Below are 72,089 nucleotides of genomic sequence, written 5' to 3' on the forward strand. Positions count from 1 at the left end.
CTGTGCAACTTTTATGGACTTGTCACTTAACATATGATTACCTCGTGTGTCTCACTCCATTCTCCTCTTCCCTCACTTCCTCATTCCGCAGGGGTCACGAGCTGGGAATCAGGGAGTAAAATGAAATCGATTCATGTTATCATCTCTATCACTACTACTACTACTACTATTACTACTACTACTACTACTACTACTACTACTACTAATAATAATAATAATAATAATAATAACGACCTATCTCAAAAATAGAGCGTATAGACTAAAAACATCTACAACAAAAAATGCATCTTATGTAATGCTAAAATAAGGCATTACAACTCTGTAGTAAAAAGCAGAATGTCTGTAAGCCAGCGAATAACTCGAGAAGCTGGATATCATAGAAAGAAGAAGAATATGGAAAAATCTTGGGCCCAATGCAGACTGAAACCGGATAAAAACTTCGGAACAACAATCAAGTCTACAAAATGTGGAGAAAATTTCAGAGACCATGAAAAAAAAGAGGAGGTTGACATTTCTCGGGCATTTGTACAGAATGGACAAAACCAGACTAATCAAAAAGTTATTCGACTACCTGTGGAACAAGAAGATAACGACGGCATGGATTAAGGAAGTTCGTAAAGATCTAGAGAAGTACAACATCCAGGAAGTTCAGATGCTAGACGGGAAAACATTTCAGGGTTTCAAGTCGAAGGGACTGCAAAGACGGGAAGAGCCTGGACAGATGAACAGAAGAAACAGCATAGCGCCCATATAAAGGAGTACTGGAGGAAGACGAAACTACAGACAAAGAAAAAATGAAATTGTAGCGTGATCCTCAGTGGTCAGTTCACAAATAAACTAAAATAATAATAATAATAATAATAATAATAATAATAATAATAATAATAATAATAATAATAATAATAATAATAATATACCAGCTCGATAGCTGCAGTCACTTAAGTGCGGCCAATATCCAGTAATCGGGAGATAGTGGGTTCGAACCCCACTGTCGGCAGCCCTGAAGATAGTTTTGCGTGGTTTCACATATTCACACGAGGCAAATGCTGGGGCTGTACCTTAGTTAAGGCCACGGCCGCTTCCTTCCCATTCCTATGCCTTTCCTATCCCACCGTCGCCATAAGACCTATCTCTGTCGGTGCGACGTAAAGCAAATAGCAAAGTAATAATAATAATAATAATAATAATAATAATAATAATAATAATAATAATAATAATAATAATAATAATAATAACATGGCCTCAGCTACCATGAGCAATAATTTGAATTTGACTCCACCTGGCTGTCCGCTCGTCAATTTCAACGTTCCATTTTACTCTAAGCCTACTAAATGGCAGAATAAAACCGTATCTATCTTGGGCGTCTGTGGCTGAGTTTTAATTATTTTGTCGGTAAACACCAAATGTGTCGCCAGAGATATTTTACATGCCGACATCGTACGAGATGGAGTGTCGAATGGTCTTCTTTCCCTCCTTCAAAAGTCCAACTACCTCTGCCGGTTTGAACCCGCTATCATGGGATCCGGAGGTCGACACTGATCTAGATAGGGAACTAACCGATCGCTGTTCATCCCGAAGGCCCGCACATTACGAGGTGTCGTGTGGTCGGCACGACAAAATCTCTTGGCCGTTTCTAGACCGTGACCGCTATTTTACCGTCAGATGGGTCCTCAATTGTAATCAAATAGGTTGAGTGGACCTCGAATCGGACCTCAGATCAGGTATTAGTCCCTGGCTTACCGAGCTCGATAGCTGCAGTCGCTTAAGTGCGGCCAGTATTCAGTATTCGGGAGATAGTAGGTTCGAACCCCACTGTCCGCAGCCCTGAAAATGATTTTCCGTGGTTTCCCTTTTTCATACCAGGCAAATGCTGTGGCTGTACATTACTTAAGGCCACGGCCGCTTCCTTCCCACTCCTAGCCCTTTCCTGTCCCATCGTCGCCATAAGACCTATCTGTGTCAGTGCGACGTAAAGCAACTAGCAAAAAAAAAAAAAAAAAAAAAGTCCCTGGCCTGGCCGAAAATCGAAACCTGGGCTTACGGTCGAAAGCCAGGCACGCTACCCTACACCGCGGGACCGGCTAATGTTGTCTAAAGCATGCAGCGTATGAATTTGACACATACGTCAGTTTGTTCTTCTGACATTAATCTACCAACACACACAAGTTGAGTCCGCCGTCTGTGTTGTATCGTTCAGTGATCATGTCGATGTTTGTGCATGAAAAAGAACTTTTGCGGCACACACTGGTTTTCTTATTTAATCAAAAGGAAAAGGCTGCGGAAAGCCATCGTTTGCTGGTAGATACATATGGTTAAAAAATAGCAAATGGCGTATGGCTTTTAACACGCTCCATTGATTGGGATATGCGAGACATGGTTTCGACAATTTAAGACCATGCTTTGTGTCTGGTGGGACCAAGGAGGTATTGTGTGTTATGAACTCTTGAAGCCCAGCAAAACCTTTAATGCACAACGCTATCGCCTACAAATGATTAATGTAAAACACGCAGTGATCGAAAGACGACCGGAATGGGCCAGAAGACGTAGCAAAGTGATTTCGTTACACGACAATGCGCCGTTTCACATAGCAAAACCAGGAAAAGACACCTTGCAATGGCTTGGATGGGAAATCCTTCCGCACCTGCCGTACCTCCCCGACCTAGCACCATCTGACTATCACCTCTTCTCATCAATACGGTACGCGCTCGCAGAGCAGCACTTCAGCAATTTCGAGAAAGTTGGAGAAAAGGTTCGACGAATGGTTTGCCACAAAAAACAAGAAGTTTTTCTGTCATGGTATTCATTACTTACCTGAAAGATTGACGAAGTGTTTAGAAGCCGATGGGCAGTAGTTTGATAAACAAAAATTTCATTTCCCTTAAAAATTACGTGTTTACTTTACCAAAAAAAAAAAAAAAAGGCAAAACGTATGCATACATGTGTTATTAACTTTTGGTTGACCGAGCTCGATAGCTGCAGTCGCTTAAGTGCAGCCAGTATCCAGTAATCGAGAGATCGTGGGTTCGAGCTCCACTGTCGGCAGTCCTGAAGATGGTTTTCCGTGGTTTCCTATTTTCTCTCTCTCGCTATTTTGCTTAACGTCGCACCGACACAGATATGTCTTATGGCGACGATGGAATAGGAAAGGTCTAGGAAGTGGAAGGAAGTGGCCGTGGCCTTAATTAAGGTACAGTCCCGGCATTTGCCTGGTGTAAAAATGGGAAACCACGGAAAACCATCTTCAGGGCTGCCGACAGTGGGGCTCGAACCCACTATCTCCCGATTACTGGATACTGGCTGCACTTAAGCGACTGCAGCTATCGAGCTCGGTGTTTCCCATTTTCACACCAGCCAAATGCCGGGGCTGTACCTTAATTAAGGCCACGGCCGCTTCCTTCCACTTCCTAGCCCTTTCCTATCCCATCGTCGCCATAACACCTATCTGTGTCGGTGCGACGTAAAGCAAATAGCAAAAAAAAAAAAAAAAAAAATGGTTGAATGCAAATAGTATGCAAACATTTGTAAAACTGATGGTTAACGAAGGAAAATCATTGCCTTGTCTAGCAGTTCCTTTCCAGCGCTATCCAAGGTCCGAGTCGTTACCGATAACAACACCTGGACGACATACTGGCTTGTTTAAACGATGCCGTGACATTGTTTCTCATTTATCTTGTCTTGTGCGATATGTCTCTGAAATACAGCCTGTGATAGGCACAGGCTATTTCAAAATGATTTATCTCATTTATATTTCAATTTTGCAACACTACAGTCGTTTCTGATATTGGTGTTTCAAAGAGCGAGATCATCCGTTCCATGTACTTAGTGTGTGTCTCGTGAATTGTGAGCTTGAATTGAAGAGCACGGAGCAGCATTGTCTTCATTCACTTGGTATCCACCTCCTCGTTGTCATCTTCCCTTGTATGGTGCCCCAGGAGGAACAAGACGTTGCATTCAAGACTAAAATCCGTCTCTTTCGGACACTTATCCTTCCAATACTCCTCAATGGGTCTCAAACGTGGACACTTCTCAAAGCCTTGAATAGCTCGAAATATTCCAAATGCGGCGGCTACTTCAGATACAAAGGATTTTCTGTGCTCAAAAATGAAGTCATTAGTGAATAACGCAACCACAAGCACCCACCTAGAAAACATTCAAAAGCGCGATTGGCAATATTTGTCGAATGAACACCATCGACCACCACACACCAACCAGCCCTTAAGAGGATTCAACTAAAGGGCCTCCGCATGGATGCAGAACAAGATCTGAAGGACCAATGTTTTAATATCAGTAATATCAAGGGCTTCATCACCAATCGCAACGTATGGTCGAGACTCCAGTGGCACGCACAGCAACGTACTGGCTGCAGCTCTAGTTACCTGCTAGAGACCATAGAAATGAAGATGGCCCAACTTCGCTGATCAGCCAAACTCTTGTTCTCTTCTGACCACAGTGGTAAAAATTTTAAAGGGCCTAGTAAGTCTTTCAGATTTTCTGGCATAGTTGGTAGCAAAGAATATATCCAGGGCACTCCCTGTCTGTCGTAGAAAAGTGGATATCCCCCAGGGCCTCTCATCTTCGGAGCAGAGGCATGCATCACTCTCTTAGCTCGTGTCAGCTCGTGTTTGGTGATCAAGCTCGACGTCTAGTACCTACAGCGACACAAGCAGTGGCGTGCGGACTAGTTCGTCATCATGACGCTTGAAAAGCTACATGCAACACATCGTGACGAGCGAGCTAACCCGTCATCTGGCACTTAGAGAGCTACATGCAACACATCGTGACGTGCGGACTAGTTCGTCATCATGACGCCTAGAGCGCTTCATGCAACATATCGTGGCATGCGGACTAGTTCTTCATCATGACGCTTAAAAAGCTACATGCAACACATCGTGTTGTGCGGACTAGTTCGTCATCATGACGCTTGAAAAGCTACATGCAACACATCGTGACGTGCGGACTAGTTCGTCATCATGACGCCTAGAGCGCTACATGCAACACATCGTGACGAGCGAGCTAACCCGTCATCTGGCACTTAGAGAGCTACATGCAACTCATCGTGACGTGCGGACTAGTTCGTCATCATGACGCCTAGAGCGCTTCATGCAACACATCGTGACGAGCGAGTTAACCCGTCATCTGGCACTTAGAGCGCTACATGCAACACATCGCGATGAACCCAGCTAGCTCGTCATCACGACGCCTAGAGCGCTACATGAAACACATGGTGACGAGCGAGCTAACCCGTCATCTGGTACCTAGAGCGCTACATGCAACACATCGTGGCGTGCGGACTAGTTCTTCGTCATGACGCTTAAAAAGCTACATGCAACACATCGTGGTGTGCGGACTAGTTTGCCATCATGACGCTTGAAAAGCTACATGCAGCACATCGTGACGAGCGAGCTAACCCGTCATCTGGCACTTAGAGCGCTACATGCAACACATCGTGACGAGCGAGCTAACCCGTCATCTGGCACTTAGAGCGCTACATGCAACACATCGTGACGAGCTAGCTAACCCGTCATCTGGCACTTAGAGCGCTACATGCAACACATCGTGACGAGCTAGCTAACCCGTCATCTGGCACTTAGAGCGCTACATGCAACACATCGTGACGAGCTAGCTAACCCGTCATCTGGCACTTAGAGCGCTACATGCAACACATCGTGACGAGCGAGCTAACCCGTCATCTGGCACTTTGAGCGCTACATGCAACACATCGTGGCGTGCGGACTAGTTCTTCATCATGACGCTTGAAAAGCTACATGCAGCACATCGTGACGAGCGAGCTAACCCGTCATCTGGCACTTAGAGCACTACATGCAACACATTGCGACGAGCCCAGCTAGTTCTTCATCATGACGCCTAGAGCGCTACACGCAACACATCGCGGTGAGTGAGCTAGCCCGTCATCTGGCACTTAGAGCGCTAAGAATAAATGAATTTTAGAAATGTGGCCAGTTTTTCTTTTTACATTTTGCGTTACATCGCACCGACAGAGATAGGTGTTATAGTGACGATAGGAAAGGCGTGAGAAGGAAGTGGCCGTGGTCTTAATTAAGGTACAGCCCCAGTATTTTCCTGGTGCGAAAAGGGGAAACCATGGAAAACCATATTCAGGGCTGCCGACTGTGGCATTCGAACCCACTATCTCCCGAATGAAAGCTAACAGCTACGTATGCATACTTCTGGAAATCCGACAACGACGATCGAGTTTCCATTTCCCACTCTGATGGGGTGACCGAGAGATCAATCAATCAATCAATCAATCAATCAATCAATACTGATCTGCATTTAGGGCAGTCGCCCAGGTGGCAGATTCCCTATTTGTTGTTTTCCTAGCCTTTTCCTAAATGATTTCAAAGAAATTGGAAATTTATTGAACATCTCTCTTGGTAAGTTATTCCAATCCCTAACTCCCCTTCCTATAAATGAATATTTGCCCCAGTTAGTCCTCTTGAATTCCAACTTTATCTTCATATTGTGATCTTTCCTACTTTTATAAACGCCATTCAAACTTATTCGTCTACTAATGTCATTCCACGCCATCTCTCCGCTGACAGCCCGGAACATACCACTTAGTCGAGCAGCTCTTCTTCTTTCTCTCAATTCTTCCCAACCCAAACATTGCAACATTTTTGTAACGCTACTCTTTTGTCGGAAATCGCCCAGAACAAATCGAGCTGCTTTTCTTTGGATTTTTTCCAGTTCTTGAATCAGGTAATCCTGGTGAGGGTCCCATACACTGGAACCATACTCTAGTTGGGGTCTTACCAGGGACTTATATGCCCTCTCCTTTACATCCTTACTACAACCCCTAAACACCCTCATAACCATGTGCAGAGATCTGTACCCTTTATTTACAATCCCATTTATGTGATTACCCCAATGAAGATCTTTCCTTATATTAACACCTAGATACTTACAATGATCCCCAGAAGGAACTTTCACCCCATCAACGCAGTAATTAAAACTGAGAGGACTTTTCCTACTTGTAAAACTCACAACCTGACTTTTAACCCCGTTTATCAACATACCATTGCCTGCTGTCCATCTCACAACATTTTCGAGGTCACGTTGCAGTTGCTCACAATCTTGTAACTTATTTATCACTCTATAGAGAATAACATCATCCGCAAAAAGCCTTACCTCCGATTCCACTCCTTTACTCATATCATTTATATATATAAGAAAACATAAAGGTCCGATAATACTGCCTTGAGGAATTCCCCTCTTAATTATTACAGGGTCAGATAAAGCTTCACCTACTCTAATTCTCTGAGATCTATTTTCTAGAAATATAGCAACCCATTCAGTCACTCTTTTGTCTAGTCCAATTGCACTCATTTTTGCCAGTAGTCTCCCATGATCCACCCTATCAAATGCTTTAGACAGGTCAATCACGATACAGTCCATTTGACCTCCAGAATCCAAGATATCTGCTATATCTTGCTGGAATCCTACAAGTTGAGCTTCAGTGGAATAACCTTTCCTAAAACCGAATTGCCTTCTATCGAACCAGTTATTAATTTCACAAACATGTCTAATATAATGCGGGCAGGTTGGGTGGTGGTGGTGATTATTGTTTTAAGAGGAAGTACAACTAGGCAACCATCCTCTATATAACACTAATCAGAGGGAAAAATGGAAGGGGTCCGACACTTCGAAAAATGAAGATATCGGGCAAAGGAAGGCAAGGGCCATGAAGGGCGTGAAAATGAAAGACTCCCTAGCCCTCGCAAACCTAATAGCGTCGGGGTCGGAAAAGAACAAGAGTTGACCAAGGGAGGTCGGATAGGATAGATGAAAGTGAGGAGCCTGGTACAAGTAAGTGGAAGCAATGCCAGGACTCAGCTAAGGGCCCCGTGGTCGCCACCCCACGCTCCAAAATTCAGAGCCCCTGAGGCCCCTTTTAGTCGCCTCTTACGACAGGCAGGGGATACCGTGGGTGTTATTCTACCGCCCCCACCCACAGGGGGAGGGCAGGTTGGGGAGATGTGCTGCAGAAGAGAGGTGAGTAAAAGAATGTACAAAATAAAGAAAATGGAACAGAATGTGCGGCCTTTTGGCTAAGTGTTTTGTAACTTTACTTTTTACGTTAACGATAAAGAAATTATGACAGCTTGGTAATGATTTGCTTCTATACATGAATTTATTTCCAGGAACTATATATGAGCTGCAGGATTTTAACATCAAATGTAGATTGAAATATTATGTACCAAGTTAAAAAATATCTATATATACGTTTTTGTGAATATACACCAATACCATCTCTTCTTCCTCTTTACGATGAGGCTTGCTAGGGACCACATGCCAATTTCAATTTCAATTTCAATTTCAATTCGTCTATCCTTTTTTTCCTCTTTCGTTCTTTCCAGTATTACTTCATCATTGCGCTATGCTTCATTCTTCTTTCCTCAGACTACTTTGGATTGGGTATAATTCTCATTCTTTCTAGGAATCCTTCCATTATTAAAACTTAATTTCATTTCATTACAAGTTTAATTTCCAGGCTTGCCTTTTCCCTCGGACTCAGGGAGGGATCACACCTCTACCGCCTCAAGAGCAGTGCACTGGAGCGGGAGACTTTGGGTTGGGATACAACTGGGGAGGAGTACGACTACCTCACTCAGGCTACCTCACCTTCTATGGTAAACAGGGGTCTTGTGGGGGGGGGGGTGTGATGAGAGGATTGGAAGGGAGAGACAAGGAAGAGGGAAGGAAGCGGCCGTGGCCTTAAGTTAGGTTCCATACCGGCATTTACCTGGAGAAGTGAGAAACCACTTCGATGATGGCTGAGGTGGAAATCGAACACCCTCTACTCACGTTACCTCCCGAGGATGAGTGGGCCCCGTTTCAGCCCTCGTACCAATTTTCAAATTTCATGGTAGAGCCGAGAATCAAACGGGGCGTCTGGGGATGGCAACTAATCACACTAACCACTAAACCACAGAGGTGGACTTTTAAAACTTTCTTTTTTTTAAATCTCTTTTTCTATAGTTTCCTATTCTCTTGATTTATTTATTTCTTTCTAAATCTTTCTTCACATCTTGTATCCAGCTCGTTGTTCACTCCTTCTCTCAAAGGTACTTCGAAACTTGTTTTGTCAATCTGTTATCATCCATTATATAGGTACTAGCCGATGTACATGTGCTTCGCTACGCAATTCTACATTGTATACAGCATGCTAGGTTAGGTAGTGTACACGTTGTGAGCAAGATTGTATTAAATTGCATAGCTCTTAACGTTACCCTAGAAACGTGACGGGAAGTCACCAAACTTCTTCTCATACGAATACTGGGTTAGGGAATTGACATTGTAATGGTAGGCCCGCTTGCCTACCATCAGTCACAATTACGTTGGGGAGTTTTCATTATAATGACAGGCACTCACTCTCCACCTGCCTTTTCACATCCTCAGAACGACTGTCTTCGTGGTTTCCTCAACTGAAATGAACATAGGCCATTACAATGACGTCAGTAGGAATGGCGCGATTATAAGCAATGCTTTAATATGAAATAATCGATCAAATGAAAAACCACACATTTCTCACGTTTAACGAACAGTAGGCTACTACGCTGCCGATCTAACTGTCCAAAGTTCCAGAGCTGGAATGACCAAGTGGCAGACAGCTGTGATCCGTGAACACTCTTCGTCTTTTTTCCGTAGGGGGGGGGGGGGGGGTGCAATAGTGGAGAGTCCCAGGGCAAAAACTATTCCCTTTCTCTAATTGGTTTCCTAGGAGCACCCGATGAGTCGGAAAAAATCAATTCATTACACTGGCGGCGGAAAAATCTATCTGACTTGGAGGCAAATTTTTCCTGCGAGCCAGAGGAGAACCACCCCCCACCCCTTTGACTGCAAATTTGGATTAAAATAATGTAGAATTGAATAAAGGTGAAGAGGAAGAAGCTTTTATTAAAAAACGGCTTTTTTCAGAGTTGAATATTCAGTTATTTCGTGAATTGTGGTGCTATAATTTGATATAGGTCTAAATTATAATTCTAGACCCGGTCATACTACTACTACTACTACTACTAAGTGAGCCTCTGCCTTAAGTGTGCACACTGCTCATTCGAAACAGCGCGTCAGAGTAGGGATAGAATAGCTGGAATACGGGTACTATGATAAACCAGTGTGTTACGTACCAGCAGTATCAGCAAATGTATGAACCAGAGGAGTGGCATACTAAAGAAGAAAGTTTTCTAACTCCCCAGCCATTTCCCGCCAATATTTAGTCAGGCTGTTATACTCGGTACGCAGCAGTAATCCCATTTATCGGAGTTGAATTGCAGCATAAGAGACAAAGAACATCACAACAAATAATAATAATAATAATAATAATAATAATAATAATAATATGGCCTCAGCTACCGTGTGCAGACATTTCAATTTGACGCCATCTGGCTGTCTGCTCGTCAATTTCGACGTTACGTTTTACTCTAGGCCCCCACTAGATGGCAGACCGAGTAAACCGAAATTCTCTTGGGCGTCTATTGCTGAGATTTAATTAATTTTGTCGGGTAAACACCAAATGTGTCACCAGAGATCTTTTACATGCCGACATCGTACGACATGGAGTGTCGAGTGGACTTTTTTCCGCCCTTCAAAAATCCGACTACCTCTGCCGGGTTTGAACCCGCTATCTTGGGATCCGGAGGCCGACACTCTACCGCTGATCCACAGAGGCAGCAATGGTCAACGTAATGTTATTGTTGATCAATGTTATGCACTTTCGACATTGTAGGCCTTCACATTTAATTTTCTTCCGGGTTCGAAATACCACTCTCACCATAGCCGGTGCTGTAAAACTGAATAAAATATAAATGATCGAAAATTGTATTCTCTATAACTTTTGTTATATAGTACTTCTCAGTAGGACAAATAACATACAGTAGGTACTTTAAAATTAAATTTTGAGTGCCTTCCCCTATATTACAATTTCACACAGGGTGAATAAAATTGTTTATAGCTTAGACTGTAGTTTATTCCCCGACTTTACATACCGATTTTTCATGAAATTCTATTAACCCATTATCTCGTGGCTCGGCGTTCATATGGACTTAGCAACAAAAATACAAATTCATGAATATCTGTGTTATCATAGCCGGTACGGTTAAAATGTATAAGACATAAATGATCGGAAATTTATTTCTATATAATTTTAGTTATGTAGCATTTATCGATAGGACCACTAATAATATAAATATTTGAGAATTAAATTTTAGTCCTTCCCCTAAACTACCATTTCACTCGAAGTTAGATGATTTATAGCCTAGACTGTATTGGGTCACCCCCCGACTTTACATGCCGATTTTCATTAAATTGTCTTCAGGCGTTTTCTCGTGATGTGTGTACATACATGCATACAGACAGACAGACAGATTGACAGACAGAAATTACGGAAAAGTAAAAAGTGCATTTCCTTGTTACTGTGGACACGGCCGATACATAAGTACCGTTCATTTCAAATTCTGAGCAATGTACAGACAAAACTCTAGGCCTACATATGTAGATGTCAAAAAAAAGCAATCTCCTCTTTCTTATTGTTTCTGTTATGCCTATATTTTCTATGTTATGGTATATTTCCTCATTACTTCTTATTTACCGAGCAAGTAACTGCGAGGCTTGGGTCATTCGGGAGATAGTGGGTGCGAAACCCACTGTCGGCAGCCTTGAAGATCGTTTTCCATGGTTTCCCATTTTCACTCCAGTAAATGCGGGGGATGTACCTTATAAATCCAAGGTCGCTTAATTCCCTTTCCTAGCCATTTCCTATCCTTTAGTCGCCATAAGACCTATCTGTGTCGGTGCGACGTAAAGCAAATAGTATTTTTTTAAAGACCTTATTTTTCATTGTTCTGTTATTTTCATTGGTCCTAGGATATTCTCATGATTCTTTTTTCTAGTACTTCCTGTTTATCTAAATTAAAGTTCAAAACTGGACTACCACTTGCGTAAAGACATTCTGGTTTCTCCGCTATATTTTTTGTTTTGTTTTTAGATCTACATGAGATTAATAGTTTCTTATCATTCCTTTGTTTGAGTAGATGTATAGATACCAGAAATCGGAACCCTAGATACTACAAAGGGCACAAACTTGAAGGTACGTGTTGTAGCAACCAGCACGCCGCGCCGTCCCCACCCCCACAGTGGCTGTGTGTGCGTGCATTGTAATGTTGACCAGCTGCGCTAAGCGGTTAATCTAGTGTCGTCACAGCACGTGAATCAGCTGTGAATAGCCTGTAAGAACCGCTCAAATTGCTCCCAATTGCTGTGCATTGTATTGAATGTAATTCTTTGTCTGTCAATGTTATACGATTGTTGTTGTTTAAGTCATCACTCCATTGAATGATCTGATGTAGCCTTAACGTTACATCCAGAGCTGGGAAGCAATTGTTTTTATTTTTTAGTAATTTTTACCTGTAATTGATACTTTTCACAAAGTATAATTTTTACTGGTAGTTTACTTCTTCGTCCGCCTCTGTGGTGTAGTAGTGAGTGTGATTAGTTGCCACACTTGGAGGCCTTGGTTCGATTCTCGGCTCTGAGACGAAATTTGAAAACTGGTTCGAGGGCTGGAGCGGGGTCCACTCAAGCTCGGGAGGTAACGGAGTAGAGAGGGGTTCGATTCCCACATCACCCATCCTCGAAGTGGTTTTCCCTGGTTTTCCACTTCTCCTCCAGGCAAATGCCGGGATGGTACCTAACTTAAGACCACGGCCGCTTCCTCCCCTCTTCATAGCCTGTCCCTTCCAATCTTCCCATTCCCCCACAAGGCCCCTGCTCAGCATAGCAGGTGACGCCGCCTGGGCGAGGTACTGGTCATTCTCCCCAGTTGTATCCCCAACCAAATGTCTCACGCTCCAGGACACTACACTTGATGCGGTAGAAGTGGCATCCCTCGCTGAGACCGAGGAATAAACCAACCCTGGAAGTTAAATGGAATAAGAAAGAAAGAAATAAAGAAAGAAAGAAAGAAAGAAAAAACCCCTGGAGGACCTGGTTCGATTTCCGGCTCTGCCACGAAATTATAAAAGTGGTACGACGGCTGGAACGGCGCCAACTCAGACTCGGGAGGTCAACTAAGTAGAGGGAGGTTCGATACACACCAAAAACCAATGGCAGAGCCCAAATGAGGCGTACTAGGCAAGATGAGGAGTGAGGTAGTTTGCCATTGCTTTCCTCACTGGACCAGAAGATGCCACTGCAGCACGACTGATCCTATGAGCAACACTTTTCATAACACTCAGACACTAAGTGTACTCCAAATGTCATTACTCAGCACCACCCATACCCCAGCAGCTTCCATATTGTCACAGCCATGGATGAGACTGGGACTTCGGTGGAAGCTACACTTTACTCTGGCCTTAATTTGTTAAAATATAATATCTTCCTCCCCTCCCCTCACCCTCTTTTATATTCTCATCACACTTTGTAAGTTGCTTTGTGTATTGAGACTTGGGTAGGCCCAAGTCTCTCAAGTTTCAAAGCTTCCAGTTTCGAATTATAGACTTTTATTTCTAACAGTTCATTCTGAAGGCTATCTTCTTTCTCCACTCAATTTCCAGATAATAAGTGTAGCGAAGACATTATTATGAGGTACACATACCCGGCTGGTGATGTAACGTAAGTCTGGACTCAGCAACCCCGAGTGGGTAAAGTAGAAAAAAGGTAGGAGGAATGGAATGTGCAAAGGATTGCGTGTCTAGTCAAGAGGGGCATGAAGGTATTTGACATCCTTAATACCGCTTATTTTATTTCAAATTTATTATGTCTTATAATTATATCTTATTTAACTGCACATTCTGGAAAGACAATAGAAGTATTTAGGGGAGACGTTGGACGTGGCATGAAAGGGCCGAGGATGACTGCCGTGGTGACCCTCACTTTGGGGGCACGTTTCCGGAGTATCCGAGGAGTTTCATGGCACGTCCAAGGAGTAAGTTTGACTATTTTTCTTCTTATTATTATTTTGTTCATTACTGTTTATTGCGTGTATTATTTTCCTTATCTTTTTTGTACAGCATGTGGAGTTTCAAAAGAGTGAAATTTGGTGTAGGCTGGACATTATTTTTCCCATTTAACGGATCAAATGGGTATTTGTTACTGTAGATCCAGAGAAAAAAATAAATAAATAAGTAAATAAATAAATAAATAAATAAATAAATAAATAAATACATTTTCAGATAATTTGTAGGGTGAGGTGAAGCCTCAGAGGAAATTCTCTACCCGAGATAAAGCAATATTATGAATATTCCTCCACTCTCTAACTTCGTATTCTTTCGTGAGTGAAGTATAGAAAGCTCCAAACAAAACATTTTTCGCTCCCTGATTATATTCAGGATTAAAAAGACATTTGCAACTTGTTGCTGTTTAGGATTACTCATGTTTGACTCCACTTGGCTATCTCACACAAAACAGCTAACTTGTAGTGAAATGTACCAACCTTACAATTGTAGAAATTTTGATTATGAAACAAAAATTTCCTATAAGTGTAGGAACATCCACTTGTAACTACAACTTGTACGCTTGTAGACTTGTAGCTTTATGAAACAGGCCCCTGATGACTCAGAGGCTAAGCCATACTACAAGGTGAGCAAGGGAAGATATTACTGAAATCGGCAAACGGCTAGATGAATTTAGAATTATTGGAAAGTCGCCCAAAGTGAAATTAGAGCAAGGGAAACGAGAGTATACACTCGTGCGTGATTACATTTTACCAAATCCACATTAGGGAGGGTAAATTGAAATTCCGAAGACTATCGGAGCTACAAGAATAAAAAATTTAAAAAACGCTCTACATGAAAGTCATATAAGCGCTGGACGACCTAACAGTTCCTTATCTTCAAAAGCAGCACGGTTCACCTAGATAAAATTCTGCCATACCGTTGTTTATTGATGCCTCTTCCTGCCAGGCCCTGCCCCATTATCTCCCGACGGAGATGTCCTCGGTCCTTACCACGTAGCGCACTCAAATATACACAGCAGCAAGACGAATTTGCTCAAAAATGAACAATTTTAAACGGGGATGGCAGGTAGTTCTACATCACTTCTGTAATATCATCTTTCATTGGATGAAAAGAATTTGATATCAACGTTTTTATTGGCGATTCAATTTAATCATAGTGATGTTAACTCCAAAATTATAAATACAAAACTGATGGTTGATTAGGTTACACAACTTCCAAATACAAGTATTCTCGATAACACAAATTAGCACTCAACAGCACTCAACACAAGGTAACACAAGAAAATCGATGCTAGGGATACCTGGTCCCAAAAGGTAAAACGTCTATAATATGAGACAGATCAGTCAGTACTGAATAGATAACAGCACAGCCGAATTACGGCGAAAAGTGAAACAGACGTGTTGGCCTGATTCATGTCACAAATGATACCGAATCCCGGTGGGCTCGAATCACCAACCTTTGGTTTCGCTGCCGAAAGCGCTAGTTCATTGCACCACGGAGGTTGTTGGCAAGCCAGCTTACGTCATGTTAGAGAAATCCTTAAAAATTACTAATGTTACACTAAAAAATACCGCCCCCGGGTGGGCTCGAACCACCAACCTTTCGGTTAACAGCCGAACGCGCTAGCCTATTGCGCCACGGAGGCTATGTTGTCGCCCGTTCACGTCATATCGGACAATTCCCTCAGAATTACTATTATTACTTCAAAAAAATACTACGCCCCCCTCCCCCCATGGACTCGAACCATTATCATTTCAGGTAACAGCTGAAAGCTGTAGCGAACTGCCCTACGGAGGTTACGCTAATCGCTAGTTACGTCATAACAGGTAATCCTTTCAAAATTACTGAAGTTACTGTAAAACTGTTGCCGCAATTTCCACGCAGCAAGGAGGGAAAAAAGCGAGAGGAGTGAATGGCTGCACAAAGAAGAAACCAAATTTAAAATACTGCTAACAAAATCTATGAAAAATGTTAGTTACTTCTCATATGACTTTTGGAATATTTACAAAAAGGAGCTCAAAATGCTCAGAAAATTTTCCAATACTGGAGCTCGTAAACTCAGAAGTATCACAATGGGGAACTCATTAGTTCAGAAAATTTACAGTATTTGGGAGGAGAACTCCCATATCGAAATAGTTAGTCATAGATTACGGCCCGACCGAGCTCGATAGCTGCAGTCGCTTAAGTGCGGCCAGTATCTAGTATTCGGGAGATAGTAGGTTCGAAACCCACTGTCGGCAACCCTGAAGATGGTTTTCCGTGGTTTTCCTCTTTCACACCAGGCTGTACCTTAATTAAGGCCACGGCCGCTTCCTTCCTACTCCTAGTCCTTCCCTGTCCCATCGTCGCCATAAGACATATCTGTGTCGGTGACGTGAAGCAACTAGCAAAAAAAAAAAAAAAGTTTACGGGCCGTAGGTCTCATAATGTTCCATTGCCAAAATCATTAGGCCAGCCTGTACATAATCGGAAAAATAGAGTTAACATACACCTGAGATATCTACCTTCAGTTAAACTTTAAATCAGACGGATATCAAAGCCTGGAGTTCAGTTAACAACTAGTTTATCAAAATGCCCTATATCGGGCCAGAAGACTACATTAACGTTAACGTATAATACCACAGACGCTTAAAGCATAAAAAGCATGTTGCCTTCAAAATTTATGGAAGTAATTACCTCCCCTACCCTTGTCTAATCCGGAGAAACACACTATAAAGGTGTGAAACATCCCGAAGGAAGCAGAGGCAGAAGCCTATACTACACGCCCAGAACAGGGAGGAGAAGGAAAAAAAGTATATTAACTAGAAAGACCGAGAACTAAACGAGATTGGAGGCTGTAACACTTAAACAATCCAAAACTTAAATTCACCACTGCACCTACCGTGGCATAAATTACGATGACACAGAGGCTAAGCCGTACAACAGGGTGAGCAAGGGAAGATGATGAAATCGGCAAAAGGCTAGATGAATTTTTAAGTGTTGGAAAGTCGCCTAAATTGAAATTAGAACATGGGAAACGAGGGTATACACATGTGCGTCCTTATACATTACTAAATCCACATGAGGGGGATTATTTCGAATTCCGGAGACTATCGGAGCACCAAGAAATATAAAATAAGAAAACGCTCTACATGAGAGTCATATACGCGTTGGACGACCTAACACTTCCTTATCTTCAGTAGCAGCAAGGTTCACCTAGATAAAATTCTGCCATACCTTTGTTTATTGATGACTATTTAACGGCTCCCGCCCAAGGAATCCCCCGAAGGAGATTTCTTCGATCCTTAATCAGGTAAAGCACTCAAATTATACACAGCAGCAAGACGAATTTGCTCAAAAATGAACAATTTTAAACGGGGATGGCAGATAGTTCTAAATCAATTCTGTAATATCATCTTTCATTGGATGTAAACAATTTTATATCAACGTTTTTATTGGCGAATCAATTTAATCATAGTGATGTTAACTACTAAATGATAACTAAAAATCGAATGTTGATTACGATACTCGACTTCCAAATACAAGTATTCTCGATAGCACAAAATAGCTCTCATAAGCGCTCAACACCAGGTAACACAAGAAGATCGATGCTAGGGACATCTGGGCCCAAAAGGTAAAACTTCTATAATATAAGAGAGTTCAGAATAGATAACAACACAGCCGAAGATACGGCGACCAGTGAAACAGGCGTGCAGGCCTGACTCACGTCACAAACATACCGAACACCGGTGGGCTCGAACCAACAACCTTTCGGTTAGCAGCAGAACGCGCATGCCCATTGCGCCACGGAGGACGCTGGTAAGCCAGCTTACGTCATGTTAGAGAAGTCCTCCAAACTTACAACAGTCACACTAAATAATACCGCCCCCGGGTGGGCTCGAACCACCAACCTTTCGGTTAACAGCCGAACGCGCTAGCCCATTGCGCCACGGAGGCTATGTTGCTGTCAGCTAACATCATATCAGACAATTCACTCAGAATTACTAAAGTTATTCCAAAAAAATACTACGCCCCCCCCCCCCATGGGCTCGAACCATTAACCTCTCCGTTAACAGCTGAATGCGGTAGCCAACTGCCCTACGGAGGTTTCGCTAATCGCTAGTTACGTCATAACAGGTAATACGCTCAAAATTACTAAAGTTACTGTAAAACTGTTCCCGCAATTTCTACGGACCAAGGAAGGATAAAAGCGAGAGGAGAGAACGGCTGCACAAAGAAGAAACCAAATTTAAAATTTAGCTAGCAAAATCTATGAAAAATGTTAGTTTCTACTCTCGTGACTTTTGAAATATTTGCAAAAAGGGAGCTCAAAATGCTCAGAAAATTTTCCAATAGTGGAGCTCGTAAACTCAGAAGTATAATTTTGTGGGAACTCATTAGTTCAGAAAATTTACAGTATTTGGGAGAAGAAGTCCCATATCGAAATAGTTAGTCGTAGATTACGGCCCGTATGTCTCATAATGGTTAGCCTCTGTGGTGTAGTGGTTAGCGTGATTAGCTGCCACCCCCGGAGGCCCGGGTTCGATTCCCGGCTCTGCCACGAAATTTGAAAAGTGGTACGAGGGCTGGAACGGGGTCCACTCAGCCTCGGGAGGTCAACTGAGTAGAGGTGGGTTCGATTCCCACCTCAGCCATCCTGGAAGTGGTTTTCCGTGGTTTCCCACTTCTCCTCCAGGCGAATGCCGGGATGGTTCCTAACTTAAGGCCACGGCCGCTTCCTTCCCTCTTCCTTGCCTATCCCTTCCAATCTTCCCATCCCTCCACCAGGCCCCTGTTCAGCATAGCAGGTGAGGCCGCCTGGGCGAGGTACTGGTCATCCTCCCCAGTTGTATCCCCCGACCAAGAGTCTGAAGCTCCAGGACACTGCCCTTGAGGCGGTAGAGGTGGGATCCCTCGCTAAGTCCGAGGGAAAAACCGAACCTGGAGGGTAAACAGATGATGATGATGATGATGATGATGATGTCTCATAATGTAATACTGCCAAAATAATTAGGCTAGCCTATACATAATCGGAAAAATAGAGTTAAAATAGACCTGAGAAATCACGTTCAGTTAAACTTTAAATCAGACGGATATCAAAGCCTGGAGTCCAGTTAACAACTACTTTAACAAAATGCGCCGCCTCTGTGGTGTAGTGGTTAGCGTGATTAGTTGCCACCCCCGGAGGTCCGGGTTCGATTCCCGGCTCTGCCACGAAATTTGAAAAGTGGTACGAGGGCTGGAACGGGGTCCACTCAGCATCGGGAGGTCAACTGAGTAGAGGCGGGTTCGATTCCCACCTCAGCCATCCTGGAAGTGGTTTTCCGTGGTTTCCCACTTCACGTCCAGGCAAATGCCGGGATGGTACCTATCTTAAGGCCACGGCCGCTTCCTTCCAATCTTCCAATCCCCCTACTAGGCCCCTGTTCACTATAGCAGGTGAGGCCGCCTGGGCGAGGTACTGGGCATACTCCCCAGTTGTATCCCCGACCAAGAGTCTGAAGCTCCAGGACACTGCCCTTGAGGCGGTAGAGGTGGGAACCCTCGCTCAGTCCGTGGGAAAAGCCGAACCTGGAGGGTAAACTGATGATGATGATGATGATTAACAAAATCGGGCCAGAAGACCACATTAGCGTTAACGTATAACACCACCGACGCTTAAAGCATAAAAAGCATATTGCCTTCAAAATTTAAAGAAGTAATTACCTTCGCTACCCTTATCTAATCCGGCGATACACACGATAAAGGAGTGAAAGTTCCCGAAGGAAGCAGAGGCAAAAACCTATAGTAAACGGCCAGAACAGGGAGGAAAAGGAAAAAAATATAATAACTAGAAAGCCCGAGAACTAAACGAGATTGTAGGCTGTAACACTTAAGCAATCCAAAAGTTAAATTCACCACAGCACCTAACTTGGCATAAAATCCGATGACACAGGGGCTAAGCCGTACAACAGGGTGAGCAAGGGAAGATAATGAAATCGGCAAACGGCTAGATGAATTTAGAAGTATTGGAAAGTAGCCTAATTTGAAATTAGAACGTGGGAAACGAGGGTGTACACTTGTGCGTCCTTATATATAACCAAATCCACATTAGGGGGGTAATTTCGAATTCCGGAGACTATCGGAGCTACAAAAAATAAAAAATAAAAAACGCTCTACATGAAATTCATATAAGCGCTGGACGACCTAACAGTTCCTTATCTTCAGAAGCAGCACGGTTCACCTAGATAAAATTCTGCCAAACAATTGTTTATTGATGCCTCTATCTAACAGCCCCCCCCACCAAGGAAACCCCCTTACCGGGCGAGTTGGCCGTGCGCGTAGAGGCGCGCGGCTGTGAGCTTGCATCCGGGAGATAGTAGGTTCGAATCCCACTATCGGCAGCCCTGAAGATGGTTTTCCGTGGTTTCCCATTTTCACACCAGGCAAATGCTGGGGCTGTACCTTAATTAAGGCCACGGCCGCTTCCTTCCAACTCCTAGGCCATTCCTATCCCATCGTCGCCATAAGACCTATCTGTGTCGGTGCGACGTAAAACCCCTAGCAAAAAAAAAAAAAGAATCCCCCGAAGGTGATGTCCTCGATCCTTAATCACGTAGCGCACTCAAATTATACACAGCAGCAAGACGAATTTGCTCAAAAATGAACTATTTTAAATGGGGAAGGCAGACAGTTCCACATCAATTCTGTAATATCATCTTTCAAAGGATGAAAAGAATTTGATATCAACGTTTTTATTGACGAATCAATTTAATCATAGTGACATTATCACTTAAATGATAACTAAAAAATTGAATGTTGATTACATTACTCAACTTCCAAATACAAGTATTCTCATCATCATCATCATCATCTGTTTAACCTCCAGGTTCGGCTTTTCCCTCGTACTCAGCGAGGGATGCCACCTCTACCGACTCAAGGGCAGTGTCCTGGAGCTTCAGACACTTGGTCGGGGATACAACTGGGGAGAATGACCAGTACCTCGCCCAGGCTGCCACACCTGCTATGCTGAACAGGGGCCTTGTGGAGGGATGGGAAGATTGGAAGGGATAGGCAAGGAAGAGGGAAGGAAGCGGCCGTGGCCTTAAGTTAGGTACCATCCCGGCATTCGCCCGGAGGTGAAGTGGGAAACCACGGAAAACCACTTCCAGGATGGCTGAGGTGGGAATCGAACCCACCTCTACTCAGTTGACCTCCCGAGGCTGAGTGGACCCCGTTCCAGCCCTCGTACCACATTTCAAATTTCGTGGCAGAGCCGGGAATCGAACCCGGACCTCCGGGGGTGGCAGCTAATCACACTAACCACTACACCACAGAGGCGAACACAAGTATTCTCGATAACACAAAATAGCTCTCAACACCACCCAGCACCAGGTAACACAAGAAAATCGATGCTGGGGACATCTGGCCTCAAAAGGTGAAACTTCTATAATGTAAAAGGGTTCAGTCAGTTCTGAATAGATAACATCATAGGCCAAGATACGGCGACGAGTGAAACAGGCGTGGAGGCCTGACTCACGACACAAAGATACCGATCCCCAGTGGGCGCGAACCACCAACGTTTCGGTTGGCAGCCGAACGCGCTTGCCCATTGCGCCACGCAGGCTGCTGGTAAGGAAGTTTACGACATGTCAGAGAAGTCCTACAAAAATTACTTCAGTCACACTAACAAATTCCGCCCCCGGTTGGGCTCGAACCACCAACCTTTCGGTTAACAGCCAAACGCGCTAGCCCATTGCGCCACGGTGGCTATGTTGTTGTCAGCTCACATCCTATCCGACAATTCACTCAGAATTCGTAAAGTTACTCCAAAAAAATACTACCCCCCCCCCCCCCCCTAATGTGCTCGAACCTTTAACGTTTCATTTTACAGCTGAAAGCTGTAGCGAACTGCCCTGCGGAGCTTACGCTAATCGCAAGTTACGTCATAACAGGCAATACGCTCAAAATTACTGAAGTTACTGTAAAACTGTTCCCGCAATTTCACGCAGCAAGGAGGGAAAAAAGCGAGAGGAGTGAATGGCTGCACAAAGAAGAAACCAAGTATAAAATATTGCTAACAAAATATGTGAAAAAGTTAGTTTCTTCTCTCAATACTTCTCGAGTATTTACAAAAAGTGAGTTCAAAATGCTCAGAAAATATTCCAATAGTGGAGCACGTAAACTCAGAAGTATCACAATGTGGGAACTCATTAGTTCAGAAAATTTACAGTATTTGGGAGGAGAACTCCCATATCGAAATAGTTAGACGTAGATTACGGCCCGTATGTCTCATAATGTAACACTGCCAAAATAATTAGGCTAGCCTATACATATTCGGAAAAATAGAGTTAAAATAGACCTGAGAAATCACGTTCAGTTAAACTTTAAATCAGACGGATATCAAAGCCTGGAGTCCAGTTAACAACTAGTTTAACAAAATGCCTTTTATCGGGCCAGAAGACTACATTAGCGTTAACGTATAACACCATAGACGCTTAAAGCATAAAAAGCATGTTGCCTTCAAAATTTAAGGAAGTAATTACCTTCGCTACCCTTATCTAGTCTGGAGATACACACGATAAAGGAGTGAAAGATCCCGCAGGAAGCAGAGGCAGAAACCTATAGGCCTACTACACGGCCAGAACAGGGAGGAAAAGGAAAAAAAAATATATTAACTAAAAGCCAGAGAACTAAACGAGATTGTAGGCTGTAACACTTAAGCAATCCAAAAGTTAAATTCACCACAGCACCTAACTTGGCATAAAATCCGATGACACAGGGGCTAAGCCGTACAACAGGGTGAGCAAGGGAAGATAATGAAATCGGAAAACGGTTAGACGAATTTAGAAGTATTGGAAAGTCGCCTAATTTGAAATTAGAACGTGGGAAACGAGGGTGTACACTTGTGCGTCCTTATATATAACCAAATCCACATTAGGGGGGTAATTTCGAATTCCGGAGACTATCGGAGCTACAAGAAATGAAAAATAAGAAAACGCTCTACATGAAAGTCATATAAGCGCCGGACGACATGACAGTTCATCTTCAGAAGCAGCACGGTTCACCTGGATAAAATTCTGCCATACATTTGTTTATTGATGCCTCTATCTAACAGCCCCCGCCCAAGTAATCCCCTGAAGGAGATGTCTTCGATACTTAATCAGGTAGCGCACTCAAATTATACATAGCAGCAAGACGAATTTGCTCAAAAATGAACAATTTTAAACGGGGAAGGCAGATAGTTCCACATCAATTCTGTAATATCACCTTTCATTGGATTAAAAGAATTTGATATCAATGTTTTTATTGGCGAATCAATTTAATATTAGTGATGTTAACTCCTAAATGATAACTGAAAAATAGAATGTTGATTAGGTTAGTCAACTTCCAAATACAAGTATTCTCGATAGCACAAAATAGCTCTCAACAGCACTCAACACCAGGGAACACAAGAAAATCAATGCTAGGGACATCTGGCCCCAAAACGTAAAACTTCTATAATATAAGAGAGTTCAGTCAGTTCTGAATAGATAACAGCACAGCCGAAAATACGGCAACAAGTCAAACAGGATAGCAGGCGTGACTCACGTCAGAAACATACCGAACCACGGTGGACTCGAACCAACAAACTTTCGGTTAACAGCCGAACGCGCTAGCCCATTGCGCCACGGAGGCTATGTTGTTATCAGCTCACGTCATATCGGGCAATTCACTCAAAATTACTAAAGTTACTCCAAAAAATTCATACGCCCCCCCCCCCCCCCCCCCCCCCATGGGCTGTAACCATTAACCTCTCAGTTAACAGCGGAAAACGGTAGCGAACTGCCCTACGGAGGTTACGCTAATCACTAATTACGTCATAACAGGTAATACGCTCAAAATTTCTAAACTTACTGTAAAACTGTTCCTGCAATTTCCACGGAGCAAGGAGGGAAAAAAGCAAGAGGAGTGAATGGCTGCACAAAGTAGAACCCAAACTTAAAATATTGCTAGCAGAATTTATGAAAAATGTTAGTTTCTTCTCCCATGATAATTTGGAATATTTACAAAAAAAGGGAGCTCAAAATGCTCAGAAAATGTTCCAATAGTGGAGCTCGTAAACTCAGAAGTATCGCAATGGGGGAACTCATCAGTTCAGAAAATACAGTATTTGGGAGGAGAAGTCCCTTATTGAAATAGTTAGTCATATATTACGGCCCGTAGGTCTCATAATGTAACACTGCCAATATAATTAGGCTAGCCTGTACATGATCGGAAAAATAGAGTAAAAATAGACCTGAGAAATTTACCTTCAGTTAAACTTTAAATCAGACGGATATCAAAGCCTGGAGTCCAGTTAACAACTAGTTTATCAAAATGCCATTTATCGGGCCAGAAGACTACATTAACACTGACGTATAACACCACAGACGCTTAAAGCATACAATGCATGTTTCCTTCAAAATTTAAGGAAGTAATTACCTTCGCTACCCTTATCTAATACGGAGATACACACGATAAAGGAGTGAAAGATCCAGAAAAGAGGCAGAGGCAGAAGCCTATTATACCACACGGCCAGAACAAGCAGGAAAAGGAATAAAAAGTATATTAACTAGAAATACCGAGAACTAAACGAGATTGGAGGCTGTAACACTTAAACAATCAAAAAGTTAAATTCACCACAACACTTAACATGGAATGAAATCCGATGACGCTGAGGCTAAGCCGTACAACAGGGTGAGCAAGGGACGATAATGAAATCGGCAAACGTCTAGATGAATTTAGAAGTATTGGAAAGTCGCCTAAATTGAAATTAGAAAATGGGAAACGAGGGTATACACTTGTGCGTCCTTATATATTACTAAACCCATATAAGGGGGTAATTTCGAATTCCGGAGACTATCGGAGCTACAAGAAATCAAAATAAAAAAACGTTCTACATGAAAGTCATATAAGCGCTGGACGACCTAACAATTCCTTATCTTCAGAAGCAGCACGGTTCACCTACATAAAATTCTGCCGTTCCTTTGTTTATTGACGCTTCTATCTAACAGTCCCCGCCCCAGGAACCCCCCGAAGGAGATGTCCTCGATCCTTAATCAGGTAGCGCACTCAAATATACACAGCAGCAATACGAATATGTTCAAAAATGTACAATTTTAAACGGGGATGGCAGATAGTTCTAAATCAATTCTGTATTATAATCTTTGCCGCCTCTGTGGTGTAGTGGTTAGCGTGATTAGCTGCCACCCCCGGAGGTCCGGGTTCGATTCCCGGCTCTGCCACGAAATTTGAAAAGTGGTACGAGGGCTGGAACGGGGTCCACTCAGCCTCGGGAGGTCAACTGAGTAGAGGTGGGTTCGATTCCCACCTCAGCCATCCTGGAAGTGGTTTTCCGTGGTTTCCCACTTCTCCTCCAGGCGAATGCCGGGATGGTACCTCACTTAAGGCCACGGCCGCTTCCTTCCCTCTTCCTTGCCTATCCCTTCCAATCTTCCCATCCCTCCACAAGGCCCCTGTTCAGCATAGCAGGTGAGGCCGCCTGGGCGAGGTACTGGTCATACTCCCCAGTTGTATCCCCCGACCAAGAGTCTGAAGCTCCAGGACACTGCCCTTGAGGCGGTAGAGGTGGGATCCCTCGCTAAGTCCGAGGGAAAAACCGAACCTGGAGGGTAAACAGATGATGATGATGATTATAATCGTTCATTGGATGAAAGGAATTTGATATCAACGTTTTTATTGGTGAATCAATTTAATCATTCTGATGTTAACTCCCAAATGATATCTAAAAGATCGAATATTGATTAGGTTAATCAACTTCCAAATACAAGTATTCTCGATAACACAAAATAGCTCTCAACAGCACTCAACACAAGGTAACACAAGAAAATCGATGCTAGGGACATCTGGCCACAAAAGGTAAAACTTCTATAATATAAGAGAGTTCAGTCAGTTCTGAATAGATAACAGCACAGCCGAAGATACGGCGACGAGTGAAACAGGCGTGGAGGCCTGACTCACGACACAAAGATACTGGAGGTTGCTGGTAAGGCAGTTAGAAAAGTTAGAAAAGTCCTCCAAAATTACTACTCACACTAAAAACTACCGCCCCCGGATGGGCTCGAACCACCAACCTTTCGGTTAACAGCCGAACGCGCTAGCCTATTGCGCCACGGAGGCTATGTTGTCGCCCGTTCACGTCCTTATCGGACAATTCACTCAGAATTACTAAAATTACTTCAAAAAAATACTACGCCCCCCTCCCCATTGTGCTCGAACCATTAACCTTTCAGTTAACAGCTGAAAGCGGTAGCCAACTGCCCTACGGGGGCTATGCTAATCGCTAGTTACGTCATAACAGGTAATCCGCTCAAAATTACTAAAGTTACTGTAAAACTGTTCCTGCAATTTTCACGGAGCAAGGAGGGAAAAAAGCGAGAGGAGTGAATGGCTGCACAAAGAAGAAACCAAATTAAAATATTGCTAACAAAAACTATGAAAAATGTTAGTTTCTTCTCTCATGACTTTTGGAATATTTACAAAAAAAGGAGCTAAAAATGCTCAGAAAATTTTCCGATAGTGGAGCTCGTAAACTCAGAAGTATCACAATGGGGGAACTCATCAGTTCAGAAAATTTACAGTATTTGGGAGGAGAACGCCCATAACGAAGTACTTAGTCATAGATTACGGCCCGTAGGTCTCATAATTTAACACTGCCAAAATAATTAGGCTAGCCTGTACATAATCGGAAAAATAGAGTTAACATAGACCTGAGACATCTACCTTCAGTTAAACTATAAATCAGACGGATATCAAAGCCTGGAGTCCAGTTAACAACTAGTTTAACTAAATGCCCTTTATCGGGACGCTTAAAGCATAAAAATTATGTTGCCTTCAAAATTTAAGGAAGTAATTACCTTCGCTACCCTTACCTAATCCGGAGATACACACGATAAAGGAGTGAAAGATCCCGTAGGAAGCAGAGGCAGAATCCTATTATACCACACGCCCAGAACAGGGAGGAAAAGGAATAAAAAGTATATTAACTAGAAAGACCGAAACGAGATTGGAGGCTGTAACATTTAAGCAATCAAAAAGGTAAATTCACCACAGCACATGACATGGCATAAAATCCGATGACTCAGAGGCTAAGCCGTACAACAGGGTGAGCAAGGGAAGATAATGAAATCGGCAAACGGCTAGATGAATTTAGAAGTACTGGAAAGTCGCCGAAAATGAAATTAGAACATGGGAAACGAGGGTGTACACTTGTGCGTCCTTATATATTACTAAATCCACATTAGGGGGGCAATTTCCAATTCCGGAGACTATCGGAGCTACGAGAAATTAAAATAAAAAACGCTCTACAATAAAGATATAAGCGCTGCACGACCTAACAGTTCCTTATCTTCAGAAGCAATACGGTTCACCTAGGTAAAATTCTGCCATACCTTTGTTTATTGATGCCTCTATCTAACAGCCCCCGCCCAAGGAATCCCCCGAAGTAGATGTCCTCGATCCTTAATCAGGTATCGCACTGAAATATACACAGCAGCAAGACGATTTTGCTCAAAAATGAACAATTTTAAACGTGGAAGGCAGATAGTTCTACATCAATTCTGTAATATCATCTTTCATTGGATGAAAAGAATTTGATATCAACGTTTTTATTGGCGAATCAATTTAATCATAGTGATGTTAACTCCCAAATGATAACTAAAAAATCGAATGTTGATTAGGTTACTCAACTTCCAAATACAAGTATTCTCGATAACACAAAATAGCTCTCAACAGCACTGAACACCAGGTAACACAAGAAAATCGATGCCAGGGACATCTGGCCCCGAAAGGTAAAACTTCTATAATATAAGATAGTTCACTCAGTTCAGAATAGATAACAGCACAGCCGAAAATACGGCGACACGTGAAACAGGCGTGGAGGCCTGATTCACGTCACAACATAACGAAACCCAGAGGGCTCCAACCACCAACCTTTCGGTTAGCAGCTGAACGCTCTAGCCCATTTCGCCACGAGGCTTCTGGTAAGCCAGCTTACGTCATGTTAGAGAAGTTTGTCAAAATTACTACAATCACACTATAAGATACCGCCCCCGGGTTGATTCGAACCACCAACCTTTCAGTTAACAGCCCAACGCGCTAGCCCATTGCACCACGGAGGCTATGCTGTCGTCATCTTACGTCATATCGGACAATTCACTCTGAAATAATAAAATGACTCCAAAAAAAATACTACGCCCCCCCCCCCCCAATTGTACGAATCATTAACCTATCAGGTAACAGCTGAAAGCGGTAGCCAACTGCCCTACGGATGCTATGCTAATCGCAAGTTACGTCATAACAGGTAATCCGCTCAAAATTACTGAAGTTACTGTAAAACTGTTCCCGCAATTTCCACGGAGCAAGGAAGGATAAAAGCGAGAGGAGTGAATGGCTGCACAAAGAAGAAACCAAATTTAAAATATTGCTAACAAAATCTATGAGAAATATTAGTTTCTTCTCTCATGACTTTTGGAGTATTTACAAAAAGGTATATCAAAATGCTCAGAGAATTTTCCAATAGTGAAGCTCGAAAACTCAGAAGTATCACAATGGGGGAACTCATTAGTTCAGAAAATTTACAGTATTTGGGAGGAGCACTCCCATATCGAAATAGTCAGAGATTACGGCCCATAGGTCTCATAATGTAACACTGCCAAAATATTTAGGCTAGCCTGTACATAATCAGAAAAATAGAGTTAACATAGACCTGAAAAATCTACCTTCAGTTAATTTTAAATCAGACGGATATCAAAGCCTGGAGTTCAGTTAACAACTAGTTTAACAAAATGCCCTTTATCGGGCCAGAAGACTACATTAACGTTAAGTATAACACCACGGACGCTAAAAGCATAAAAAGCATGTTGCCTTCAAAATTTAAGGAAGTAATTACCTTGGCTACCCTTATATAATACGGAGATACACACGATAAAGGAGTGAAAGATCCCGAAGGAAGCAGAGGTAGAAACCTATACTACACGGCGAGAACAGGGAGGAAAAGGAAAATAAGTGTATTAACTACAAAGACCGGAACTAAACGAGATTGTAGGCTGTAACAATTAAGCAATCCAAAAGTTAAATTCACCTCAGCACCTAACTTGGCATAAAATCCGATGACACAGAGGCTAAGCCGTACAACAGGGTGAGCAAGGGAAGATAATGAAATCGGCAAACGGCTAGATGAATTTAGACGTATTGGAAAGTCGCCTAAATTTAAATTGTAACATGGGAAACGAGGGTGTACACTTGTGCGTCGTTATATATTACTGAACCCACATAAGGGGGTAATTTCGAATTCCGGAGGCTATCGGAGCTACGAGAAATCAAAGTAAAAATCCCTCTACATGAAAGTCATATAAGCGCTGGACGACATGACAGTTCCTTATCTTCAGAAGCAGCACGGTTCACCTAGATAAAATTCTGCCATACCTTTGTTTATTGATGCCTCTATCTAACAGTCCCCGGACGAGGAAACCCCCGAAGGAGATATCCTCGATCCTTAATAGATCAGGTAGTGCACTCAAATATACACAGCAGCAAGACGAATTTGCTCAAAAATGAACAATTTTAAACGGGGATGGCTTATAGTTCTACATCAATTCTGTAATATCATCTTTCATTGGATGAAAAGAATTTGATATCAACGTTTTTATTGGTGAATCAATTTAATCATACTGTCCGGCTCCATGGCTAAATGGTTAGCGTTCTGGCCTTTGGCCGGAGGGTTCCCGGGTTCGATTCCCGGCAGGGTCGGGAATTTTAACCATAATTGGATAATTCCACTGGCACTGGGTCTGGGTGTCTGTGTCGTCTTCATCATCATTTCATACTCATCACGACGCGCGGGTCGCCTACGGGCATCAAATCAAAAGTCCTGCATCTTGTGAGCCGAACTTGTCCTTGAGCACTCCCGGCACTAAAAGCCATACGCCATTTCATTTTTAATGATAGTGATGTTAACACCTAAATGATAACTAAAAATCGAGTGTTGATTAGGTTACTCAACTACCAAAAACAAGTATTCTCGATAACACAAAATAGCTCTCAACACCAGGTAACACAAGGAAATCGTTGCTAGGGACATCTGGCCCCAAAAGGTAAAAAAAATATTATATACGTGAGTTCAGTCACTTCTGAATAGATAACAGCACAGCAGAAGATACGGCGATAAGTGATACAGGGGTGGAGGCCTGACTCACGTCACAAAGATACCGAACCCCGGTAGGCTCGAACCACCAACCTTTCGGTTAGCAGGCGAACGCGCTAGCCCATTTCGCCACGGAGGCTGCTGGTAAGCCAGCTTACGTCATGCTAGAGAAGTCCTCCATAATTAATATTCACACTAAATGACACCGCCCCCGGGTGGGCTCGACAACCAACCTTTCGGTTAACAGCCGAACGCGCTAGCCAATTGCCCCACGGTGGCTATGTTGTTGTCAGATCACGCCATATCAGACAATTAACTCAGAATTACTGAAGTTACTCCAAAAAATACTACGCCCCCCCCCCCCCAATTGGCTCCAACCACCTTTCAGTTAACAGCTGGAAGCGGTAGCCAACTGCCCTACGGAGGCTACGCTAATCACTAATTACGTCATAACAGGTAATACGCTCAAAATTTCTAAAGTTACTGTAAAAATGTTCCTGCAATTTCCACGGAGCAAGGAGGGAAAAAAGCGAGAGGAGTGAATGGCTGCACAAAGTAGAACCCAAACTTAAAATATTGCTAGCAGAATTTATGAAAAATGTTAGTTTCTTCTCTCATGATATTTTGGAATATTTACAAAAAAAAAAAGAGAGCTCAAAATGCTCCGAAAATGTTCCAGTAGTGGAGCTCGTAAACTCAGAAGTATCACAATGGGGGAACTCATCAGTTCAGAAAATACAGTATTTGGGAGGAGAAATCCCATATTGAAATAGTTAGTCATAGATTACGGCCCGTAGGTCTCATAATGTAACACTGCCAAAATAATTAGGCTAGCCTGTACATGATCGGAAAAATGGAGTTAAAATAGACCTGAGAAATCTACCTTCAGTTAAACTTTAAATCAGACGGATATCAAAGCCTGGAGTCCAGTTAACAACTAGTTTATCAAAATGCCATTTATCGGGCCAGAAGACTACATTAACACTAACGTATAACACCACAGACGCTTAAAGCATACAATGCATGTTTCCTTCAAAATTTAAGGAAGTAATTACCTTCGCTACCCTTATCTAATACGGAGATACACGATAAAGGAGTGAAAGATCCAGAAAAGAGGCAGAGGCAGAAGCCTATTATACCACACGGCCAGAACAAGCAGGAAAAGGAATAAAAAGTATATTAACTAGAAATACCGAGAACTAAACGAGATTGGAGGCTGTAACACTTAAACAATCAAAAAGTTAAATTCACCACAACACTTACCATGGAATGAAATCCGATGACGCTGAGGCTAAGCCGTACAACAGGGTGAGCAAGGGACGATAATGAAATCGGCAAACGTCTAGATGAATTTAGAAGTATTGGAAAGTCGCCTAAATTGAAATTAGAAAATGGGAAACGAGGGTATACACTTGTGCGTCCTTATATATTACTAAACCCACATAAGGGGGTAATTTCGAATTCCGGAGACTATCGGAGCTACATGAAAGTCATATAAGCGCTGGACGACCTAACAATTCCTTATCTTCAGAAGCAGCACGGTTCACCTAGATAAAATTCTGCCGTTCCTTTGTTTATTGACGCTTCTATCTAACAGTCCTCGCCCCAGGAACCCCCCGAAGGAGATGTCCCCGATCCTTAATCAGGTAGCGCACTCAAATATACACAGCAGCAAGACGAATTTGTTCAAAAATGTACAATTTTAAACGGGGATGGCAGATAGTTCTAAATCAATTCTGTATTATAATCATTCATTGGATGAAAGGAATTTGATATCAACGTTTTTATTGGTGAATCAATTTAATCATTCTGATGTTAACTCCCAAATGATATCTAAAAAATCGAATATTGATTAGGTTAGTCAACTTCCAAATACAAGTATTCTCGATAACACAAAATAGCTCTCAACAGCACTCAACACAAGGTAACACAAGAAAAATGATGCTAGGGACATCTGGCCACAAAAGGTAAAACTTCTATAATATAAGAGAGTTCAGTCAGTTCTGAATAGATAACAGCACAGCCGAAGATACGGCGACGAGTGAAACAGGCGTGGAGGCCTGACTCACGACACAAGGATACCGGAGGCTGCTGGTAAGGCAGTTAGAAAAGTTAGAAAATCCTCCAAAATTACTACTCACACTAAAAACTACCGCCCCCGGGTGGGCTCGAACCACCAACCTTTCGGTTAACAGCCGAACGCGCTAGCCCATTGCGCCACGGAGGCTATGTTTTTGTCAGATCACGCCATATCAGACAATAAACTCAGAATTACTGAAGTTACTCCAAAAAATACTAGGCCCCCCTTCCCATTGTGCTCGAACCATTAACCTTTCAGTTAACAGCTGAAAGCGGTAGCCAACTGCCCTACGGGAGCTATGCTAATCGCTAGTTACGTCATAACAGGTAATCCGCTCAAAATTACTAAAGTTACTGTAAAACTGTTCCTGCAATTTTCACGGAGCAAGGAGGGAAAAAAGCGAGAGGAGTGAATGTCTGCACAAAGAAGAAACCAAATTAAAATATTGCTTACAAAAACTATGAAAAATGTTAGTTTCTTCTCTCATGACTTTTGGAATATTTACAAAAAAGGAGCTCAAAATGCTCAGAAAATTTTCCGATAGTGGAGCTCGTAAACTCAGAAGTATCACAATGGGGGAACTCATCAGTTCAGAAAATTTACAGTATTTGGGAGAAGAACGCCCATAACGAAGTACTTAGTCATAGATTACGGCCCGTAGGTCTCATAATTTAACACTGCCAAAATAATTAGGCTAGCCTGTACATAATCGGAAAAATAGTGTTAACATAGACCTGAGACAACTACCTTCAGTTAAACTATAAATCAGACGGATATCAAAGCCTGGAGTCCAGTTAACAACTAATTTAACTAAATGCCCTTTATCGGGACGCTTAAAGCATAAAAATTATGTTGCCTTCAAAATTTAAGGAAGTAATTACCTTCGCTACCCTTACCTAATCCGGAGATACACACGATAAAGGAGTGAAAGATCCCGAAGGAAGCAGAGGCAGAATCCTATTATACCACACGCCCAGAACAGGGAGGAAAAGGAATAAAAAGTATATTAACTAGAAAGACCGAAACGAGATATGAGGCTGTAACATTTAAGCAATCAAAAAGTTAAATTCACCACAGCACATGACATGGCATAAAATCCGATAACTCAGAGGCTAAGCCGAACAACAGGGTGAGCAAGGGAAGATAATGAAATCGGCAAACGGCTAGATGAATTTAGAAGTACTGGAAAGTCGCCGAAAATGAAATTAGAACATGGGAAACGAGGGTGTACACTTGTGCGTCCTTATATATTACTAAATCCACATTAGGGGGGCAATTTCCAATTCCGGAGACTATCGGAGCTACGAGAAATTAAAATAAAAAAAACGCTCTACATGAAAGATATAAGCGCTGCACGACCTAACAGTTCCTTATCTTCAGAAGCAGCACGGTTCACCTAGATAAAATTCTGCCATACCTTTGTTTATTGATGCCTCTATCTAACAGCCCCCGCCCAAGGAATCCCCCGAAGTAGATGTCCTCGATCCTTAATCAGGTATCGCACTGAAATATACACAGCAGCAAGACGAATTTGCTCAAAAATGAACAATTTTAAACGGGAATGGCAGATAGTTCTAAATCAGTTCTGTATTATCAACTTTCATTGGATGAAAGGAATTTGATATCAACGTTTTTATTGCCGAATCAATTTCATCATAGTGATGGTAACTCCCAAATGATAACTAAAAATCGAATGTTGATTAGGTTACTCAACTTCCAAATACAAGTATTCTCGATAACACAAAGTAGCTCTCAACAGCACTGAACACCAGGTAACACAAGAAAATCGATGCCAGTGACATCTGGCGCCAAAAGGTAAAACTTCTATAATATAAGATAGTTCAGTCAGTTCTGAATAAATAACAGCACAGCCGAAGATACGGCGACGAGTGAAACAAGCGTGGAGGCCTCACTCTCGTCACAAAGATACCGAAGCCCGGTGGGCTCGAACCTCAAACCTTTCGGTTAGCAGCTGAACGCGCTAGCCCATTGCGCCACGTAGGCTGCTGGTAAGCCAGCTTACGTCATGGTAGAGAAGTCGTCCAAAATTACTACTCACACTAAAAAACACCGCCCCCGGGTGGGTTCGAACCACCAACCTTTCGGTTAACAGCCGAACGCGCTAGCCCATTGCGCCACGGAGGCTATACTGTTGTTAGATCACGCCATATCAGACAAACCCCCCCCCCCATGGGTTCGAATCATTAAACTTTCAGGTAACAGCTGAAAGCGGTAGCCAAGTGCCCTACGCAGGCTACGCTAATCGCTACTTACGTCGTAACAGGTAATCCGCTCAAAATTTATAAGGTTACTGTAAAACTGTTCCAGCAATTTCCACGAAGCAAAGAGGAGAAAAAGCGAGAGGCGTGATTGTCTGCACAAAGAACAAAGCAAATATAAAGTATTGCTAACAAAATCTATGAAAAATGTTAGTTTCTTCTCTCATGACTTTTGGAATATTTTCAAAAAGGGAGCTCAAAATGCTCAGAAAATTTTCCAATAGTAGAGCTCGTAAACTCAGAAGTATCACAATGGGGGAACTCATCAGTTCAGAAAATTTACAGTATTTGGGAGGAGAAGTCCTATATCGACATAGTTAGTCATAGATTACGGCCCGAGGTCTCATAATGTAACACTGCCAAAATAATTAGGCTAGATTCTACATGATCGGAAAAAGCAGAGTCGGAAGAAAACTAAATGTGAAAGCCTACAATACTGAAAGCGCATAAAATTGATCAACAATGACATTACATTGACCATTGTTTGTGGTGATGTTCGACGTCTCTTATGCTGCCGCTCAACTGCGATAGATGGTATTAGTGGTAGTAGTGCTGCGTACCGAGTATAACAGCCTGACTGAATATTGGCAGGAAATAGCTGGGGAGTTAGAAAACTTTCTTCTTTAGCATGTCATTCCCCTGCTTCATACATTTTTTTATATCGTACAGCAGGTACGTAAGTCACTGGTTCATCATAGTATTCCAGCTATTCGATCCCTACTCCGACGCGCTGTTTTGAATGAGCAGCATGCACTCTTAAGGCAGAGGCTCACGTAGTCTAGAATTGCTATTTAGGCATATTCCAAATTATAGCACCACAACTAGCTGATGTCTGAAAAGAGCCGTTCCTTAAAAATAGTTTCTTCCTCTTCTCTTTTATTCAATTCTACATTCATTTTATTCAAAATTAGCAGTGAAGGGGGGGTTTCTCCTCTGGCTTGGAGGAAAAAATTGCCTCCAAGTCAGATAGATTTTTCCACCGCCAGTGTACTGAATTGAGATTTTCCGACTCATCCGGTACTCCTAGGAAACAGATTAGTAAAAGGGCATAGCTTTTGCCCTGAGACTCTCCACTATTCGACGCCCCCTCCCCCGAAAAAAGACCAAGAGTGTTCACTGACCACGGCTTTCTGCGGCCTGATCATTCCAGCTCTGGAAGTTCGTACTGTTAGATCGGCAGCGTAGTACTGTTCATTAAAAGTGAGAAAATGTGTGGTTTTTCATTTGATCGAGTATTTCATGCGAAATCATTGCTTTTACTCGCACCATTCGTACTGACGTCATTGTAATGAACTTTGTTCATTTCAGTTGGGAAAACGACGAAGACATCCTTTCTGAGGATGTAAAAAGGCAGGTGGAGAGTGAGTGTCCGCCATTACAATGCAATTCCCTAACGCAGTCATCAATAAGAAAAGACGTTTAGTGATTTCTAAGTCGCGTTTCTAGGGTAACGTTAAGAGCTATGCAGTTTAATACAATCTTGCTCACAACGTGTACACTACCTAACCTACAATTCTGAATACAATGTAAAATTCCGTAGCGAAGCACGGGTACAAAAGCTAGTTTAAAACATTGCTAACAAAATCTATGAAAAATGTTAGTTTCTTCTCTCATGACTTTTGGAATATTTACAAAAAGGGAGCTCAAAATGCTCAGAAAATTTTCCAATAGTGGAGCTCGTAAACTCAGAAGTATCACAATGTGGGAACTCATCAGTTCAGAACATTTACAGTATTTGGGAGGAAAACGCCCATAACGTAGTAGTTAGTCATAGATTACGGCCCGTAGGTCTCATAACGTAACACTGCCAAAATAATTAGGTTAGCCTGTACATAATCGGAAAAATAGAGTTAATATAGACCTGAGAAATCTACCTTCAGTTAAACTTTAAACCAGACGGATATCAAAGCCTGGAATCCAGTTAACAACTAGTTTAACAAAATAAACTTTATCGGGCCAGAAGGCCACATTAACGTTAACGTATAACACCACAGATGCTTAAAGCATAAAAAGCATGTTGCATTCAAAATTTAAGGAATTAATTACCTTCGTTACCCTTATCTAATCCGGAGATACACATGATAAAGGAGTGAAAGATCCCGAAAGAAGCAGAGGCAGAAGCCTATACACGTCCAGAACAGGGAGGAAAAGATAAAAAAGTATATTAACTAGAAAGACTAAACGAGATTAGAGGCTGTAACACTTAAACTATCCAAAAGTTAAATTCACCACAGCACCTAACCTGGCATAAATTCCGATGACACAGAGGCTAAGCCGTACAACATGGTGAGCAAGGGAAGATGATGAAATCGGCAAACGGCTAGATGAATTTAGAAGTATTGGAAAGTTGCCTAAATATAAATTAGAATATGGGAAACGAGGGTGTACACTTGTGCGTCCTTATATATTACTAAATCCACATTAAGGGGGTAATTTCGAATTCCGGAGACTATCGGAGCTACGAGAAATTAAAATTAAAAAAGCGCTCTACATGAAAGATATGAGCGCTGCACGACCTAACAGTTCCTTATCTTCAGAAGCAGCACAGTTCACGAAGATAAAGTTCTGCCATACCTTTGTTTATTGATGCCTCTATCTAACAGTCCCCGCCCAAGGAATCCCCCGAAGGAGATGTCCTCGATCCTTAATCAGGTATCGCAATAAAATATACACAGCAGCAAGACGAATTTGCTCAAAAATGAACAATTTTAAACGGGGATGGCAGATAGTTCTACATCAATTCTGTATTATCATCTTTCATTGGATGAAAAGAATTTGATATCAACGTTTTTATTGGCGAATCAATTTCACCATAGTGATGTTAACTCCCAAATGATAACTAAAAAATCGAATGTAGATTAGGTTACTCAACTTCCAAATACAAGTATTCTCGATAACACAAAGTAGCTCTCAACAGCAGTGAACACAAGATAACACAAGAAAATCGATACCAGGGTCATCTGGCCCCTAAAGGTAAAACTTCTATAATATAAGATAGTTCAGTCAGTTCTGAATAAATAATAGCACAGCCCAAGATACGGCGACACATGAAACAGGCGTGGAGGCCTGATTCACGTCACAACATAACGAACCCCAGAGGGCTTCAACCACCAACCTTTCGGTTAGCAGCTGAAAGCGCTAGCCCATTTCGCCACGAGGCTTCTGGTAAGCCAGCTTACGTCATGTTAGAGAAGTCCTCCAAAATTTCTACAGTCACACTAAAAAATCCCGCCCCCGGGTGGATTCGAACCACCAACCTTTCAGTTAACAGCCGAACGCGCTAGCCCATTGCGCCACGGAGGCTATGTTGTCAGCCTACGTCATATCGGACAATTCACTCTGAAATGGTTACTGCAAAAAAAAATACTACGCCCCCCCCCCCCCATGGATTCGAATCATTAACCTTTCAGGTAACAGCTGAAAGCGGTAGCCAACTGCCCTACGGATGCTACGCTAATCGCTAGTTACGACATATCAGCAAATCCGCTCAAAATTACTAAAGTTACTGTAAAACTGTTCCCGCAATTTCCACGGAGCAAGGAGGAAAAGAGCGAGAGGAGTGAATGGCTCCAAAAAGAAGAAACCAAATTTAAAGTATTGCTAACAAAATCTATGAAAAATGTTACTTTCTTCTCTCATGACTTTTGGAATATTTACAAAAAGGGAGCTCAAAATGCTCAGAAAATTTTCCATACGTCGTAAACTCAGAAGTATCACAATGGGGGAACTCATCAGTTCAGAAAATTTACAGTATTTGGGAGGAGAAGTCCCATATCAAAATAGTCATAGATTACGGCCCGTAGGTCTCATAATGTAACACTGCCAAAATAATTAGGCTAGCCTGTACATGATCGGAAAAATAGAGTTAAAATAGACCTGAGAAATCTACCTTCATTTTAACTTTAAACCAGACGGATATCAAAGCCTGGAATCCAGTTAACAACTAGTTTAACAAAATAAACTTTATCGGGCCAGAAGGCCACATTAACGTTAACGTATAACACCACAGATGCTTAAAGCATAAAAAGCATGTTTCCTTCAAAATTTAAGGAAGTAATTACCTTCGCTACCCTTATCTAATCCGGAGATACACATGATAAAGGAGTGAAAGGTCCCGAAAGAAGCAGAGGCAGAAGCCTATACACGTCCAGAACAGGGAGGAAAAGATAAAAAAGTATATTAACTAGAAAGACCGAGAACTAAACGAGATTAGAGGCTGTAACACTTAAACAATCCAAAAGTTAAATTCACCACAGCACCTAACCTGGCATAAATTCCGATGACACAGAGGCTAAGCCGTACAACATGGTGAGCAAGGGAAGATGATGAAATCGGCAAACGGCCAGATGAATTTAGAAGTATTGGAAAGTCGCCTAAATTTAAATTAGAACATGGGAAACGAGGGTGTACACTTGTGCGTCCTTATATATTACTAAATCTACATTAAGGGGGTAATTTCCAATTCCGGAGACTATCGGAGCTACGAGAAATTAAAATTAAAAAAGCGCTCTACATGAAAGATATGAGCGCTGCACGACCTAACAGTTCCTTATCTTTAGAAGCAGCACAGTTCACGTAGATAAAGTTCTGCCATACCTTTGTTTATTGATGCTTCTATCTAACAGTCCCCGCCCAAGGAATCCCCCGAAGGAGATATCCTCGATCCTTAATCAGGTAGCGCACTCAAATATACACAGCTGCAAGACAAATTTGCTCAAAATGCACAATTTTAAACGGGATGGCAGATAGTTCTACATCAATTCTCTATTATCATCTTTCATTGGATGAAATGAATTTGATATCAACGTTTCTATTGGCGAATCAATTTAATCATAGTGATGTTAACTCCCAAATGATAACTAAAAAATCGAATGTTGATTAGGTCCCTGTCCCATCCAATCTTCCCACCCCTCCACATGGCCCCTGTTCATCATTGCAGCTGAGGCCGCCTGGGCGAGGTATTGGTCGTTCTCCCCAGTTGTATCCCCGGACCCAAAGTCTGAAGCTCCAGGACACTGCCCTTGAGGTGGTATAGATGGGATCCCTCGCCGAGTCTGAGGGAAAACCGAACCTGGAGGGTAAACAGATTTAGAAGAAGAAGAATTACCTTCGCTACCCTTACCTAATCCGGAGCCACACAGGAAATTTTTTTGAAAGATGCCGAGTGATTCAGAGTCAGAATCCTATACTACACGGCCAGAAAAGGAAGGAAAAGGAAAAAATATCTATTAACTAGAAAGACCTAGTATAAACGAGATTGGAGGCTGAGCACTTCAAAAATTAAATTCACCACTACACCTAACTTGGCATCCGATGATACAGAGGCTAAGGCGTACTACATGGTGAGCAAGGGAATATATTATTGAAATCAACAAACGGCTAGACGAATTTAGAAATATTGAAAAGTCGCCCAGAGCGAAATTATAACATGGGAAACGAGGGTATACACTCGTGCGTCCTTACATTTTACCAAATCTACATTAGGGGGTAATTTGAAATTCAGGAGACTATCGGAGCTACAAGAAATAGGAAAATCCTCTACATGAAAGTCATATAAGCGCTGGACGACCTAGCAGTTCTTATCTTCGCAAACAGCACGGTTCACCTATAGTTCATTCCATGTTAAGAAAACAGCATTTCTCTTACGACAACAGGGTTGCCAGATTGAACGGCTCGCTCAACACCATCACCGGAAAATGGCGACACATACATTTGTAAAATGCACTATTTAAGTTCAAGATAAAAAGCTGAAGAAAATAAGCTGCAAATTACTTTTATGAACTAAAGGAGACGGGAGGTTTACAGGGGCTCTTTTTGGTTTTTACAGAGTCGGAGGTAGGAATGGCACACAAAAAACCTCAGCATTGAAGTGTAAGGCAAATTGTGGAGAAAATAGAAAATTCATATTTTATGGGCTCGAGGGGTGAGGGATACATTTAATTGCATTTAATAAATTTCCCCAGGCAACGCGAGGTACTACTGTGCTGTCGTATCGATCTCAAAAACAATCGTAAAAATTAAATGCTGCCGTAAAAAAGTGGTAAAATTAAAATGCGCTTAAGAAAGAACACCTAAATAACAACCAATCAAAAATAGAACACACGTCAATATTTTTATCAGTACAAGTGTTGCCATGACGTATCGCTGGACACTACAACACCAAAATCTTCAGCAACAACTTCTGTAGAGTACGAAAATAATAGAACACACACAAATACTATACAATATACAACCAACTCTCACTCGTCACAAGACAAGTACGCACTGATTTAAAGCTTAAAAACACACACGCAACAATAAAATACTGTAGATAACTTCACTATAGAAGTGAGCTGCCGGCGGTTCACAGAGTGAGGGACTACACGAGGCTTGTACCAGAGCAACACAGAAGGTAAATGAAGGAAGGCAACGAAGCGATGGCTGTTCCTGCCATTTGGCTTCCTCCCTACAAATATATTTGTGAAAAAGAGAATGTTATGTACTTATTTTAATTACTCAGGGCAAAAAGGCCTCATCCTTTTTATTTGTCTTTCATAATACATTACAAAGTACAGTATAATATCCCTTAATCACGAGGAATTATGGATGTCTCAGAGGGGGTATGTTCACTCCTTGTAGGTCCGTAAGAGCAATGCTGTTTTCGAAACAGACTTTCAACGTATTAGGTCGTGTTACGTACATGTAGTACGTGTTGAAGAGATGTTAAGTCATCATCATCATCATCATCTGTTTACCCTCCAGGTCCGGTTTCTCCCTCGGACTTAGCGAGGGATCCCACCTCTACCGCCTCGAGGGCAGTGTCATGGAGCTTCAGACTCTTGGTCGGGGGATACAACTGGGGAGTATGACCAGTACCTCGCCCAGGCGGCCTCACCTGCTATGCTGAACAGGGGCCTTGTGGAGGGATGGGAACATTGGCAGGGATAGGCAAGGAAGAGGGAAGGAAGCGGCCGTGGCCTTAAGTTAGGTACCATCCCGGCATTCGCCTGGAGGAGAAGTGGGAAACCACAGAAAACCACTTCCAGGATGGTTGAGGTGGGAATGGAACCCACCTCTACTCAGTTGACCTCCCGAGGCTGAGTGGACCCCGTTCCAGCCCTCGTATCACTTTTCAAATTTCGTGGCAGAGCCTGGAATCGAACCCGGGCCTCCGGGGGTGGCAGCTAATCACGCTAACCACTACACCACAGAGGCGGACGAGATGTTAAGTACAGAACAAAAATGGCCAGCCGGACACCAGTGGGATCCGAACCCACACCCTCCCGATTTCGCGTCGGTTGCTCTACCAATTTGAGCTATGGTGGCCTAGGCCATCTTTGTTCTGTTTGAAAGGATCTGAGCTACAGGTCTGGCACTGCTGCTAGCACACTGTAGAGTGCGTTTAAGTCGCCCGTTGTGGGATGTCAATGAATATTGAATTTTCACGACCGCATTGTAATCGAAACAGACTTTCAACGTATTAGGTCGTGTTACGTACATGTAGTACGTGTTGAAGAGATGTTAAGTACAGAACAAAAATGGCCAGCCGGACACCAGTGGGATCCGAGCCCACAACCTCCCAATTTCGCGTCGGTTGCTCTACCAATTGAGCTATAGTGGCCTAGGCCATCTTTGTTCTGTTTGAAAGGATCTGAGCTACAGGTCTGGCACTGCTGCTAGCACACTGTAGAGTGCGTTTAAGTCGCCCGTTGTGGGGCATGTCAATGAATATTGAATGTTCACGACCGCATTGTAATCGAAACAGACTTTCAACGTATTAGGTCGTGTTACGTACATGTAGTACGTGTTGAAGAGATGTTAAGTACAGAACAAAAATGGCCAGCCTGACACCAGTGGGATCCGAACCCACAACCTTTGTTTATTAATGCCTCTTCGTAACAGCCCGCGCCCCGTATATCTCCCGAAGGAGATGTACTCGGTTCTTAATCACGTAACGCACACAAATATACACAGCAGCAAGACGAATCTGATAAAACATTAACAACTTTTAAACGGGGCTGTCAGATAGTTCTACATCAATTCTGCAATGTCATCTTTGATTGGATGAAAAGAATTTGATATCAACGTTTTTATTGGCGAATCAATTTAATTACATTGATGTTAACTCGTAAATGATAAATAAAAAATTGAATGTTGATTAGGTTACTCATCTTCCAAATACAAATATTCTCGATAACACATTCAACGCAAGGTAACACTAGAAAATCGATGCTAGGAACATCTGGTCCCAAAAGGTAAAACTTCTATAATATAAGATAGTTCAGTCAGTTCTGAATAGATAACAGCATAGCCGAAAATACGGCGACAAGTCAAACAGACGTGGAGGCCTGACTCATATAACAAAAAATACCGCGCCCGCATGGCCTCCAACTGTAAACCTTTCAGTTAACAGCCGAAAGCGGTAGCCGATTGCCCTACGGAGGCTACGCTAATCGCTTGTTACGTCAAAACAAGTAGTCGGCTCAAAATAACTAATGTTACAATAAGACTCTTCCCGCAGTTTCCACGGAACAGAGAGCGAAGGAACCATGAAGGGTGAATGGCTGGACAAAGCAGAAACCAAATTTAAAATATTGCTCACAAAATCTATGAAAAATGTCATTTTCTTTCATCTCTTATTACTTGAAGACAACAACAGTTTAACAAAGGAACGCTTCACCCAAGAAAGCTAAACAGTTCGAAAATTTACAAGAAGGGAGTTCGAAATTCTTACGTCCGCTCAGGTCCGCCTCTGTGGTGTAATGGTTAGTGTGATTAGCTGCAACGCCTATTCCCGGCTCTGCCACGAAATTTGAAAAGTGGTACGAGGGCTGGAACCGTGTCCACTCAGCCTCGGGAGGTCAACTGAGTAGAGCTGGGTTCGTTTCCCACCTCACCAATCCTGGAAGTGGGTTTCCGTGATTTACGGCTTCTCCTGCAGGGAAATACCGGGATGGTACCTAACTTAAGGCCACGACCGCTTCCTTCCCTCTTCCTTGTCTATCCCTTCCAATCTTCCGTCCCACACAAGACCTCTGTACAGCATTGTATGTTTGGCCGCCTGGGCGAGGTTCTGCTCCTCCACCCCAGTTGTTTCCCCCCACCAAATGTCTCACGACCCAAAACACTGCCCTCGAGGCGGTGGAGCTGTTATCCCTCGCTGAGTCCATTTCTGGAGTAAACAGATTGAGAAAGAAAAAAGAAAGAAAGAGAAAATAAGTAGCCTAGTCTGCACATAATTCAGAAATGTAGAGTTAACACAAATCTGAGAAAAAGACATAGCTTGTATAAAACTTTAAAACAGACGGGTCTCGAACCCTGGAGTCCAGTTTGGAATTGTTTTACAAAACGCCCTTTACCGGCCCAGAAGGCTACATTGACGTTAATCATCTAACACCACAGACGTTTGAAGCATAAAGAAACATATTGTTCTCAAAATTGAATTAACCTTCACCACTCACGGAAAAGGACAGAATGATCCCGAAACAAGCAGGGGCGAAGCCTATACTACACGGCCAGAAGAGGAAGGAATGTAAAATAGCTTTTAACTAGAAAGGCAGAGAATAAACACCTTAAGCATTCCAAAATTTAAATTCACCACAACACCTAACTTGCCATAATGTTCGATGACACAAAGAGTAAGCCATATTTAGACTAAGATTAGATGTAGTTGGTATAAGTGAAGTACCTTGGCAGAAAGAGCAGGATTTTTGGTCAGGTAACTACAGAATTATTAAGACAAGTATATGATATTCACGTCTCTTAACAGGTTTTAACCAGCTCAGTGCTTGATAGTAAGGAGTAATATGCACATCATACCTTAGGTTAAAAATGAATCTAAGGCAACAAGTCATAATACGCTGCAGTTTCCTAGTTTGTTCTTTAGTAGCGTCTACCAAGATAACATCACGGTAGTCAAGGATAGGAAGAATTAGGATCTGTGTTAATCTTTGCCGCACATTTAGTGGTATAATATTTTTATTTAATTTCAGTGGGTGTAGAGTAGCAAACACCTTCTGACTTACGTTTTTGATATGTTCTGCCCAATTTAGAGTTTCAGTCACCCCAAGATTTCTCACTGTTTTACTGTACGGGATTGTGCTATTGTTTATTTGTAGAGGAAGAATGACCTAATCGTTGATCTTGTGTTGGAGCTTCTGGGAACCGACAAGGATAGCTTGCGATTTTGATGGATTTATGAGAAGTCTGTTTGCGAGAGCATATTCACTGAGTTTTTCATGTCATCATTTATGCATTTTACTGCGTTTGGTAATTCGCTTAAGCTGCAATGGTAATAAATTTGGAGATCATCAGCATATAGGTAATAATTACACGTTTTTAGAGAAGATGAAATGTCATTGATATACAATGTAAAAAGCAACGGTCCTAAAATACTACCTTGTTGCGTGCCAACTTTCCTTGTACGCCATCCTGAATTTCTTTCGCTAGTTATCACCCGCTGCCTCCGATCTTTCAAATATGACGTAAAAAACTTCAGTACTAACGAGTCAAACAAGTAAGATTCCATTTTCTTAATTAGTAGCTGTAAGTCTATTGTATCAAATGCACCACTGAAATCCAGTAGCGTTAGTACTGTAAGTTGTCGTTGTTCCATGGCTAGTCTGATGTCTTCTGTCACTTTAAGGAGAGCCGTGGCAGTGCTGTACCCTTTCTTAAAGCCCGATTGTAATGGGTCAAGGAGAGAATAGTTATTTAAATATTTCAATACTTGCTCGTACACCAGTATTTCCAAAGCCTTAGAAAGTGCTGGAAGAATAGAAACTGGGCGATAGTCAGAGGTCAGTTTAGGATCGTTTATCTTGGGCACTGGGATGACATTAGCTTGTTTTCAGAGTGCAGGGAAAGTTCCATTTCTAAGACAGTAATTGAATATATGTGTGATAATCGGGAGGTTAGCGCCTATTATATTATGAATGAAATGCATAGGGATGTCATCTACTCCTACTGCTTTAGATTTAATAGAGTATAGTACTTTTTTAATTTGGTTGCTAGTGACCTCTTGGAATGAAAATTGAGGACGGTTAAGTGGAGGGATGGCTGGTTGATTCATATTTAATTCTGCCTGATTGATTGGTTTAAACGCGATTCGTTCTTCAGAGAAATATGTAATAAGATCGTCTAGGGCAGGGCCTCTCAAACGCCCAAAATATCACGCGTGCAGAGCGAGGCGCAAGAGCTCCGTGCACTGTGCATCGGTGTCGCTCGGTGTCGCTCGGTATGGCTCGGATCAACGCTTCGTCTCTGGGCTACTCGGCTATGCTCGGCTCTACTCGGCTATACTCGGCTCAACTCAGCCCGGATTTGGAGCGCTACGGCGCAAGTGGGGGAGAGGGAGACAGGCGGAGCGAGCGAGAGAGGCGTGAGGAAAGAGAGAGTTAGCGCTATTGCTCCAAATCGAGGAGTGGGGGTCTGCACTCTGGTCAACCAAGTAGGGTTGGGCACTATGTCCCTGTTTCGGCACAAGGTGCCGGTGCAGAGTTATGTTCCGCTGTTCCAGAACACCGAGTGTCAATTGTTCCGAAACATTCTCAAGCGAGCCGGGGACACTGACTCGCTGTCCCATCAGAAGCGCCACTATGCACTGCCCTTCGCCTACTAGCTGAACTGTGCAGCGGGCGCACGGGACGCGGGACTGTAACTGCGCAGTGTAGAGAGAACTTCGAGAGGCAACATTACATGCTCCGCGCCAGTGGGAACTGGGAGTGTGCCTGTACGGAACGTGCTGTGTGGTGTGTGTCTGTGTGTAGTTATGGCCATGTCCAGCATAAAGCTGCAGGGAACGTGAACGAACAGTCGGAACACTGAAATTCGCGCCCAAAAATCGCGTTAAAGGCTGCTTTTAGGTTAAGATATTTCCGGTCAATATAAAATACACATAGCACGGCTACAATGGCAGTGCAGGTGTTTAAAAGTAACCAATTCAAGAATATTTTTACCAGTTGAATGTATTGGCCTGTATTGTGAGTAATTAGTGAGTAATTAATATCTCGAAAATATCCCTCAAAACTTTCTCGGGGATTGACGGTAAACATTAATTTGGACTTTAAGGAAACTTTTAAGCCCAAGAAAAATATGGGTCGTCGCTTTGGAATTAAAAATATAACTGGATGAATACATTGTTGTACTTTCGTGCTGTTAGGCCGGGCGCACATTGAGAAGCAGTTGGCCGCAGAGCAGGGAAGAGCAGAGCAGAACAGCGCAAAGCTTACGAAATTGCGAAGTGGATGTGAGCGCACATTGCCACGCAGGGTCTCGTCGGTTTTCAGAAATAACATGTTTTCTTTAGACTCTGTGATACTGGGGCATCCAGTATAAAGGGGCTCTTTTTTTCTTTTTCTTCAAGCATTCGCGATTTTTCTCATTTTGCTAGTCATCTTCACAATTTCCCTTGTGCTCATGGCAAGGCCGTTATTCAGCTTAAGACAATCGCAATAAAAACAACCACCTTCGCCAGTTTACAAGACTGAACAATATTTCTATGTTACCGATGTTCGGCGTTCATATGGACTAAGCAAAGAATTTAATTCATGATTATTTTTTATATTTTTTACGTCGCACCGACACAGATAGGTCTTATGGCAACGATGGAATAGGAATGGGAAGGAAGCGACCGAGGCCTTAATTAAGGTACAGCACCCCCCAGCATTAGCCTGGTGTGAAAATGGGAAACCACGGAAAACTATCTTCACGGTTGCCGACAGTGGGGTTCGAACCCCCTATCTCCTGAATGCAAGCTCATAGCAAGGCGATCCTAACTGCACAACCAACTTGCATGGTAAATTCATTAATAGGATCACGGTGGGGGAGAGGGAAAAATATGTATTTACAAATGTACTGCTAGATTTTCATCTAGTTGTCACAAGACACAAGATACTAAAATCAATCAACATTGACAATCTGTTGTGAACGCGTTTGCATTTATATTTGACAAGACATGATAAATGATTTTCCGTATTTATCTCTTCACATAAATGTGATGATGGATGACGGCGACGGAGTCGGCGATGATGCTCTCCATAATCAGCATTAGATCTTTGTCTTAAATTCTATATGTTGCGAGAACTTGGGTCACGGATTGTTTCATAGATATATGAGGATTACATTCTTTTGGTTGCTGTTTGTTTAAAGTCGCACTAACATATCGAAGGTTTTCGGCGACGGAAGAAGGGTGGAAGATTGGGAAGGTAGCGGGCGTGGCCTTAATTAAGGTACAGCCCCAGCATTTGCCTAGTGTGAAAATAGGAAACCACGGAAAACCATCTTCAGGGCTGCCGACAGTGGGGTTCAGCCATTTTGTCACGAACATACGTACATACATACATACATATATACGTACATACTGCATTGCAGTCCACATGATTCACATAGTACCTACAAAACATGGTGAGACTGAGTGGCTGTGGTAATTTTCTCCTCCATTTCTTAACTAACTGCGTGACACGTGCGCAGGAAACTGTATTTCGAAGACTGCGCGTGGTAGGCGGAAGTAGGTGCAGAACCGGCCTGCTCTGCTCTGTCCTGCCCTGTCTGTCAACTTGCGATGGTGCAATGATTTGTGTGGATTACAAAAATCTACTCTGCGCTGCACTGCTTTAGCTGCTTCGCCTGCGTCCCATGCTCTCTGCACTTCGAATTCCTTCCCTCTCAACTTCCATTTACTTTCTTCAATATCTCGAAAATTTCCCTCAACACTTTCTTGGGGATTGATGTTAAAAATTAATTTGGACTTTAAGGAAACTTTTAAGCCCAAGAAAAACACGGGTCATCGCTTTGGAATTAAAGATATAACTGGATGAAAAAATGTTGACACTCCAACACAGGGCGGCACACAGCCGGTATCGACAGGCAGACAGCCAAGGCCAACTAATCTATCTAGTGCGGCCTTGGCACAGCACGTTCGGTTCAGGCACATTCCAGCTGAAGCGGAGCATGTCCTGTTGCCTCTCGAAGTTCTCTCTAGGACGCAGTTACAGTCCTGTGTCCTGTGTCCCGTATCTCGGCACTCTGTACCGAAACACTCCGCCTCAAGTTCCTAATGTTGCGGAACAAGTGAATGTTCCGGTCTGCCCAACCCTACAACCAAGCCAAGTCGTCTTTTGCACCGTGCACAGTGCATGCACCACGCGCATGCACCCTGAGAGGCCCTGGTCTAGGGGAACAGTTGGTTCTCGTTGCTGTTGTTGGCCTTTTACAATACCAAGAGAGCGTAGTTCTTTCCAGGAATTCCTGGCATTCAGTTTACCCGAAAGACAGTTTAAGTACTTGGATTTCTGATTTCTTGCTTAATTCTGTTCCTAAGTACCCGATAGTTTTCAAAATCGGATTCGTTACGGGTACGTTTGTACCGTCGGAACCATGAAACACGGCGAGCCATCAAATTCTTAATTTTTCTTAATTTCGTCATCAGCATTTGATAATGCTGATTGGACCAAGCTACGATTATTCGAGATTCTGAAGGCGATCGGGATCAGACATCGAGAACGAACATTTATCTACAATCTGTATGAAAATCAGTCTGCAGTGATAAGAATCGAGGGCTTTGAAAAAGAAGCAGCAATCCAGAAAGGAGTGAGGCGAGGTTTCAGTTTGTCCCCCCTTCTTTCAATTGTTATATAGAACGGGCAGTAAAGGAAATCACAGAGGAATCTGGGAAGCGAATCACAATCCAAGGAGAAGAAATCAAAAACCCTGAGATTTGCTGATGATGTTATTATTATTTTATCTGAGACTGCAGAAGATATGGAGGAATTACTGAACGGTATGGACAGAGTCTTGGGTAAGGAGTACAAGATGAAAATAAATAAGTCCAAAAAAAGTAATGGAGTGCAGTCGAACGAAGTCAGGTGATGCAGGAAATATTAAATTAGGAAATGAAGTGCTAAAGGAAGTAGATGACTATTGTTACTTGGGTAGTAAAATAACTAACAATGATAGAAGTGAGGAGGACATAAAATGCAGACTAGCAAAAGCAAAGAAGGCCTTTCTCAAGGATAAAACTTGCTGACTTCGAACATTGATATTGGAGTTAGAAAGATGTTTTTGAAGACTTTCGTCTGGAGCGTGGTATTGTATGGAAGTGAAACATGGACGATAACTAACTCAGAAAGAAAGAGAATAGTAACTTTTGAAATATGGTTTTGCAAAAGAATTTTGAAGGTGAGATGGATAGATCGAATCACTAATGAAGAGATAGTGAATGGGAGAAGACCGATTTGGCTAAATTTGACCAGAAGAAGGGATATAATGATAGGACACAACTTAGCACAACCAGGACTTGTGCAGTTGTTTTTGAAGGAAGTGTAGATGGTACGAACGGTAGGGGTATACCGAGGTATGAATATGACAAGCAGATTAGAGCAGATGTAAAATGCAGCAGTTATGTAGAAATGGAAAAGTTAGGACAGGATAGGATGTCGTGCAGCGCTGCACCAAATCAGTCTATAGACTGATGATTCAAACAACAACAGCCATATGTATTCGTAGTGTACTACTCAAGTTACAATTTTTTTCAACCACACCAGAAAGAGTTCTTGTCACTCTTCTAAAGCAACATTTTCTCAGCCCAGGATAAACGCACAATAGGAAACTTGAGCTTGTTTTTAAGCACTCAGTCGTGATTATCAGATACCGTACAATGTGATACTGAATTTATGAAGAGTAACATTGATGGCAAGTGGTGTAGGCCTTGGACCGTGCGATCAACAGCAGGCGGGGTGGTGAAATCGGGTACAGGGTTGCCGCGTACGCTCACTCGGACAGTTGTGAAATCGGGTACAGGGTTGCCGCGTACGCCCGCGCCGGACAGTTGTGAAATGAAATACCCCTAACTCGGTTTGTCCGCAGGTTATTTTCAGTCTGTGTGAACTTGAATGCTTTTGAGTGCTAATTGTTTCCTTCATAGTGAGGGGGAAAGGGGAGACACATTTTTCCTCTGTACCAGAAAGTGGCAGATTGTCTTGGATTATCACCTTCGTCAGTGAAAAGAGTACGAGCCGCTTCAAAGGAGAATTATTGAAATACGTCATGCAGATCAAGAAAGAAGCAGTGTTTGAGGCCACGGTCCTACAAAATCCAACTAGATTATTTTACTTTGGCCACAATACGAGGAAATAAACGCGATTTTTACATGAATAAGGAAGGCATTTCCCACAATTAAAAACCTCCGCCCGAAATTGTTGGAATATTTGAGGGATTTTACTGATATGCCAATTTCTACGTTTTTGAAACTCTGGAAACTACGCATTTTTTACAATCTGCTTTACGCCGTGCCAACACAGATAGGTCGTATGGCGGTGATTATTGTTTTAAGAGGAAGTACAACTAGGCAACCATCCTCTATTTAACACTAATCAGAGGGAAAACTGGAAGGGATCCGACACTTCGAAAAATGAAGATGTCGGTCAAAGAAAGACAAGGGCCACGAAGGGCGTGAAAATGAAAGACTCCCTAGCCCTCGCAAACCTAATAGCGTCGGGGTCGGAAAAGAACAAGAGCTGACCAAGTGAGGTCGGATAGGATAGATGAAAGTGAGGAGCCTGGCACAAGTAAGTGGAAGCAATGCCAGGACTCAGCTGAGGACCCCGTGGTCGCTAACCCACACTCCAAAGTTCAGACTCCCTGGGGCCCCTTTTAGTCGCCTCTTACGACAGGCAGGGGATACCGTGGGTGTTATTCTACCGCCCCCACCCACAGGGGGAATAGGTCGTATGGCAACGATGGGATAGGAAAGAGCTAGGAGTGGGAAGGAAGCAGCCGTGCCCTTAATTGATGTACAGCCCCAGCATTTGGATGGTGTGAAAATGGGGAAACCACGGACAACCATCTTTAGGGTTGCCGACAGTAGGGTCCCGAATGCAAGCTCACAGCTCCGCATCCCTAACCGCGCAGCCAACTCGCTCGGTGAAACAATGTAAAAGAATAAATAAATAAATAAGCACGCTAATTAAATGGAAGGTTACCACTGGCAGAAAGATGGACTGTCTGATAATGTCCCTCATTGAGAGCCAGTCATAATCAACATGAATGACAACAGTTCCGATTCATCGGAATACAGTGATTTTTCAGACGAGAAAGACAGAATTAAACATAGTAAAGATATGTAAATATTGAAAATAACCCTTGAAAAAATTGTACAGTGTGCATTTCTAAATTAGGAATCAACTCATTTGTAGCCTAAACCTGTTATTGAACGCCCAAAGTCCTTATGAGAATAGATGATGGGAAGTGGAACTTGTATGAGGAAATAACATCAAGCGTCGAAATTAAACGAGTTGTTTTCGTTGCGGACTGTGTTTACTACTGAACGCGGCAACGCTGTACCCGATTTCACCACCTCGTCTGCTGTTAATCGCACGGTCCAGGGCCTACACAACTTCCCACCAATATTTACGTTCCAGGGTAGGTTTTTCCCTCGGACTCAGCGAGGGATCCCACCTCTAACGCCTCAAGGGCAGTGTCCTGGAGCGTGTGACTTTGGGTTGTGAGACACAACTGCGGAGGAGGGCCAGTACGTCACTCAGGCGGCCTCACCTGCTATGTTGAACAGAGGCCTTGTGGGGGAAAGGGAAGATTGGAAAGGATAGACATGGAAGAGGGAAGGAAGCGGCCGTGGCCTTAAGTTAGGTACCATCCCGGCATTTGCCTGGGCGAGAAGTGGGAAACCACGAAAAACCACTGCTCAATTGGCCTCCCGAGGCTGAGAGGACTCCGTTCCAGCCCTCATACCACTTCTGAAACTTCGTGGTCTCCGGAGGTGGCAGCTAATCACACTGACCTCAACACCACGGAGGCTCTGTTAAAGCGCAGATTACGTCATGTCAGGTACTCAACTCAGAATTACTAAAGTTACTCTAAGAAACCATCGACTCGTGTGGGCTCGAAAAATCAATCTTTCGATTAACAGCTAGCCCATTGCGCCACGGTGTCTGCGATAAAGTGTAGGTTAGTCATGTTAGGTACTCCCCTCAAAATTACTATAGTCACTGTAAAAGAACTACCGCCCCCAGGTAGACTCGAACCACCAACCTTTCCGTTAGCAGCCGAAAGCGCTAGCCCATTGCGCCACGGGGGCTTTCTTAAAGCGCAAATTTTGTCATGTCGGATGCACCCTTCAGATTTACAACAGTTACTCTAAATCCTACCGCTCCCTGGTGGTCCCGAACCACTAAACTTTCGGTTAACAAGCCGAACTCGCTAGGCCATTGCGCCACGGAGGATGTCTTAAAGAGCAGATCACGTCATGTCTGGTATTCCCCCAGAATTACTAAAGTCACTAAAAAATTATAGCCCCCGTGTTGGCTCGAACTTTACCGGAGGTAATCACGCCGCGTAGATTGAAATTAAACGCCTTTGAGGAGGCCATCTCTAACTGAGATATCAAACTATGGATGGACAATTAAAATTCAAGGTAAATTTGGTAGTTATTAGTTGGTAAAACTACCGAGCTCGATAGCTGCAGTCGCTTAAGTGCGGCCAGTATCCAGTAATCGGGAGATCGTGGGTTCGAGCCCCACTGTCGGCAGCCCTGAAGATGGTTTTCCGTGGTTTCCCATTTTCACACCAGGCAAACGGCCGCTTCCTTCCACTTCCTGGGCCTTTCCCATCCCATCGTCGCTATAAGACATATCGGTGCGACGTAAAGCAAATAACAAAAGTTGGTAAAACTTAATTGTTTGTAAATTGTTTTTGGTGTTCTAAAGTTGTCAACACTTCTATCTCTTCCCGCCAAACCTTATATTTCACCCAATAAGAAATGTTGTACTTTTATTTAAGTAACCAGTCAGAAATTATTCATATTTATTAAATGAACTAATACGAATTGTGGGTGTTTCAGGGCTTCGGCCCAGAGTAATCTGGAACCTTCCTCTCCGCTATAAAAGCTGGGACCGTTTCAGCCATGTCTTTGTGATCGCTCCACTCAAGAGGTTTAGAGTGTGCTCGTAACGGAGGCAGGTGGAAGGGATGCCTCATCCATCTTCCGGAGGTCCACCAGCTCAAGGTAATGGCAGACTCTGTTTAACCATGTAATAGTCTTTGAAAGCTAGCTCGAGGGGAAGGCTTCAAATTTATTTTGTAATGTAACTTTTATTTATCAATACAAATTCTCAGACAAGTCTTAATAACTTAACTGAACTTAGTTACCCTCTTGTATTCCCTTTCAACTTGATACTGAGGTGACTATCATTTGTAATCTTTAAAATCTATCTCTTAATTTTGTAAACCTTCTTTTCATCTAGTGACCTCCGTAGTTGCCTTTGTAAGCCATGAGCCCACATAGGGTCTAAGTATTTTTATGCGAATTTCTAGGAGTGCAAGAGTTCGCCTCCTAACATTTTGGTTTTTGGCCAGTAACTTTCACCTTTTGCTTTTAAATAAGGCCACGTAGAATGGGTACTTATTTAAGTCAACTTCTATCTGTCTTCATTTTGTGTTCAGACAAATCTGACTGTTGAGCGATTAAGACAGTAGGGCCTAGTCTACATACTGTTTGATTTTGTTAAATGGAGATAGGTGCCTTAATAGGCCCGGAACTTGTAATTTTTTAGGATGACCTCCTAGGAAGTAATTGTGTAGAGCAAAGACGCTCCTTCTACTGATGTAAAAATTGGGTGGTGGTGGTGATGATTATTGTTTTAAGGGGAAGTACAACTAGGCAACCATCCTCTATGTAACACTAATCGGAGAGAAAAATGGAAGGGATCCGACACTTCGAAAAATGAAGGTATCGGACAAAGAAAGACAAGGGCCACGGAGGGCGTGAAAATGAAAGACTCCCTAGCCGTTGCAAACCTAATAGCGTCGGGGTCGGAAAAGAACAAGAGTTGACCAAGGGAGGTCGGATAGGATAGAAGAAAGTGAGGAGCCTGGCATAAGTAAATGGAAGCAATGCTAGGACTCAGCTGAGGGCGGCGTGGTCGCCAACCCACGCTCCAAAGTTCAGAGCCCCTGAGGCCCCTTTTAGTCGCCTCTTACGACAGGCAGGGGATACCGTGGGTGTTATTCTACCACCCCCACCCACAGGGGGATGTAAAAATTGGGAGCCCCGTCTCCCTGTGTGTGGGTTGTTAATGTTGTAACTAGGAAGCTTCAAGCTCAGGTTGTTAAATGGTTGTTATCTGATTTTTCGTGACATTTCTAATATTGTTACTCAAGCTCACGAGATAGATCTTGTACCTGATTTTTGTTATTTGCTTAGCAGAGTGTAAAGTTTGAAAAGAAAAGAAAAAAAAAGGAGGGAAGAAGTATATTCCAAAAATTTATAGTTTTAAATTGCTATTTAATATATTCTTTATCCACCCATTCATGGCCATATCTTCTTACACCTCTGCGTTCCACAGAATCTCCGGAACACGAACAACCAACCTTTCAGTTAACAGCCGAAAGCGCTGGCCCATTGCCGCACGAAGGCTGCTTTCAAGCTCCGATTACTTCATGTCAGGCAATCCCCTCAGAATTACTAAAGTTACTCTAATAAACTTCCGCCCCCGGGTAGGCTCGAACCACCAACCTTTCGGTTAACAGCCAAACGCGCTAGCCTATTGCGCCACAGAGGCTGCGTTAATACCAGATTAGTCATCTCAGGTACGTCCCTTACAATTACTTAAGTTCCTTCAAAAAAAAAAAAAAAAAACTTCAGAATAACTACACTCATGTAAATTCGTTGCAAGAGCTACAAATGTACCCAAAAATTGGCACAATTATTTACGCATGAGGTGGCCTCCACAGCTGGGTTCCGTGGTTCAAATCCCGGTCACTCAATTTGACAGTTACCGGTCGCGTCTGTCGTATAAAACGGCGACGATATCTCACTGTGGAACACGGCGATAAATACATATAAAATGTGAATTTAACATGTCCGCCCCTGTGGTGTAGTGCTTAGTGTGATTAGATGCCACCCCCGGAGGCCTCGGTTCGATTCCCGGCTCTTCCACGAAATTTTAAAAATTGTACGAGGGCTGGAACGGGGTCCACTCAGCCTCGGAAGGTCAACTGAGTAGAGGTGGGTTCGATTCCCACCTCAGCCATCCTGGAAGTGGTTTTCCGTGGTTTCCTACTTCTCCTCCGGGCAAATGCCGGGATGGTACCTAACTTAAGGCCACGGCCGCTTCCTTCTTCCTTGTCTGTCCCTTCCAATCTTCCCATCCCCCCCACTACTAACCACTACACCACAGAGGCGGACCTTGATGTTAGTCGTCAGTAAATATTAACGTCAATGATGTTAAAAGGCTCAGGAAAATTAGGATCTTCGAAATAATAATTATGCATCGCGATATTAAAATTATATTAGTACCAGTAATGCTGTATAGAGTAGCAATTCTATTTCAGAGTTATGCAGCAGATTTTTAGCAGGATTGCGCGGTAACTTTATTTACAGGAGAATCGAGGACAGTGTTAGCTACATATTATTGGAATCTACGGATCATTGAAGATCTATATGTTATTAAATCTACATGTTATTGAGTCTGCGTGTTACTGAATCTACGTGTTATTGAAGTTACGTGTTATTATGAGTTGACATTTTATGAGAGAGACATTTATTGAATATAGTCTTCGAATATAGAAATGAATAGATCGTTTATAGCAATGAAGTAATTTAAAGGTGATAGAATGTAGCAATCTTCGATATGAATCAATGGAATATTAGAAGCCGTATGTCAAGTTCTGCTCTCGTTATTTGTTACAGACTAGCTGATGTACCCGTGCTTCGCTACGGGATTCTCAGAAAGACTGACTTTGTGGTTTTCCTAACTGAAATCAACATGGGTCATTACAAAAACGTAAGTATGAATGTAGCGATTAAAAGCAATGCTATCATATAAAATACTCGATCAAATGGAAAGCCGCACGTTTTATCACTTTTAACGAACAGTGTTGCGGTTAGATTGCGGAGCCAATCTAATAGTCCAAAGTTCCAGAGCTGAGATGACCAGGTCGCAGATTGCCATGAACATTCATCTGCCATTATTCCGCTAAATATGCACACTGTTCATTCCAATCAGTGCCTCAGAGTAGAGATTGAATAGCCCGAATGCTATGGTGATCCAGTGTGTTAAATACCAGTAGTATCAGAAAATTTATAAACCAGGTGAATGGCATGCTAAAAAAGAAAGTTATCTAACTCCCCAGCTACTTCCCATCAATATTCAGGCAGGCTGTTACACTCTGTACGACTGGGCGAGTTGACCGTGTGGTTAGCGGTGCGCATCTGTGAGCTTGCATCCGAGAGACAGTGGATTCGAACCCCATTGTCGGCAGCGCTGAAGATAGTATTCCGTAGTTTCGCACATTCATACCAGTCAAATGCTGGGCCTGTACCTTAATTAAGGCCTAAGACACTCCTAGCCCTTTCCTATCCCATCGTCACCATAAAACCTATCTATGTCGGTGCGACGTAAATCAAATAAAAAATACTCTGTACGAAGCAGTAATCCTATCTACCGGAGATGAGGGGCAACAGAAGACACAAAGCACATCACGACAAACAATGGTCAATGTAATGTTATTGTTGACCAATGTTATGAGCTTTCTATATTGCAGGCCTACACATTTAGTTTTCTTTCGACTCTGTGATTTGTAAAATATTTTATACCGTAAACTGTAGTTTCTTATTCTCCGACTTTACATACCGATTTTCATTAAATACTGTTTACCCATTTTCTCGTTACTCGGCGCTGATATGGACTTAGTAACAAAAATCCAAATTCATGAATATCTTTGTGATCATAGCCAGTACGGTAACAATGTATGAGACATGAATAATAGGAAATTTAATACTGTATAACCTTAGTTATGTAGCATTCATCGACTACACCTCTAATAAGAAATATTTGAGAATTACATTTTAGGCCTTCCCCTAAACTACCATTTCACTCAGCGTGAATAAAATAATTTACAGCCTAGACTATAGCGACTTATTTCCTGACTTTGCATACCGATTTTCATCAAGATAGGACTACTAATAACAACAATATTTGAGAATTAAATTTTAGGCCTTCCCCTAAACTACCATTTTTCTCAACGTGAATACAATTATTGACAGCCTAGATTGTATCAATGTATTCCCCAACTTTGCATACCCATTTTCTTTAAAATACGACCACTAATAACATAAATAGTTGAGAATTCAATTTTAGGCCTTCCCCTAAACTACCATTTCACTCAGCGTGAGTAAAATGATTTATAGCTTAGATTGTAGAGCCTCATCCCCAGACTTCACATACCGATTTTCATTAAATTCTCTTCAACCGTTTTCTCGTGATGCGTGTACAGACAGACAGAAATTACGGAAAAGTAAAAAAGTGCATTTTCTTGTTACTATGGACATGACCGATACAGAAATACCATTATTTTCAAATTCTGAGCAATGTACAGACAAAACTCTTATTTTATATATATGGATATATAGATACATTTCCCTGCCTGCTGTCATTTCTTGATGGATACAGTACTTTTGCATCCATCTCTTGGCACAGGCCAGAGTAAAGTGTAGCTTCCACCGAAGTCCCAGTCAACATCCATGGCTGTGACAATATGGAAGTTGCTGGGGTATGGGTAGTGCTGAGTAATGACATTCAGAGCATGACTAGTGCATCTGAGTGTTGTGAAAGGTGCTGCTCATAGGGTCAGTCGTGCTGCAATAGTACTTTCTGACCCAGTGAGGAAAGCAATGGCAAACTACCTCACTCCACATATTGGCTAGTACGCCTCATTTTGGCGCTGTCATTGGTTTTTGGGGTTTCCTTATAACCGCATAACCTTTGGTGGTGCTATTTGAGGATCCAACCAGCCTCTGGGCTGATGACCTAACAGACAGACAGATACATTTCTACAAGAACCTGACCAGACCCAGTGACCACCCGCAGTATCATTGTAATATTACGTATGTGCATAAGAATTCATTTCATCTTTTCATCTTGGAGTCATCCGGAATCATTGATCCAGTGTGCCTATACATATTGCAATATTTGGGTTGTAGTTTATCCATTCTAGGAACGAGCTGATGCCACGTTCTTGTCATTTTATTTGCATGTTGGTGTGATACTTTGAGATGGTACCACATTTGTATATTATCTTCGAAATCAATCCTTTTCAATTTCATGGCATCTACATCTTCATTGAACTGAGTGTGTCATTTTTAAAAGGGGAAACATCTCTTTCATATTTTACGGGTGTCTTGTTGTTGCTGCCACTGAGGTAATGCTGACTTATATTTGTTTAAATGAAATAACCTAAGGGCGAGTACTAGTGTTGACGTGAAGATTTTTCTTAGAACCGCGGGCGAAGGAAACGATAATTCATCATCGCAAATCATCTCGGACCAACTCAAACTAACTCAAATCTAAATATCAAATGAATTAAATTCAATCATAGCCAAGATTAAGTTATGTTATGTATAATTGTATTTCAAATCATAGATGGATGTTAATGTAAGCCATGATTTTATGGTAAATTTTAAATGTTTCTTATGATGTTTTTTAAATATTAATTGGATCTTACTATTACTCAGTGACTTAATCAATGTAGATTATTCGAACTTCAAATGGACTAACTGTAGAAATATTTATAAATTTAATTGTATGTCACGGACGTGTTGTTATCTCTTTTAACGAAGCCATTGCTTAAACACGCCATTGTTACAATCCAAGACCACCATTATGGTCATCTTGTCTTTCAACAATGTAACGTTGCGCCTCCACAACAATACAACATGAAATGTAAGTAAACCAGCCATCCTACATTCAAGTTTATTATTTATAGTTAGGAAATCCTTCTACATTCCTTCATTATGGTAGTTAATTATTATTCGAACCCCTGTCTGTCTCAGTTTTCTGATTCTTGTTATTACGACTATCCTAATTTAGTGGTGAAACTGTCGTGAGAACCTACCCCATGGGATGTGAATCTTATGTTCTTCCGGAGCCAAGCTATAATATAATATAATATAATATAATATAATATAATATAATATAATATAATATAATATAATATAATATAATATAATATAATATAATATAATATAATATAATATAATATAATATAATATAATATAATATAATATAATATAATATAATATAATATGATAATATCATATAATATGAGAGGATATGATACGAGATAATTTATATGAGTATGCGTCAAATCCACATATGATAGATTTATTTATGACATTCTACCTTAATAATAACGCTGATTTGATTATAATTAAATGATGTACATATTTGTTATTATCATAATAGGTTTAATATGACTGCTGTAGGATGAATGATGTTGGTTGCGCATATGAATGATTAATGGAACATATAGGCCCCGATATCACCACTGAATATGTTTCACATTTATCTATCACCCAACTATGGAGCAATAACTCTGTGTAATTTAAGGGTGTCACATAATATTACGCACAAACGGTGGCCAATTTCACGACTAAATGCTATCTGTAAATTATAAAAGATGATTTGCTACAGTTTAGAATCACTTTGTCTGACAAAAAAGATTACATTACGCAATTATTATGCTAAGTACTCATTTTAAGCTATTACAGAACAATAAAACTATTGGTACTTGCAGAATCGATATGTAGGTTTGTGATTCTTTGCAATTTTGTGTGTTATTCTATAACAATAATTGTTAATTGCTTCAAAATTACGTGTTATACAATTATGTCATTATAATTTAAATATATCACTGCTAAAATAATTCGATTTTGTTGCCTTATTAACAATTATTGCTATAGAATAGCATTGTTACACTTAAGAGTCAAATTACAGGAAGACTCTGTCTTAACATTATTGTTTTTAGATGCTCGTGGACATGCATAATTTCCAACGACAATGTTAAAATTGCTTGCACTAAACACAAAACAACCTTGTTTTGTAGCTGTCCAAACTGTCATTTAATAGCCGTCCGATGTCCAGAGTTGAGAGGAATCCAATGTACAGAAGATTTTTAACATGTAAATGTATAGGAATTAAACGGTGCATTCAATATACAGTATGTCCAATCAACAATAAAAATGTAATTTGCTTTACGTCCCACTAACTACTTTTACAGTTTTTGGAGACGCCAAGGTGCCATAATTTAGTCCACAGGAGTTCTTTTACGTGCCAGTAAATCTACCTACACGAGGCTGACGTATTTGAGCACCTTCAAATACCACCGGATTGAGCCAGGATCGAACCTGCCAAGTTGGGGTCAGAAGGCCAGCGCCTCAATATGTCCAATCAAAGGGGTGTCTAGGATATAGCGGTATTCAAAGTGAGGGGTTTCGCTGTATTTTGTGCTAGTTGATGTTAAATGGTGAGCAAGGTTTGGTATCTTGGAACAAATTTTTTCGCAGATATGAACCTGTAAAATAGACCTTAAAACATGCCGATTCTCCGTCTATGTGTCCTTAGGAGATAAAGCAAGAGCGGCACCTTTAAGTGGGGGAAAGAAAACCCTGTTGTGTGCAGTAAATGAATCATAAATTGCACATTATTTCTGTGACAGCGGAGCCTGTCAGTTGATTAATTCTCCTATTCTTATTGCCATTACTTGGACGAGGCAGGGGCTGCAGCAAGCTAGTCGGAGCACGTTCAATGTCGTCATGCTGACGTCTCCAGCAGTCAGACCCAAGTACACCGTTTGACCCACGGGTCACCATAAAACGTTACCCAAGCTAATACGTCTCTCAAAAGAAATATTTTTATCAATGTTACGCTCAGGAATGAGAATATCTATGCTAATATTTGAACTATTTTAACCTTCCAGGTCAACAAAGAGAACGGCTCTGGACTCCTAAACAGTGTGACCTCAATGAGAAATATTGTACAAGGCTAGCCAATTGTCTCCAGGGAAATTATTAGACGCTGTCGGCTCAGGATGGTTAGCCATTTTGTTAATGCGGCTATTTTACTGGACAATGGTGTTTGATTTCTTTCATAGTTTTAAAGCTGGTTTATTTACAAATAATAGTTAATGCATATAAATTAATTTCAACATTTGAACATAGTGAACACGTGGAAAAAGGGACAGAAAAAGAACATAAACAAAATCAACATATTTGCTAATCTTTAAATTAATTTCGTAAAGCATTGATGTCTTAGAGTATCTATAGCTAGAGGCATGATTTTTTCGCGCTAACAATAAGCAAAGCAAGCAGTCACCTCCGTACAGGCCATGAAGGCCCTTGGAGGAGTGGAAGGTAAAGGCTTCCACCATTGTTCACCTCGGCACGTGATGGGGTAGAGTGGTTAGCTCTACGCCCGGCCGCCTTTGCCCCCAGGAATTAACCTGGTACTCATTTTTGGTGTAGGCAAAGTGAACCTCAGGGCCATATGCACCTCCGGAAGTGGAAATCTCGTTTCTTAAATTTTACGACTTCCTGACGGGGAATCGAACCTACGTCCTTCCGAGCGAACCGAGCACGCCTTTACCGCCTCGGCCAGGCAGTCCCGCGCTAACAATTAAGGCGACAAAAATAATTTGAAGAGATTCTGAGCTATCTTAACGAATCATGTGTCTGTTAGGTCATCAGCCCAGAGGCTGGTTGGATCCTCAAATAGCACCACCAAAGGTAATGTGGTTATAAGGAAACCGCAAAAACCAATGGCAGCACTAAAATGAGGCGTACTAGGCAAGACGAGGAGTGAGGTAGTTTGCCATTGCTTTCCTCACTGGGTCAGAAAGTGCTATTGCAGCATGACTGACCCCATGAGCAACACCTTTCATAACACTCAGATGCACTAGTCGTGTTCTGAATGTCATTACTCAGGACCACCCATACCCCAGCAGCTTCCATATTGTCACAGCCATGGATGAGACAGGGACTTCGGTGAAAGCTACACTTTACTCTGGCCTGTGCCAAGGGATGGATACAAAAGTACTGTATCCATCAAGAAATGGCAGCAGGCAAAAACGAATCATATGATTCTGGTTAAGAAAATAGTGATTTTGTTGTTGCGAATTAAAGTGAAAAGGTCAGTTGAAAGCGAAATTTACTTATTTTGCGATAAATGTGAAACTGCAGCAAAATTCGTGGAAAATAACGAGCTTAAAATTGTATTCCAATATCACCTGTGTGGAGAGACATGGAAGACAAAATAAGGTGTTTTTTTTTCAATTCGACAGAAATACCTGTTTTAATATTCTAGAAAATCCCTTAATGGTATGGCTATTTAGGGTGAAAGTGTAATTTGTAACGTGATCTGGATTAGGGCTATATTTTAGTCCTAATCAAGATTAAGATAAGAAATAATTAATTATTATCAATATTGTTTGTCTTTAAATATCTATTTTTCACATAAATAATTCACAAATTGCATGCAAGAGACTTTTCATGAATAATTTTAGAAATTATTACAGTGAAATTCAAGCGAGGCCGCCTCTGTGGTGTAGTGGTTAGCGTGATTAGCTGCCACCCCCGGAGGTCCGGGTTCGATTCCCGGCTCTGCCACGAAATTTGAAAAGTGGTACGAGGGCTGGAACGGGGTCCACTCAGCCTCGGGAGGTCAACTGAGTAGAGGTGGGTTCGATTCCCACCTCAGCCATCCTCGCACTGGTTTTCCGTGGTTTCCCACTTCACCTCCAGGCGAATGCCGGGATGGTACCTAACTTAAGGCCACGGCCGCTTCCTTCCCTCATCCTTGCCTATCCCTTCCAATCTTCCCATCCCCCTCCAAGGCCCCTGTTCACCATAGCAGGTGAGGCCGCCTGGGCGAGGTACTGGTCATACTCCCCAGTTGTATCCCACGACCAAGAGTCTGAAGCTCCAGGACACTGCCCTTGAGGCGGTAGAGGTGGGATCCCTCGCTGAGTCCGAGGTAAAAACCGAACCTGGATGATGATGATGATGATGAAATTCAAGCGATAGGTCAAATCCTATTTGGCGAAACAACGCGAAAAATCGAATCCTTTTCTCGAAATCGAACATAAATGACTGCGAAAAAAGCATGCCTCTATCTATAGCTGATAATAAAATAATTTTAGAAAATGAAAAAATCGCACAAACATATTTTACGTGGGTGAGTTTCATAAATTGTAGGGGTTCTAATAAGTCGAATCCTTAATATGTACCTATGGAAATATCTTCTTCTTCTTAATCTGTTTACCCTCCAGGGTCGGTTTTTCCCTCGGACTCAGCGAGGGATCCCACCTCTACCGCCTCAAGGGCAGTGTCCTGGAGATTCAGACTTTGGGTCGGAGGATACAACTGGGGAGAATGACCAGTACCTCGCCCAGGCGGCCTCACCTGCTATGCTGAACAGGGGCCTGGTGGAAGGATGGGAAGATTGGATGGGACAGGCAAGGAAGAGGGAAGGAAGCGGCCGTGGCCTTAAGTTAGGTACCATCCCGACATTTGCCTGGAGTGGAAGTGGGAAACCACGGAAAACCACTTCTAGGATGGCTGAGATGGGAATCGAACCCACCTCTACTCAGTTGACCTCCCGAGGCTGAGTGGACCCCGTTCCAGCCCTTGTACCACTTTTCAAATTTCGTGGCAGAGCCGGGAATCGAACCCGGACCTCTGGGGGTGGCAGCTAATCACACTGACCACTACACCACAGAGGCGGACATGGAAATATCTCCGCAGAACTATTGCGCCGACTAGAAGACACTTGCTACTCATTAAATAAATTTGCACTGTAAGGCAGTAAGCCTACTTACAAATCAGCTCTATGTACTACACTTGTATTCCATAGAGCTTGTCTTGAGGGGTACGAAATTAATATCAAAATTTGAACAAACGGTTATTGTTTACTAAACTTTGATTTAAAGATGTCCATTCCACGGAAGATTTTAAACTACGACCTTATTAGAACATAAACTTTTTTGTTAATGAGAACATTTTAACATTCGTAATATCATCCTCACTTCAGTTTTAAATGTTTTAAACTACAATATGTAATGTCAATTTTAGCAATCTACTGAAGATGACCCAATTAGGATTGAAACATGTATGGTTGTGACGAATGCGAAATTTAAGTTTTTTAAATTCACATTAACCATAAGGCATTGAATAAAGAGGATATTGTTCTAAATAAATCATAGTTATAGTGATTTAAAGAATACTAATTAATACTTGCCACTAATAAAGAAACAGCACACATTATATCAATAACATTACGTTCCACTTGAGGAAAGCAACGGGAAACTACCTCATTCCTCATTTCCATAGTACGCCTCTTCAGTGATGCCGAGGCCATCTATGACAGCTGATGGCAGAGCTGTTGAGGATCCAACCAGCCTTAGGGCTGAAGACTGAACATACATACGTTCCACTAACTACTTTTACGGTTTTCGGAGATACCCAGGTGCATGAATTTCGAAGCCGAGGAATTATTGTACGTGCCAGTAAATCTACCAATACCAGTTTGGCGAATTCATACGAAATTTAGTATTTCAATCACAATCAATCACAATCAACCATCTCTATCAGTCTTTTCCTACACATGGACATGAGAGGGGTCGATCAGCAGAGATGTTTATAAACTCAATTTTTTTAAAAAGATGGATAGAACGTAAAGGTTTTCACTCTCCGTAATCTCGGCACTTGGTGGGGTAGTGTGGTTGCCGCGAGGAATTAAGTACTCATTTTATTTTTGTAGGCTGAGTGAACCTCAGCGCCATGTGCACCTGCGAAAACGGAAATCTTGTTTCATAAATGATTTTACTTCCTGACGGGGAATTAACCCACGTCCTTCCGTGTGAACCGAGCACGCCTTTACCACCTCGGCCAATCAGCCACTATAAAATATATAAAAATAATATTAAAAATAAAATAAAATACTTAAGAATTGATGTCTTAATTAATTACCAATTGACATCCATTTATCATAATTGTAAGATTCTCATCTTCTTGCCCTTTACTCTTTTTCTGCGGTCGGCCCTGCCTGTAAACTGAGACCAGTTTTACGGTCGGATACCTTTCCTGACGCCAACCCAATGTGGAGAAATGTAGCCTAGAGCCTATTTACTCTCATATGTTTCTCAAGGTCCTTGGTAGTGTTTGTAATTGGCTTTACGCCGCACCGACACAGATCGGTCTTATGACGGCGATGGGGTGGTGGTGGTGGTGATTAACGTTTTAAGAGGAAGTGCAACTAGGCAACCATCCTCTATATAACACTAATCAGAGAGAAAAAATGGAAGGGTTTCGACACTTCGAAAAATGAATGTATCGGCCAAAAGAAGACAAGGGCCGCGAAGGGCATGAAAATGAAAGACTCCCTAGCCCTCGCAAACCTAATAGCGTCGGGGTCGGAAAAGAACAAGAGTTGACCAAGGGAGGTCGGATAGGATAGATGAAGGTGAGGAGGCTAGCACAAGTAAGTGGAAGCAATGCCAGGACACAGCTGAGGGCCCCGTAGTCGCCAACCCACGCTCCAAAGTTCAGAGCCCCTTGGGCCCCTGTTAGTCGCCTCTTACGACAGGCAGGGAATACCGTGGGTGTTATTCTACCGCCCCCACCCACAGGGGGAATGACGGCGATGGGGTAATAAAGGACTAGGAATAGAAAGGAAGCGCCCGTGGCCTTACTTAACGTATAGCATTTGCCTGATATAAAATGGGAAACTACGAAAAACTATCTTCAGGGGCTGCCAACAGTGGGGTTCGAACCCACTATCTCCCGAATGCAAGCTCACAGCTGCGCGGCCCTAACCGCGCGGCACGTTGGTAGTGTGATGTCTTGTATATATATGAAGAGATGTGAACAAGACGTGGCTAAAATTGGTGGTCCTACCAGGAATCGAACTCAGGACAATTTAAACCCAAGGCCATTGCGCCGAGGAGCTAGGCCGTTCTAAAGTCCTCAACAGTGGAAGAAGATGCAATACCGTACCGCCACGCAGTCAGTGTTGAGAAACTTTTTTTTTTTTTTTTTTTTTTTTTTTTTTTTTTTTTGCTACTTGCTTTACGTCGCACCGACACAGGTAGGTCTTGTGGCGACGATGGGACAGGGAAGGGCTAGGAGTGGGAAGGAAGCGGCCGTGGCCTTAATTAAGGTACAGCCCCAGCATTTGCCTGGTGTGAAAATGGGAAACCACGGAAAACCATTTTCAGGGCTGCTGACAGTGGGGTTCGAACCTACTATCTCCCGAATACTGGATACTGGCCGCACTTAAGCGACTGCAGCTATCGAGCTCGGTGTTGAGAAACTATGGGCTTGTCGTACTGACTCAAAGCACAGCTTGAATCATGTGTTAGTCACAAATGAGCACTTCCCTTTACAGTTCACGAGGTTAACCATATGAATGAATACAGTATTCCTAGTCTGAAGAGGAACAAACAAGGGGAGAAAACTTACTCAGCAAACAGTTCGTGTGAACGTTCAATTTCACTGCTGAAGAACGCGTCGTGCCACTGAGATAGATGTTCTACTTTTAACTATAGCGAAGAGAAAAACACTTTGACGTTCAGAACAAAATCAAAAGTAACTGAGCTTGTCGTTCCACGTGACTGTTCATATCGTAATCATAACCACGGGACCTCCAGGTTTAAGCGGAATCCAAACCACAGAAGAATGACTTCATTTCAAAAATACCAAGTTCATTAGCGGAATTCGTACTGCTATCACCTACGTGAGAAGACACTGACTGTGTTATACAGCTATCACGCCACCAGATCAAAATAGACTCGAGAATAATAAGAAAAGAAGAAGAAGAAGAATTGGATGCACAAAAGTCAGAAGAACTTTATTCACTGGCCAAACGTTTCACTGCACTCACACGGCAGAAAACTTATGACATTCTATGAACATACAGCACGAATGGACGACTCGCGATTGACCAAGAAAAATCTTCCTTATCATCAATGGAACCCGACAAACCAAGGAACGCTGGCTAGTAGACACCCGAAATGATCTTACAGTAGTCAGTATCGTCCGGCTCCATGGCTAAATGGTTAGCGTGCTTGCCTTTGGTCCAGAGGGTGGTGGTGGTGGTGATTATTGTTTTAAGAGGAAGTACAACTAGGCAACCATCCTCTATATAACACTAATCAGAGCGAAAAATGGAAGGGATCCGACACTTCGAAAAACGAAGGTATCGGCCAAAGGAAGACAAGGGCCACGAAGGGCGTGAAAATGAAAGGCTCCCTAGCCTAATAGCGTCGGGGTCAGAAAAGAACAAGCGTTGGCCAAGAGAAGTCGGATAAGATAGATGAAAGTGAGGAGCCTGGCACAAGTAAGTAGAAGCAATGCCAGGACTCAGCTAAGGGCCCCGTGGTCGCCAATCCACGCTCCAAAGTTCAAAGCACCTGGGGCCTCTTTCAGTCGCCTCTTACGACAGGCAGCGGATACCGTGGGTGTTATTTTACTGCCCCCACTCACAGGTCGATGGTCCAGAGGGTCCCGAATTCGTTTCCTGGCCGGGTCGGGGATTTTAACCTTAATTGGTTAATTCTAATGGCTCGGGGGCTGTGTGTGGCGTATTCAGCATTAGGTAGGGCCCTCATCTTCACAGACTTGCAGGTCGCCTAATAGGCCGTCTACTAGAAAAAGACCCGCACCAGGCCCCTCCGGAGGCCATACGCCATGATTTATTAGCACTCAGTATTGACCCACTGACAATACACGGACTAAACATAGATAGGAAATCAACTCTAACGATTTCACATCCAAGTAACCGACGCGACGGCAAAAAACACAAAAATGCACGGACGACAGAAGATGAGGAGGTTTTTGGAAAGATAAGAAGTACAAGAGGACCTATGCTAACCAATGGTTCTACGCACTCCTTGAAGGGCAAAACGGACAATAATAATTATAAATAATAATAATAATAATGATTTCCAACCTACCTTCATGTTAGTCTCATTAAGAAATTAAACCTGTATGATATATATGACCAAGCAAGTCGCTGCACGGTTTAGATCACGAAGCTGTAAGCTTGCATTCGGGAGATAGTGGGTTCCGACCCCACTGTCGGCAACCCTGTAGTGTGTCAATAGCTGCCACTCCCGGAGGCCCGGGTTCAGTTCCCAGCTCTGCCACAAAATTTGAAAAGTGGTACGAGGACTGGAACAGGATTTACTGATCAGCTGAGTACAGTGGGGTTCGATTCCCATTGGTTTTCCGTGCTTTTCCTCCTCCAGGCCAATGCGGGGATGGTACCTAACTTAAGGCCACGGTCACTTCCTTCCCTTTTCCTCGTCCATCCCTTCCAATCTTCCCATCCCCTAAAAGGCCTCTGTTTAGCATAGCAGGCGAGGCCGCCTGATCGAGGCACTGATTCTCCTCCCCAGTTGTATCCCTTACCAAATGTCTCGCACTCCAGGACACTGCCCTTGAGACGGTAAACGTGGGATCCCTCGCTGAGTTCGGAGGAAATACCAACCCTGGTAGTTAAACGTATAATGATATCAATAATTTTTAATTTCGTGTGGCTATTTCTAGCCGAGTACAGCCCTTGTAAGGCAGACCCTCCGATGAGGGTGGGCGGCATCTGCCATGTATAAGTAACTGCGTGTTATTGTGGTAGAGGACGGCCGAGCGGGAGCTGGAGGTGACTCAGCGCCTAGCGTGCTCCGAGAGCAGGAAACGAAATGTGCAGGAGCTGGGAGCAGACTTTACCCCTGACTCCCAGCAAATAAACCTGACGGGAAACGTTTACCTGACGGGGCAAGCTGTGCGTAACTATGCGTGCGCCACCACCACCACTACTACCTACACTACGACATCTCCGATTACCACCCCGTCAGTACAAGCCAGCTCGCACATACCAGTGCAGCCGCTCCCCAATCGGCCAGCCAGCCACAGGGCTGACCCCCGAAATAAGAGCAGGCGAAGCCTGGAAGCTGAGCTGGAGTGCGTGACGTTGTGCTCGGGCGACCGGGAACCGGGGCTAGCCCCTGATGTGCCGGAACCCGAACACGGGAAGGAACAGTCGTATGGCTCCACTGAGCTAGCGGCTGCGGAGCAACCCGAAAACAAAATGGAGGCTATTCCTCCCCACAACACGAACCGAACCCTCAAACCCAACCCAGTGGTCAGCCAGTCGGACGCCGGGAAAGCGGGACCCAGTTCCGCAAACCCGAGCGCGAAGACAACAGCGCACAAGGGAAGGAAGAAGAGGGCGAAACGGACTCGGCGGATGGCGCCAACTACAGTCCAACCCCCACCCGGGCGAGCGGGAAACTCGGACTCGGAGTCGGACGAGGCCCCACTGGTGATCGACCTTTCAGGCGCATCCCGGGAGGCCGAATCTGAGAGCTCCGAGGGAGAGGGACCCAGCCAGCACGGGGTGACCGAACCCGAGGTCCCAGCCACCCAGCCGGGAAACCAGGGTGACGGCTTCAGGGAGGCAAAAGGGAGGAAGAGGGGGAAGGGAAAGGGGAAAGGAAAAGTAACCCAGCCCCTGAGCCGCAAGGCCCAGGCAGGCGGGAGAAATAAGCCAAGTACCCGAGTCGATAGTAGCACCGAAACATCTATCGGCTCAACCCAACCCCAGCATTCCACACACAAGAGGCAGACTCGTCAGAGCCCACCTCCACCACCACAACAGAAGAAACAGATCACCCGTAAGGGGTCAACCCCCCCACCCCTTACGGTCTACACCACCAACACCAAGACACTCGAAACGGAGCTCCTCAAAAAGCTGCCGCATGAGGAGAGAAAATATTATTTCTCTAGGCCGAGAGTAGACGCACATTTAGCGATTCGGCTGCACATGACGAGCTTTGAGAGCTACGAAACCGCTATCGAGGTGCTAAAACGGCTAAATATTACATTATTTTGTAAGAATATTGCCCAATAGCACTATGAAGCGGTTCGTAGTGAGGACCCCCGTTAACGGAAGTAATGCGGACGAAATCCAGCTTGCATTGAAAGCTCAGGATATTCCCGCATTCTCCGTTGTGCGGATGCGAGCAGGGAATAGGCCAGCCAAGGGCAACCTATTCCTAGTTGCAGTGGCGGACACCCCAGACGCGGACAATCTGCGGAAAATGCGGATGCTCGCGAACATGCTGGTGTCGGTCGAGCCATACCGCCCCCCAGCCACTGGCCCCCAATGTGGAGTGTGTCAGAGGCATGGCCATCCAAGGGCGGCGTGCCGACTGGAGCCCAGATGCCGCAGATGCGCCGCCTCCCACTTGTCCCGCGACTGCCCCCACGGCAACGACCCCGCGTACTCTAAGTGCGCTAACTGCGGGGGAAAACACGCGGCCAATTTTAAAGACTGTCCTAGCCGCAAGGACTACGAAGCCGCTCATCAAGGCAAAGGGCCAAAGGGTAATAAGCGTGGCAACCCTAAGGCCCAAGCAGGCCCCTCAGGCACAGGCGCTTCACGCAAGAAGAACCCAGGCCCATCAGGTACAAAGGACCCTTCAGGTCTCGCAGGCCCTTCAGGCACAAAGGGCCAAAAGCAAGGTCCTTCAGACAACCAGCGTCCATCAGGCGGAGGCATTTTAAATTTCAAGCCCGTACGGACGGTAGGCAAACAGAACCACGGGCCCTCAGCCCAACCAGCCCCCACCACCGTCCGAGCTAAGACCTCAAACAAAAACAACAAGAAGGCCCAGCCCCAAGAAAACAAACAAAGGCAGGTTAAGTCCACGCCAGCACTTCCCGAGCTACTAGAAGGCCCACCCCAGGCCAGCTCCACCCCCCGCAGAGAACCTGCCGATAGTCAGCCGGCATCCGCACCACCACCCCCCTCGCCCTCACCTCTCACCACACCAATCTCACCAACAACACAGCTACAGGCACAACAGCCAGCGGGGAACATGGCAGTAAAGGCGTTCAGGGAAAGGATAGAAGAAATCCTGAAAACCTTCTTTCCGAACCTGAACCTGTCGGTAGCCATAACCACTGGGGTTATGATGGCCAACATGCTCCCCTACCCCTGGCTAAGGGACCTGGCTAATGCAATCTCCGAACTCCTAACCCCGGATGGCTGAACAACCCAACGAAGATAATAATAATAATAATAACAATAACACGCAGGAGCTTCGAGTTCTTATATGGAACTGCCAGGGCGTCAGATCTAGGAAATATGAACTCGAAGCCTTCCTAGCCGCGAACTCAATACACGTAGCTCTCCTAACAGAGACCTTCCTCCCTCCGGGGAGGAAGTTCACTATAAGAGGCTACAAAATGCACAGAAGCGATAAGGCTAACAAAGTTGGAGGAGTGGCAGTCCTGGTAAGGAAGGACATCAAGCACATGGAGGTAGACATACCAGAGCTGGTCACGCTAGAGGCATGTGGAATAGCCCTACCAGTGCAAGGAACACTCATAAATGTAATAGCAGCATACTCCAGACCGACAAGCCTTAACACTCAGGACATAGAAACAGTACTAGGGCTAAATCGAAACACAGTGCTAGGAGGAGACTTAAACTCGAAACACGCCACCTGGGGATGCCTGAAACCTAACCCAGCAGGCACAAGGCTGTATGACCACATGCTATCCCAGGACTATGTGGTAACAGCCCCCAGTGAGCCCACGTTCCTAGCACCGAACGATCACGTATCCGACATACTTGACATAGCCCTATTGCGACATATTCCTCAAAGGCATAGCATTAAGGTAGTGAACGACCTGGGGTCGAGGCACCAACCAGTGATATTTACACTAGATGCGAACCCAGAGGAATATGAGAAAAACCCTAGACGCCGGCTCAACTATAAAGCAG

At 43.1% G+C, this 72,089-nt stretch overlaps 10 non-coding genes across 10 annotated transcripts; all 10 read right to left on the reverse strand.

The window, feature by feature from the left end:
- Positions 1 to 15,544: 15,544 nt before the first annotated feature.
- On the reverse strand, positions 15,545 to 15,618 carry TRNAN-GUU (transfer RNA asparagine (anticodon GUU)). Its single transcript has one exon. It is a non-coding gene; the product is annotated as a tRNA-Asn (tRNA).
- A 2,217-nt stretch (positions 15,619 to 17,835) lies between these two features.
- On the reverse strand, positions 17,836 to 17,909 carry TRNAN-GUU (transfer RNA asparagine (anticodon GUU)). The gene has a single exon. It is a non-coding gene; the product is annotated as a tRNA-Asn (tRNA).
- Positions 17,910 to 21,628: 3,719 nt separating this feature from the next.
- TRNAN-GUU (transfer RNA asparagine (anticodon GUU)) lies at positions 21,629 to 21,702 on the reverse strand. Its single transcript has one exon. It is a non-coding gene; the product is annotated as a tRNA-Asn (tRNA).
- A 4,317-nt stretch (positions 21,703 to 26,019) lies between these two features.
- Positions 26,020 to 26,093, reverse strand: TRNAN-GUU (transfer RNA asparagine (anticodon GUU)). Its single transcript has one exon. It is a non-coding gene; the product is annotated as a tRNA-Asn (tRNA).
- Positions 26,094 to 28,019: 1,926 nt separating this feature from the next.
- TRNAN-GUU (transfer RNA asparagine (anticodon GUU)) lies at positions 28,020 to 28,093 on the reverse strand. The gene has a single exon. It is a non-coding gene; the product is annotated as a tRNA-Asn (tRNA).
- Positions 28,094 to 32,270: 4,177 nt separating this feature from the next.
- TRNAN-GUU (transfer RNA asparagine (anticodon GUU)) lies at positions 32,271 to 32,344 on the reverse strand. The gene has a single exon. It is a non-coding gene; the product is annotated as a tRNA-Asn (tRNA).
- Positions 32,345 to 34,268: 1,924 nt separating this feature from the next.
- On the reverse strand, positions 34,269 to 34,342 carry TRNAN-GUU (transfer RNA asparagine (anticodon GUU)). The gene has a single exon. It is a non-coding gene; the product is annotated as a tRNA-Asn (tRNA).
- A 3,363-nt stretch (positions 34,343 to 37,705) lies between these two features.
- On the reverse strand, positions 37,706 to 37,779 carry TRNAN-GUU (transfer RNA asparagine (anticodon GUU)). The gene has a single exon. It is a non-coding gene; the product is annotated as a tRNA-Asn (tRNA).
- Positions 37,780 to 52,472: 14,693 nt separating this feature from the next.
- Positions 52,473 to 52,546, reverse strand: TRNAS-GCU (transfer RNA serine (anticodon GCU)). Its single transcript has one exon. It is a non-coding gene; the product is annotated as a tRNA-Ser (tRNA).
- Positions 52,547 to 54,954: 2,408 nt separating this feature from the next.
- On the reverse strand, positions 54,955 to 55,028 carry TRNAN-GUU (transfer RNA asparagine (anticodon GUU)). Its single transcript has one exon. It is a non-coding gene; the product is annotated as a tRNA-Asn (tRNA).
- Positions 55,029 to 72,089: the final 17,061 nt, after the last annotated feature.

Source organism: Anabrus simplex, chromosome 9 (assembly GCF_040414725.1).
Source record: "Anabrus simplex isolate iqAnaSimp1 chromosome 9, ASM4041472v1, whole genome shotgun sequence".
NCBI classification, from domain to species: Eukaryota; Metazoa; Arthropoda; class Insecta; order Orthoptera; family Tettigoniidae; genus Anabrus; species Anabrus simplex.